The sequence below is a fragment of the Musca domestica genome, unplaced genomic scaffold (assembly GCF_030504385.1).
Source record: "Musca domestica strain aabys unplaced genomic scaffold, Musca_domestica.polishedcontigs.V.1.1 31, whole genome shotgun sequence".
In the NCBI taxonomy this organism is placed as follows: Eukaryota; Metazoa; Arthropoda; class Insecta; order Diptera; family Muscidae; genus Musca; species Musca domestica.
In genome coordinates, this window is record NW_026712309.1 from 8509449 (window position 1) to 8573511 (window position 64063).

Below are 64063 nucleotides of genomic sequence, written 5' to 3' on the forward strand. Positions count from 1 at the left end.
GGATCAGAATGTGATCGGAATCTTTCATTTTTTCAGTGATTAAACTTATTGCTGATAAATGCTGATTATAAATGTCAAGTGAAGATGTAGGGGGAATATAAGAGCAAGTTACAAACAATTTAGGTTTGCCAAATTCAATGGAAACACCAACAAATTCTATATCAAGAAAATCATTTAGATCAATTAAATTAGTGGTATATTTGGTATCAACTGCAATAAGGACGCCACCACCTTTTTACAAACACGATCTTTTCTAAATATTTGATATTTTGAACATAAAATTTCACTATTTAATATAGATGTTTTTAACCAAGTTTCGGAGAAAACCAATACATTATAATTGAAACCAATGCTATCAGTATATAAACTGGTTAATTTTGTATTAAGCCCCCTTACATTCTGATAGCAAATAGAAAATGAGTCATTTAGTTTTTTGGCACCGAATCTGGTCTAAGAGGCAAATGAGCTAAGTTATCGGATCTCTCCACAAATTCTTTAATAAATGCCCTAGCAGGCCAAAATTCTTTTAAAATCAACTGTACAAAAATATTTTCAGGCACAACGATTTTGAAAGAAGATCTACTTTCAGAAAATGCAGATCGGAGCTTATAGCATCTCAAAAAGTAATCTCCCTCAATTTTTGATTTTATATAATACATTATGTCATCGGCCGTTGTTTCTGGCGCAAACCTTGTTGCAAATATCATTTTCATGGCGGGAGCCATAGATAATGATCATTGGACAGGTTGAGTTTTGCCAGTAGCAGGTAATGTTAATATGGTAATTTGTTATATTTCATAGTCGTCTCCAATTGTTGTTATTGAAATTCATCAAAAATAATTCTGCAATCGCATATATCAACTTTATAATTTTATTTGTTGTCTCGTTGCATCATTATTGGTGACATGATTTTTGCCTTTTTTCGGTGTTTCAGCACGGATTCCGTCCACAACATTATTAGACGCCATTTCCACACATATTAGTAGAGGATTGCACCAGAACAAGCCGTGTGATAGAGCAGTGTTGGTAGCCCTTATCCTATGAAAGGCATTTGATACGGTTAATTATGCTACACTGTTTGAGGACATGCAGAAAACTATCCTACGGCCATGTTTGAAACGTTGGATAATCAACTATATGTGTGGACGCCTGTCGAATGTGAAATTCCGGAAGAAGAAATTCAAAGCCTGTAATAGAACTAACTCCGGAACTGTTTACCACTACCTTTCCTCGCCCTCCAGACGGCATAGAGATAGTAACGTATGCGGATGATTGGTTGATGACATATGTGAAAGGAGATATCTCGCGGAGCTTTCCGCATACTTTCACGCAAGGAATGTGAGACGGGCCACACTCTTTACCACATCCTCTGCGGAGATGCGAATACAGCCGAATGTGAAGTCGAGGGAAATTTAATAACCTCAAGATTCTAAGGGTCACATTCGACAGCATGTTCAAATCGTCCGCACAAGCAACAGCTATCTGCGACAAGATGAACAGTAGGAACAAGGTTCTCGAGGCCCTAGCCGGCAGCACATGGGCCGCGGACAAGGAAACCTTGTTGGCCTCTTATAACGCGATAGGTCGCTCTGTGGTCAGCTATGGGCTCCAGTGTGGTTGCGAATACTAGTGCTACGCGGTGAACATGTCAAAATGCTGCCCTGAAAACTGCTACAGAGAGCGAAAGCCGAGGAGGCGAAAGTCCTTCCCTTAGGTCAGCGTAATCATAGGCTTTCGTTGCAGTACTTAATTGGATGTTACCGTGGCAGTCATCCCAGCCATCATATGGTGGATATAACTCTCTCATCCAGGCGTGTCAGAAAGGACATACATGATCTAGGGAGGGATGTCTAACGCTATAAGAGAAACTCTAGATCAAGAAGCCTATCAGGCAGGTCTGAGTGGCATTCATACCGATGTAGTCGCAGATGCCATCAGCAATTACAGTATGAATGCCATCCTCGGAGTCCACCCACATCCATTGCAGCTGAAGAACGTCAGTAGCCTAAACAAACCAGGGTAGTTTGGCGCAATTACGTTCAGGACGGTGCAGTTGTCTTAATTCGTATTGGGTAAGAATTAACGAAGATGTACGTGACGTCTGCCGGGCGTGTGTTAAAGGCCCGCACAATACGCTGCACGCCAAATCTACCCACCGCACCACCAAATCTACCCACTCCAGAAGATCTCTGGTTAGAGCCCATTAGCCGAATTTTTAAACCTGGAGCTTAGCAGAATACAAACATCTCAGGGAAGAGTACGAAGAAGTGGACCGCTGGGAACTACGTTTCTGCGCCGCGTCGACTCAATCCGGAACAATTTCTAAAGTGCTCCAATTTTCTGCATCCATTAATATTTTTTTAAGTAGGCATGAGATTTTCTCTTTGCGACCCAAGGGTTTTCCAAATCAGATAATTTTAAGACTCTAACCTACAGATAGATCCTAACACCGACTACGCAACTATAGGTGGGAGCATGTCGTGCAGTGAGTAGTACCTGTTCCTGCCCTCTTGAAAAATCGATCCGCACTATGTGTCACGATCATGATAAATTGTTGGACTCCCTTTGAGGCCATACTAAAGACGAAAATCGAAAGAGAATATAAGGACGACCAAAATCTACCCAAAATGTATTTTCGTAAAAACGAGAGAAACAAATGCAAAAAATTAGTGGGTTACCGCAATATACTCTCTTTGCAAATCAGTGATGCAAAAAATTAGTGGGTTACCGCAATATACTCTCTTTGCAAATCAGTGATTTATCTAAATGTATTGACTTTGTGCATTTACGAGGTAACCCATTCACGCCAGTTTATGTCACAATAACTAGGTACGTGTCCGATACGACGAATTTCTACCATTTTTTCATGCAGTATTTGAACATATTTTTAGCAATAATAGCAATAAACTAGCTGATGAATTAGATTCTGTAGCTGGCTTTCAATTTCCTACTAAATTCCCATTATGATGGGGATCATGATGTGTACGCGATCCCTGCGTAAAGGAGGAGGGGTGGGAATGTGAGGCCTGGGAACGTTCGGAAATATATAAAAAAGAACATAGTTTTCTTACTGTGCTATTTTTATTTTATTTATTGATGAACATTCCCATATTTAAGAATGGTGCAAAATATCATCGTCATCACATTAATCTCAATTATTGCGAACAGTGAGTGAGTATTTCCATTTTTATTCTCATTACATTTGGTTTGCTTAATAAAAGCCCGCAAGCATCTTGGAGCCATTGCAAGTTTTTGCATCCACTCTATGTTACTGAAAGTAAGACATTTTAATTAAATTCACCCGTTTATGTGTCCGTAAATTGAAATATTTTTACATATATTTTCTGGGAGAGGGCTTTCGTAAATATGCACAAGAAATTATAAATATAGGAAAATTTTTTGGGAAACATCACATTAAAGTTCTAAATATTTCCAGTTTTGTAATATCGACGGCATAGAAATCTCATTCACGACAGACATGTGGAGCGATGATTGTACTCCAAGGAGTCTTATTTATAATAATCTTTCGATTAGGTACCATGTAGAAAGCTTTCTATGTATTGATTTGTTAAAATAAAAAAAATTGTTGTTAATGTTGTAACAGCTACACATGTTGACTAATAAAACTTTGGATCGCGTGGTGTTGATACCTAAATTACCTTGGTTGGTCTTACACACTGGAAAACCTTAGGGGCCTATAGCTCGGGAAGTATGGACTAGCGTCGTACTCACGACCCTCGGAAAAATTTTCGAAGTTGTCGGTAAGGGAGGTCAAAACTGTACTTGTTTCATACTTTATGGCAATACTTACCATTTCGCGTGTTCAAACCAAGGATCGTCCTCTTTCTCCCAAGAACGTAATCCCATATTGCAATGAAAACAACGAACTTGATCATCTACACCCTGATAGTACAGCCCCGACAGAGCCAAACTTTCGGGTTTTTGGATATCGGGAATTGGCCAGTTCGTATAGGTACGTAGTCTAGCATCCAAAGAGGAATATTTGGGATTTTTTGCGGGAGAAATTTGTTGAATGCCCAAATCTCTTATTCCAGCACTAGCCATTTCGATCAGAGGTCCTAATTGAGCGCGGGGACAACCGGGAAAAAATCGACGGTGTTCCTGAAATGCGTTATCTTGTTTTTCCCACTGCGCAATTACTCCTTTACACCAAGCGCACATAACTTGATCTGATCGATTCAGGTAGAAAAATCCAGCTTTCGCCAAAGACTGAGGAGAAATGTTTGGGTTCTACGAAACGAAAAGAAATGTTCATCAATTTTGTATAGATATATGTATATTTTTTTAATACCGGCCAATTTCTAAATGTTGCCAATCTATTTGCTTCTATCATCAAATCTGACGATTGTTGTGTATCAGAAGTCATCTGAGCAGAGGCATTGTCAACGTCTGAAGTTGTGTGTGGAAATTCCTGTGTTCGTATATTTCCACAATTAGCATTGTCTCTAACAAATTCGCAGTGAGGACTAACTGCCAAATGTCTTTGTTGCACATCATCACCGTACTCCCAGTCGCTAATACAGCAGTTACACCAATGACAGCTTGCTTCAAGAAAGTTTCCTGTCGCATAAAAACCATTCTGGGCTAATACTAGTGGATAAACGGGCGCATTGACAGGCCAAGAGGCAAAGGTTTTTATTCGCTCTTCTTCAGAGTTCATAATTTAGGAATTTGACAATTAGACTCGATGTCAAAAGAATACCATATGCTGTTAAGAACAACAACAAGACGTTCCAACAACAATTTAGTTGTTTATATATTTCCACTTTATTCTTTTATTACAAAATTAAAAAAATTATATATATTATGTATATTATGGAAATTTGGAAGTACAATTCCACCACTTATGGAGCTTATGGAGACGAGAAAATCCGACAGCGCAACAATGAAGAGCGAATTATGAGAGCATTGGAAACAAAAATGAAAAACGTCCCAACGAAACGAATATGAAGGCCACAAAGGAATACCTGATAAAAAAATAAACGAAAGCAAAGACTCGGGGTACTCTGTTGTTTACGAATGAGACATGAGAAAATTGAACATCTTAACTTAAAGTGCCCTGGAGACGCTCAAATTTTTTCATCAAGCAAGTGCGTATGTATTAGTGTGTAACTTCGTATTTTGCCCGCAGATGTACAAACAAGATTGTCAAACATTCATTTTGTAATTATTTTCGTTGAGTGCAGTCATGTCGTCGTCGGAAGATGAGTGGCTTCTCGTGACAGCAGTTGTGTTAAATTGGAAATGAAAAAGAAAATATGGATGAAAAAGTGGTATGAACAGCGCAAAAGATTTACACATGAAAACCTCTTAAAGGAGTGCGAATGAGTAGTTTTGATGACTACAGAAATTTTTTGAGGATATTTACTTTTAATATATTTATTTTTTTTAACATCTTCAACAGTACCATCGGGGTACTGTTCCTTATAAAAATCAAGGAGTATATTATATTGTTTTTTCTTCTCATCCCTATTACTGTACGCGTCTGTCCGCACGTTCCACAATGCATCAAGGCATTGGTACATTTCAATAAATTTTATTGTAAATTTTTTTTCGTCCGCGCACTTACTATTCATGTTTACTCCTCAACGTTACAACACAAATGGGAATTTGCTTGACAAACAGTAATGGAGACGTTCAAATAGATTTGCGCAAATAGAAATATCAAAATATTTTGATTTTCCATCAAGCAGAGCCGACAACAAATGTGTGTAGCCGACGAAAGCCAATTAGACTCACATGGACACACACATATAAGCTGCTTGACCGAACTCGTTAGCCGAACTCGACTATGGACTTTGTTGAAAACCGAGTACTCGACTCACGGAGAGTAGGGATAGGTAAGTCGACTTCCGATTAATCGAATAATCGACTTTAAGTGCTTAAAAATCTGAAACTCGACTATGGACTTGGATGAAAACCGTGTAATCGACTATTAATAGTCGATTGTTCGCTCTCAGTGTTCGAAAATAACCAGTACACAAACATAGTGCACCGTGCCGGTACAGTATCACTAAAAAAAATATTTTAGTGATACTGTACCGGAACACAACGATAATCGTAGCGTTCCGCAATCGGAGCAATAAAAAAATCCTAGTGTACGACATGCACCACATTAAAAAAATCGAAATCATAAAACTGATTTTTTTATTTATTTTCAAGTTGTACAGTACAACCTAGCCGACATGGCCATGGACGGTTCCAAAAACTTCTATACATGACTACTCTAAATTAATTATAAAAGACTTACTTAAAATTAAACACTAAAACAAATTAACAAAAAATGAACAAAATTAACAATTGATTGATGGTTCAAAGAACTCCTATACATGACTACTCTAAACTATTCATAACATCATTAATCTTAAAAATCATATTAACAATAAAAAAAATTAACAAAAAAAATGTGAGCAAAAATCAGAATTCATTGAAGAATTAGATAAATCAACTATGCAAGCGAAAAAAAAAACAAATTAACACAAGAATACCATATATTTCAAACAATATCGAAATGAGCATATAATTTACGTTTATAACATTTTAGGGAAGAATTAAATGTCTTAAGATTAGGTGGCAGATTGTTGAAAATGCAAGCATTTCTTACTTAGAAAGATTTTTCCAACACAGGAGTCAAGCGTGGTATAACAATTTGCAGGTTCCTTACAGATCTCGAAAACTTAAAAAGATCCAAAATAGCAGAAGATGTCCTCAATTTAAAATGTTTGTAGAAGAACAAGATTGACCTCAAATTCACAAAACACTCAAACGAACAAAGTTGGCAACCCTGTTGTGATTAGTGTCAAAAAATAGTGGTGCTCCGTGCTTTTGAAAAAAAAATTAAGACATATGTTTTATTAAATTAATTAATCTGGTAAAAAGGTGTATTAAAGTGTTCAATAGTGATTTTGTAACTCAAAGTGATAATTGGTGTAGTGTTTTAAAATTTTGTTTTGTCTTTTAAAGTAATATCAATTTTCAAATTGTGTAGTTGTACATTCTCCTTTTATCCTCATTCTTTTGTTACATTAGCTAATTAGTTGTTGTAACATATCGTCTTGTTTTGTTTGTGATCTCATAAGAGTTGCCAACATTTAAAAAAGAATTTAAAAAAGAATAAAATAAATAAATAAATAAAAAATTCTTGCTACAGATCTAATCTTGAAAAATATAGCTGTAATTTGTGTATTAAAAAAGAAATAATTATAATTAAAATAAATAATAATTAAAATAAAAAATCTCGTGCCCTTTTGAATTATGTAATATTGTTGCAGAGGATGAATTGTGTGTTACCTGTTGGTTTTGTCTTAATCAATGGCATGCAAAATGTGCTAGGATTAATGCAAAAGTTGTAGACACAATTAGAAGTAATGTTGGTGTTCGTTGGTGTTGTGTGCAATGTAGGAAACTCTCTGCAGACTTTTAAAATTTTGTAAAGGAATTGCAGTCGGAATTGACATCGATGAAAAAAGATTTTTCCTCACTATCACTCAGATTCGAGAATTTCTCTACATTGTTTGAGAAATACCAAGAATTAGATGAGTTTGTGTCGTCACCGTCAGTTTCTGGCAAGAAACGCAAAAGGGCTGCGAAAAAGGCACCAACTAAGGGAGTGCCGAGTCGCTAAGCAATAGTTTCTGTGGAGAACACTATTCCACAACCGGTTTCAGTTAATACCACTGAAGCAACTGAGACTGGACGTGAACAGTCGTATGCCAGTGTTGTTACACACCCAGTTCCGGTAGATAACAGCGGTATAGGTAAGTGGGTAAATAATCCTGAAGTTATGAGTATTGATAGTGAGGTTTCTAAGAAAACCTCCCAATCTACTCGTAACATACAGGAATTATTACTTCCTTCACTTATAACTAGTACTACTGGCAAAACTCAACCTGTCCAAAGATCATTATCTATGGCTCCCGCCATGAAAATGATATTTGCAACAAGGTTTGCGCCAGAAACAACGGCCGATGACATAATGTATTATATAAAATCAAAAATTGAGGGAGATTACTTTTTGAGATGCTATAAGCTCCGATCTGCATTTTCTGAAAGTAGATCTTCTTTCAAAATCGTTGTGCCTGAAAATATTTTTGTACAGTTGATTTTAAAAGAATTTTGGCCTGCTAGGGCATTTATTAAAGAATTTGTGGAGAGATCCGATAATTTAGCTCATTTGCCTCTTAGACCAGATTCGGTGCCAAAAAACTAAATGACTCATTTTCTATTTGCTATCAGAATGTAAGGGGGCTTAATACAACATTAACCAGTTTATATACTGATAGCATTGGTTTCAATTATAATGTATTGGTTTTCTCCGAAACTTGGTTAAAAACATCTATATTAAATAGTGAAATTTTATGTTCAAAATATGAAATATTTAGAAAAGATCGTGTTTGTAAAAAAGGTAGTGGCGTCCTTATTGCAGTTGATACCAAATATACCACTAATTTAATTGATCTAAATGATTTTCTTGATATAGAATTTGTTGGTGTTTCCATTGAATTGGGCATATCTAAATTGTTTGTAACTTGCTCTTATATTCCCCCTTCATCTTCACTTGACATTTATAATCAGCAATAAATTTAATCACTGAAAAAATGAAAGATTCCGATCGCATTCTGATCCTTGGTGATTTTAATATGCCCTCCATTAGGTGGCTTCCAATGCCAGATTCTGAAGCTTTGATTCCTTTGCCATCCGAAATGAACAGTACCCAGTATACATTTGATGTTATAAATAGTTTGTGTGACTTAAATCTTTATCAAATAAACAGTGTGAAAAATTCCCTCGGCAAAATTCTTGATTTGGCGTTTGTAAATATAACACAGCATTTTGATATATTCAGAATTCCTCCAATATGCACTCCTGAAGATATATACCATCCAATTTTGTATATCTCCATGACTCACAGTTATGTAATTGAAGAAAGTCAGTCCGACTCATTTAAAACTGTCCTTAATTACAAAAAAACTAATTTTCGAAAATTTAATACCCTCATTTCCTCCGTAAATTGGGCTTCTGTGTGCCTATGTAACAGCCATACAGATTTAGAATATGTAATTGATAAATTTTATGATATTTTAAATAGATTTAAACTGGAATGTGTTCCAACCAATAGAGTTGAAAATTCAAATAAATATCCATGGATAACCTCTGAGTTATCAAGTTAAAAAAACTCTAAAAATAAACTTTTTCGTAAATATAAAAAATCAGGCTTAACAATAGACTACACTAATTACTCTGTTGCTAGATCTAAATATACTTTAGAGTCTCGTAGATTGTATAATCTTTACCTAGACAAGATTAAAAATAATTTTAAATCCAATCCTAAATCTTTTTATGATTTTGTTAATCTAAAACGAAAAGTTTCCTCAAAGCCCTCAGTATTGAAATATAACAATAAAGAATTTGTCACAGGCACAGATATTGCTGAATGTTTCGCAGATTTTTTTGTCACAACCTATTCCAGTACATCTTGCCAAATTAAAGATTCGTATCCTTATAAGTTATCACAGGCTGATCAAATTTGTATGCCTTTTCTACAACGTCAGGATGTGTACAATAGTCTGCGTAGTTTAAAATCGATTAAATGTCCAGGTCCTGATGGCATACCTAATATAATTCTTAAATATTGTTCAGAAACATTAGCACTTCCGTTAACTATATTGTTTAATTATTCACTGAAATTTGGTCAATTTCCTACTTTCTGGAAAAAATCTTATATTATACCTTTACATAAGTCTGGTAGTCTTACTAATGTGTCAAATTAAAGAGGAATTGCAAAATTAAGTGCCATACAAAAATTGTTTGAAAAATTAATTACTGCAGTAATTTCACAGAAAATTCAATCTATATTGAGTCCATATCAGCATGGTTTTCGTAGTGGTCTTTCAACTACAACAAATCTTATACAATTTACGTCAACAGTAATAAAAGGATTTGTTCAGCGTAAACAAACTGATACAATTTATACTGATTTTAGTAAAGCTTTTGATAGGGTTAACCATGAACTCCTAATATATAAATTAAATTATATGGGTTTCAACACAAACTTAGTCAAATGGATATCATCTTACTTAAAAGATAGATCACAACTAGTTTTGTTTGAAGGGTATCTATCCAAAACGATTAACGTTCCATCGGGTGTTCCGCAAGGAAGTCACCTTGGACCGGTCCTCTTTCTTTTATTTATCAATGATTTACCAAATTCCATAAATTACTCGAAATTGTTAATGTACGCAGATGATGTTAAATTATTCATTTCCCATAATTGTGATAAACGAGCCAGTTTACTTCAAAACGATTTAGATAGCCTTTTTAAATGGTGCAAGTTAAATTGTATGGAGTTAAATTTAAGCAAATGTAAGAATATGTGCTTCTCCAGATCTTCTTCTCTGATATTACAATATAATATTGACGGTCATTCATTATCAACTGTAGATTCATTTGTCGATCTAGGCCTCTTGATGGATCCAAAATTAAATTTTAAGCCATGTAATAACAATGGTAAATGAACCAAATGGTGTTTTAGGTTTTGTTAAACGGTGGGCCAAAGAATTTTCTGATCCATATATAACAAAACAGTTATTTACGTCTCTTGTTAGACCTATATTGGAATATGGTTCTGTTATATGGGATCCTCAATATGCAATATATTCAGATAAAATAAAATCCGTGCAAAAACAGTTTCTGCTATTTGCCTTACGAGGTTTACATTGGAATAGTGATTTTGTTTTGCCTTCTTATGCTAGCAGGCTAAAATTAATTAGATTGGCTACACTTAAAAGCAGACGTATTATGCTAGGAACACAATTGGAGCGAACGACGAATTTTTTCGCGGCGTATGTTCGTCGTCAAAAATAAAACACATATGTGTATATGGAAGTGCACACAATCACGGCACCGGCGAAAATTTCGTCGGTCGCCGCGAACTCAATTAGCTTTATTTCTATTTCATACGCCGGCGACCGGCGAACAAAACAGTACAAGGTGGCCATACTTGTACGAATTTTATGTGTTTTAGTAAATAAAGTTACATTTTACTTTAAAATTTGTTATGGTCACTCTACTATCTGTTACTCGTATAAAAAAAACATAATTAATTTGTTTATTTATTTGTGTACTTGCGCCTGAGTGAAGATGGATATCAGTGAATTTATAATAGAGAAGATGGACATAAGTGAAATTATAATAGAGAACGTAAAGAATTATGTGTTCTTGTATAATTCATTGTAGTCAACAAATGAGCAAAAAGTAAACAACTTCATCAGCTGTTTTATAATTTCGTCGGTATTGTGTTCCATACGACGAATTTTCGCGGCTTATTTTGTCGCCGCGTAGGGCGAAATTCGTCGTTCGCTCCAATTGTGTTCCTAGCATTATGTTGAACTCCATGTTTGTACTAAAAATATTAAATGGTTATATACCTTCAGATTTCCTAATCTCATCTATTAGAATTTATGTTCCGTTTAGATCTAGTAGATACTACCAATTAGTATATACTGATTTTCACCGCACGAATTATTCAATGGGCGAACATCTTAATAAAATGTGTGTTGACTTTAACTCTGTGTATTGTACTGTAGATTTTTGTATGAGTTTGGAAGTTATTAAATCTGGAATAATTTTATTTTTAAACAATTAACATACATGTTTTATTATTTGACAAACTAGCTGATGAATTAGATTCTGTAGCTGGTTTTCAATTCCCTACTGAATTCCCATTATGATGCGGATCATGATGTGTACGCGATCCCTCCGTAAAGGGAGGTCGCCCCCTCGGTCGACAGGGGTGGGAATGTGAGGCGTGGGAACGTTCAAAAAAAAAAAAAAAAAAAACAACCGAGAAACTCATCAATCCCACGGCGGCCGGTTCTATGTACCGGATTGACTCGGAGGCACATTTCTCCGACCAGGGGCCGCCAACCCAGCAAATACGTGTTCGTCCATTTTTCTGATGTGGGAGCAACATTACCCAGAATGTTTGCTCCGTATTCTCTTGGTCCGAGCTGGGATCGAGACCCACCCGGACCATGGTTCTGCTCCGTTTGTCGTAATCGCATCCACCACAGATCGGTTTCGGTGAGATGCAACAGATGCATGGAGTGGGTGCATTTGCAGAATTGTTCCGGCCTAAACCGGATACAGGAGTATAGCGATAGGGACTACATTGCTTCCTGCTGCGTCAATGTAGACCCCGGTGAGTCTTCATCTTCGGCGTCCTCATCGTCGTCGCAATATGAGACTCCCCCCCAATCTCCTCAACAGCAATCTACGCAGCAGTTGACGCCACACATTGCTGTTCAGGTTCCGGATAATGCATCATTTCTCCAATTTAATTGTGATGGTCTCAGAGGTAAGATCAACGAAATTGTAAGCCTTATGAGTCGGAAGAACATCAAGTTCGCAGCGATCCAGGAAACGAAGCTGAGTACCACCTGCAGGCTTCAAAGTTGTGATGGATACAACGTACTGAGGAAGGATCGCTCCAGAGGTGGAGGATTAGCGTTCCTATTGCACCACTCTGTGCAGTACAGACCTATCTCACCTGAGCTTGACTCTAGTGACCCGTACATGGAATGTATGGGGGTAGCGGTCAAGTGTGAAACCGCGGAGGTGGGGGTGCTCAACGTGTACATTCCGCCATTAAATAGCTGTGCCCCACGTTATATGCCTAATATCAGTTCACTACTGGTAGGCATTAACGCGCCCACCAGAATAAGGGGAGACTGCCACAGTTCTCCGGACATATCCATCGTGTCCCCAGGTCTGACGAATGACGTAACTTGGCAATCAGTCATTTCTCTAGGCTCAGACCACCTCCCCATTATTATCGCCATCAACAGACCACCCGACTTTATTGACTCTGAACGCCGCACTTTCCTTAACCACGGGAAAGCTAATTGGCAAGAATTCAGAGAGTATACCAATCGCCGCTTCAGAGAACTGCCCAACCCATTTGATGTTCAGCTAGCAGATAGTGTTTCCGGGACATCATCAAAGCTGCAGCCGCTCGCTATATACCTGCTGGTCGAATACCTGAAATAAGACCAAATTTTCCAGCAGAGGCAGCGGGATTAGCAAACGAGCGAGATGAGCTTCGCCGTACTAACCCTAATAACCCTAATAACCCCAGAGTCAGGGAACTTACTCTGGAGGTAAAGAGGTTAGTAGGTGAGCATAAGCAGAAAAAGTGGTTAAAACATCTGAAGCATTGCAACATCGGTACCGGAACGAGTAAATTGTGGCCAACGGTTAAGTCGCTCTCGAACCCTGGGAAAAAGGACGATCGGACATCTGTCTCATTTAACGGCGTAGAAGTGACAGATCCGAAGAGGTGCGCGTGTTATTTTAACCGGCAGTTTGTAGAGCACACCGAGAGTGACAGGGCGAAGAGGAGGATCCTACGCCGTGTACCATCCCTTCCAGCCGAGGAGGTACCACCACAATTTACGTTGGCAGATGTTGCACAGGTCATCAGAAGCGCAAAGTCATCCAAAACGCTTGGTCCTGACGGCATCTCAATGGTGATGTTGAAGCAACTGGATGAACCAGGAGTTGAGCATCTTACAAAGCTTCTCAATCTGTCGTTAGCCACCCTAGCAGTTCCCTATGCCTGGAAAATGGGCAGGGTGGTCCCGCTACTGAAGCCAGGCAAGGATGCCAGCAAAAGTGATTCATACAGGCCGATATCACTTTTGTCACCAGTAGCAAAGACGCTTGAGGCTTTACTCCTCCCCAGCATAAGAGAGTGTTTCCCAGTAGCCGATTATCAACACGGATTCCAAAAATTGCATAGCACAACAACAGCTTTACACGCCATTTCCATACAAGTCAGCAGAACAGGCCGTGCGATAGAACAGTTATGGTGGCACTTGATTTATCAAAAGCCTTTGATACAGTCAATCATACCACACTGTTCGAGGACATTGAGCGCACCACACTCCGGCCAAGTTTGAAACGTTGCATAGTAAACTACATGTGTGGACGCCAGTTGTACGTGGTATTCAGGAACAAGAAGTCGAGCATCCGTAGAGTTAAACAGGGAGTTCCCCAAGGTGGGGTGATATCTCCGGAACTGTTTAACCTTTACCTTTCTGACATTCCACGCCCTCCAGATGGCATAGAGATTATAACGTACGCAGACGATTGTACGCTCGTGGCGTTCGGTCCCATTATTGATGACATTTGCTATCGGTTAAACGCTTACCTTGTTGATCTTACCGCCTTTTTCACTGCGAGGAATATGAAGATATCCGCCACTAAGTCGACGGCCACACTTTTCACCAAATGGACTGCGGAGATGAGGCTATCCTTGAACGTGCAGGTCGATGGTGCTAGTCACATTCGATAGCCTCTTTAAGTCGTCCGCGCATACCACAGCTATTTGCGACAAGATTAGAAGTAGGGACAAGGTCCTCAAGTCTCTGGCCGGCAGTACTTGGGGAGCTAATAAGGAAACCTTGTTGACCTCTTACAAAGCTATAGGCCGGTCTGTGGTAAACTATGCGGCTCCGGTGTGGTCCGTCAACGTCAGTGCTACGCAGTGGAAAAATGTTCAGTCCTGCCAGAATGCCGCCCTTAGAACCGCAACAGGGTGCCTTCTCATGACACCTGTCGATCACCTACATGAGGAGGCGAAGGTCTTACCGGTGCGACAGCATAACAAAATGCTGTCAATGTAATACCTGCTTGGGTGTTATAGACAAAGCCATCCAAATCACCATCTTGTGGATAGGCAACCTCCGCCCAGGCACGTTAGGAAAAACCTTCATGATCTAGAGAGAGAGGTACAGAGGTATAAGAGAGAGCCTCTAGATCAACAGGCCTATCAAACCTGACTGAATAGTATTCACTCTAATGCGGTCTCAGAAGCCTTTGAAGGATATAGAGTGAATACTGTGCTAGGAGACCATCCCCCTCCCGTCGCAACTGAAGAACGAGAGCTGCCCCGACAAACCCGAGTAGTTTTGGCTCAATTACGATCCGGATGGTGCAGCCGCCTAAATTCCTACTGGACCCGGATTAACGGCGACGTGCAGAACATCTGCCCAGCATGTGGCACAGGCCCACATGACACGCTGCACCTATTTCGCTGCCCAGCCAAGCCTACTCACCTGACTCCAGTCTCGTTATGGACACAACCCATACAGGTTGCATCCTTTTTGAGACTGGACTTAGAGGCAGAACCTGATTGAACTGAGTCAGAAAATGGAAACCGAACGAACACAGATGTATGAGCTGCTACAACAACAACAACCGAGAAACTCCTCCACAGAAGGAGATATATGATCACGACGTTTGACACAAAAAACATATCGCATTACCCTATGAAACAATAGTTTTAACTTCCGAAAAACAAAACCGTAACTACCCCCAAAAATCCCAATAAAATATAAAAAGTTAGACATTATTAATGCATGTACCAACTGAATTATAATCTTCTTAGGCAAAACTATATCCAAGCAGTACAACTTCTTTAAAATAAAGTTAACTTTGGACACTAAAGAATTCACATGCACATCAAACACCAAACCAGAATCAAGAAACAAACCAAGACATTTCATCGAGCTTACAACATTTATGGACGTCCTAAGTTCCCAAAAAACATAACTTTAGATTTTTGAGTATTTATTGAGAGACCGTTACAGGACAACCAAGTTACCAACAAATTAACATTAAAATGAATTGACGACTGCAACACATCCATAAATACATATTCTCCTTTAAAAAAAATTGAATGTCATCAGGAAATGCAAACGACATACAATTACTACCGTTAATACAACTCAGCAAATTATTAACATACATAACGAACAATAGAGGGCCAAGAACAGATCACTGTGGCACACCACTACTCACTGGAAGAAGATTGGAAACAACATTTTTACCACAGACATACTGTTTTCTCCCGAACAAGTAAGAAAACATTAACTTACAAGCTGAGAACGAAAAATTGAAGAGACGATGTAACTTATTACCTTAATTGGCATGATTAATCCTGTCAAATACCTTCTCCAAATCAAGTGATAATAAAACACAGCAATCACCAGCACTGACAGAATTTCTTATATTGTCAGTCAATCCAACCAGAAGAGATGTTGTGCTACGATTACTTCTAAATCCATGTTGACTCGGGTGCAATAGTGAATGTTCATTTATATATTCTAACATTTGATCTTTCAATACATATTCAACCATTTTAGAAAGAATTGGCGTTATTGATATGGGTCTGTACTCATCAGAGCTCAGGAAACACAGACACTGTCAACATCGTATTCACAACATGAAGCACAAAAGGACCAACAAGAGGAAAAACAAGTTTTAGAAATTTAAGTTTAAGGCCATCGTAACCTACTGCTTTTGACTTAATTTTATTAAAGGCACTAATAACTTTATCATAACTAATGGCACGAAACGAAAAACCATCATGAGCACCTACAGGAACACAAGAAATATCAAAGACATCCATAGATTGATTGGAGACAAAAGAAGAATTCAACATCTCAACATCCACATTTTCAACTTCACATTCCTCATCACTCAAACCATTCTTATTTAATATTGACCACACTTCCTTTTTGGTTTTATTCAACCTCCTTATGACTTTCCGACAACGACAAAAATTCCTCCAATTATCTAAAGTCCTATTTTGAAGATACGCCTTATATGCAGAATCCCTAAGGGAAACATGATAACGGATGTGAGAAGATTTGAACCAATCACTATTATTATTCTTATAAAATCTTCTTCTTATCGGAACAACTGTATGCAAACGTTGAAGACCACAATTTAGTATATTGTCCTGTGAATCAACATCTGTCACTTCAAACACTTCTTCAAAGTTGCATAAATCCAAAGCATCCGAATTCGCTACTGGGTCAACAGAACTGTAGTCCGCATATTCATAAAACAGACCACTACGACAATTAGGAACAATGAGAGACAAAAATATAAACGAATGGTCAGAAATGCCAGGACAAGAGAATTGATTTAAACATGCTACCAAAATCGAATTCGACACAAAAAAATAATCCAACAAAGAAGAAGAAGAAGTATTGTGTTGGCATTGAATAATGAACAACAGATAAATTCAAACGACTGCAAACATCACGCACCAATACACTTCGGTTCAAATCAAACATGTTATTGTTAAAGTCGCCCATAATGATGACATTGGAATACCTTACCACAAGGTCGGAAATTTCATCTTCCAAAGCCAATATATCACCATGAGGCAAATAAACAACTCCAATTAAGAAAACACTATTATTAACAATATCTTCACAAAAAACATATTCAACATCACCATAAGAATTACCTCTACACACAAGTTTATGACTCATATACTGTGCAACATACAAAACAACACCACCTCCTCTGCTACCAGGTCTATCACTTCTGTAAGAAATGTAATCTGGTATTTTTATGGCTTCGTTCGAAATTGTAGGTTTTAACCAAGATTCTGTCACACCAAAAATATTAAGACCTTTCCCTTTTAAAATATTTCTCAATTCATGGATTTTAAATTAATTCTTACTTAAGTTAAAACTTCTAACATTTACATGCCCAACATTAAAATTTTCCCTAAAATTGCATAGCTGATTTAACAAAAAACTATTGTCGCTAAAAACTTCGCCTAAATTGGTTGAAAAACTCACAACGAGAATATAGCGCAAACGATCAAAAATAATGTAAAGGATAAAAAAAAATAACAAATACCAAGAAAATATAAAAATCAAATAAATAATGTTACATACAGTACATTAAACTACTCAACAAGCACCACTTACGACCGCACATTAACATTCAGCTGTGAAACAGGAACAGCAGCATCAACACCTCAGCAGCTGAAATACCATCACCATTTAGCATGCTGACACACCGGGGAATATTAAATTCTTCCTCCCGTCCATCTGGGAGCAAAACCAATGCCTTAGGGTTGTCCTCACTTTTAAACTTAAATTTTCGGATCTTGTTGTTTCTCCATAATTTTCGACAAAGATACATTAATTTAGAGGCTGCACGGTTATGGTGGTCATTCAAGTAAACTCTACTTCTTATACCCACCCCAGTAATATCACTAAGCAACAGCGAATTACAGCGCTTTTGATAATTAGCCATAAGTGTGTCTCTCACAAGTACAGAATTGAACTTTACAAGCACAGATTTGCCTTTCGAAATGTAACAACAGTGGTTGATATCACAAGGTTGTACTTCAACTCCGCACAAGGTTGCTATTCTTAGCACAGGGTCTCTTAATTGTTTAATGCCATCAGGCAAGCCACTAATAATTATGTTGGATCGATTGAGACGCCTTGTAAGAACATCACTTTCAGCATCCGTTTCCTGTTTAGCTTGTTCCATACGCTTAACAGCATCATGGCACCGTCGGACTGACTCCTCAACTTTATTAATTCTATCATCAACCTCCGACCGTATTGTTTTCACAACATCCTTAATTTTAAGCATAAAGAGCTCTCAAATTGCTTCTCAAGGCATAGCTTATATGATTCGAACTCCTACTGCATTGTTCCAATAACATCGGCACCTATTTGCTAGCATTCTCCGTACAATCAATAGCTGAAGTAGAGGTATTTGCCTTATCATCAGAGCTTAATACACGTAGGACACTTAAACAAGAACATCAGTGACTTCCTATGTTTGTACAAAAAACTATGCTGCTCTCTTGACACATCGACCCATTTTATGTGGAAAAACATTCAACAAATACCACAGCCGACACTGTTCTGGTTGCCCTTAACAACAACTGCACAGATAGGGCATGTATACGTTCTTGTCTCAGCGGGCATGCAATGCAAAGCACATACAGCAATTCCACCAGATCACTTATATTGTTTACAAACAAAAGCACACAAACATAGGAACCAAAAACGCCAACCAATTTGTAAGTCTCAGTACAAGAACAGCCTTCGATGCAACAGCAATGCGCGGCAATTTTTTTTATTCTTTATTCTTCTTCTTCCTGCTCGCGAATTTATCTTAACAGATATGGATCCAAAATAGACTACTCCAACAACGTCCGATGGCCAAGCTTTATTTTCAGCAACAAAACAAGATAAATAGGACTGCTTACATAAATTATTTATTTGATTTTATAATTTTCCAGGATCCAGAAAAATTAATGACACATCGCTGTAGGGCTCTATAGGAGAGCCATACTTTGTAAAATATTTATCTTTTTGCACATATATTCATTGATTTCGGTACCACAAAATAACAGGTAAATTATTTGCATAATAACCCATTACAACGCAACCACTAAAATACCCTTTTTCGTGGAAAATTAAGAATTTCAATTTTCAATGATTAAATACAAATTGTTATCACCTCAGATTTGGTCCTTTGTTATTCTTTCTACCTATTCTCATATTTTTCTACTTTCATTAAACAACATTAAAAACTCGAATGTCAGGACACAAGTCGGACATAAAATTAAGAAATACCAACATAATACAAAAAACAGCACTGTCCGAACATTGTAAAATACACAATCATACCCCTAACATTGTCGATGTAAAAATACTGCAAACGGAGAATCATTACAACAAGAGACTAACACTAGAGATGCTCCACATAAACAGTCTCCCAACAACAAGAATAAACAGCAAAACAGACATCGACAACACAGCCAACTGCTACAGGCAACTCACACGGGGTAGAGATCGTGCAATAAATAAATACTAATCAGTGCAATAATGTAACTTGACGGAGTAGAAACGCTACGCTAGCTTTAAGTTTATTATAAAAATTCATTTTAGTATTTATAAACTTGTAAGCGATCTTTGTTCTGTGTTAATATACCTGTTAGTATTAGAAAAAACTGTGATATAGTTAATAAGTCGTACTTTGTTTATTTTTTTATTGTAGGACTATTTCCCTGAAGATGAAATTCATTGAATTTCGAAATATTGGAATATTAAAATAAATACAACAACAAAGACCTCAAGCTCGAACAACACTTGTTTCGTTAAAATATAAAAAGGTCGAATAAAAAGAAAAACATTAATTTTTCTACTTTCTTCAATTTCGCAACCCATCTAAACATACATGACAAATAATATAAATTCTGCTTTTATTTTTATAATATTGAATTATACTAGTAATTTTTGCATTGTCAAAAAACATCAAACATCTAATTTTTCTCACAAATCGTAAACAACACATATGTCGTACACTACAGGTACATTATTTTTTTTAGTGTTCCGCCATGTGGTACACTATGATTTCGTAGTGCTCTGACTGCGGAAAACTACGATTTCGTAGTGCTCTGACTGCGGTACACTACGTTTTTAGTGCTCCGACTGCGGTACAGTACGATTCTTGTTGTGCTCCGGTACAGTATCACTAAAATATTTTTTAAGGGTTGTGCTCCGGTACGGTACATTATCTTAGTGTACCACTCCAACTCGGAATGGTACAGAACACTATGGTTCGGTACCATACTGTTTGTTTTCGAACGCTGCCTTCACCATACTATGGAGGGTATATTAATTTGTCATTCCGTTTGTAACTCATTGAAATAATGATCTTACACCCAACAAAGTATATATATTCTTGATCAGCGTAAATTTCTAAGACGATTTAGCCATGTCCGTCTGTCTGTTATAATCATGCTATCTTTCGAACGAATTGAGATAGAAGGCTAAAATTTTGCACACATCTATATTTTGCCAGTAGGCAGGTTAAGTTCGTAAATGGGCCATGTAGGTCCAAGTTATAATATAGCCCCCATATAACGGTACCTCCCGATATTCGGTATTTGGATGATTTTAGCGACATTATTCACCGGCATTGTTTCAAATTTGGCATTTGAAGTTCGAAATGGATACTACAGCCCATGGTACAATGATATCAAGGTAGGGCTATGATACCATATGATTTTAATTTTTTTATTTTCTTGGCTTAATATGTCATCTTTATTTGTTTATGTATGTGTTTTCTTTTCAATAACAAAAAAATTGTTCAGAAAATATTTAAATTCGGGTGTTTTCAAAATGTTTATTTCTACGTATGCATCGACAAAATCTAGAGTTTTTGTAGCGAAATAATCCTTTAGAGTTATATAGTACATGCTTTTGAAAAGAAGTGTTGACCTTTCATTCAGTTATCGCGTTTTTTCAAAATTCAAAATAAATGCAACAAGTTGTTTGATTTTTTTATTGTTTTGATACTAATTCTGACATTACAAGCCAAACAGGTAGACCTCTATACATGCAATTTTTTCAAAGTTGGCCTGCCTTCTCTTCATTGTACCATGCTACAGCCTAAGACAGAAAATTGTCTGTGCAGGTCCACGTCTTCGTATAGCCCCCATATAACGGTGCCTCCCGATATTCGGTATTTTGATGATTTTAGCGACATTATTCACCGGAATTGTGTAAAATTTGTTATTTGAAGTTCGCAATGAATACTGAGTCCTAAGACAGAAAATTGTTTATGCAGGTCCACGTCTTCGTACAGCCTCCATATAACGGTATCTCCCAATAATCGGTATTTTGATGACTGTACAGCTACATTATTCACCGATTTTTTTTCTAAGTTTCGCATTTAAATATTGTAATGGCTTATGAAAAAAAAATCTTATGCAGGTCCATATCGTCTTATTGACCCTAATATAACGGCTACATTCGGTATTTCTAAGATTTTAACGCATTTTATTGTTTTTGAGAATTGTCAAATTCGATCCAAATGGTGGAGGGTATTCAAAGTCCGGCCCGGCCGATTTTATAATATTCCAGGACCAAAAAAAATTAATGACACATCGCTGTAGGGCTCTATAGGATATATAGGAGATTTTAAACACTCAGCCATACTTTGTAAAATATTTATCTTTTTACACATACACTCATTAATTTTTCGATACCACAAAATAACAAGTAAATTATTTGCATAATAATCCATTACAACGCAACCACTAAAATACCCTTTTTCGTGGAAAATTAAGAATTTCAATTTTCAATGATTAAATACAAATTATTATCACCTCAGATTTGGTCCTTTTTTATTCTTTCTACCTATTCTCATATTTTTCTACTTTCTTCAATTTCGCAACCAATCTAAACATACATAACAAATAATTTAAATTCAGCTTTTATTTTCATAATATTGAATTTTACTAGTCATTTTTGCATTATCAAAAACATGAAAAATGTAATTTTTCTCACAAATCGTAAACAATACATGTGATACACTACGAATTTGTAGTGCTCCGGCTGCGGAACACTACGTATCACTAAAATATTTTTTAAGGGTTGTGCTCCGGTACGGTACATTATCTTAGTGTACCACTCCACCTCGGAACGGTACAGAACACTACGGTACATGAAATTAGAATTAATAATAATAATAGAAGAAATAATTGTTTTTCCTCCAAAGTTTTATTTTATCTTTCATTTAACAATTTTCATTCATGAATGATTGAAGACTGTCTTAATGGGCTTTTAGGACTGTCATTTCATATTTTAAACATTTTGTATACATTTTGACATTTTACATATATTTGTCTGTTTTTAAATTCGGTTGAAGAATCACTTGTCAAAAATTGTTTGTCGATACAAAAATTGTTAAAATATTGTCTCTTTTGTTCCCAGTTTTCTGTCAAAATTCCAACTTGTGGACAAAAAGCTTACCTCGGATGAGAGAAAAAAAAAACAAATTTACTTTCGTTTGAATGCACATACGCCATTCAACATTGTATCTTTTATTCATAATTTTCAGTATTACTGAAAAATTTCATAAAATTTTTCTATTTTGCATTTTTAAATGTCATAATTTATTTTTTTGATAAATTTTCTCTTTTGTTAGCCACGGTTGGTGTTCATTAAATATGCAATTTCGGCTGAAATATCTCCAATTATTTGTCAGAAAGGATGTAATTTAGGGATAAGCATAAAATTCTAAGTCAATTTAATGATATCTCTCTGTTTGTTGAAATTAGGATGCAGCCAATTTTAGAGCTATGAAATTTGATATAGGGCTTGACATTTTAAATAATAATTTGTATTGTATATATGATGATTGGTATTGAAAATTAGGTATATCGGTCCAATTAGGTATATCGGTCCTATGGAAAACATGCGTTAATTAATTGTTATCACGATGAACCTGGATAAAGATTTTGTGTGCAAATGTAATTCGGTAATTTATTCATACCAACCCTAAAGAATGTTACCCATTTTGGTAGAATTCTACCCACTGCGCAACCGTGGATGGCTTACATTTCATCGTAGTTCTGAGAGTGATTTGAATGGAACAAAGAACAAAAATCTTTGTTCTGATATTTTTTGTGAGGAATGAAGTAGATATTTCATAATTAATGGTCGAACAACGAATAGAGAGCGAATCACTTGCGATGTGAACTTAGCATTACTTCACTCAATAGTTGTGTTCCAGTACTTTTTAGTAGTAAAACTAGCAGAAAAGAGAACAGTACAAAATGCCACACTCATTTAGGTGTGCTCAAAAAATAAGGGAACGGAAAATGTCAACATTCAAAATTCCAAAAGAAAATAGTCTAAATCGGACTGGTGGAACCTTACAGAAATGGACGCCAAAATTAAAAAAATGAGTATTGAAAAAAAGTTAAAATTAATAATTATTTTTGAATGCTGTTTATTTAGAAAGTTTTGTTTTCAGAATGCGTTGAAGAGTATTTAGAGGTGGAGTTTTCTCAAATCCCAACCCCGGAGAAGGTGACATGGTTGGAGGCGCCGATTAAATTATTGTTAAATCTGCTAGAAGACTTGATGCCACAAGTTGGGAAGACAGCCAAGCCCTATATCAAATTTCATAGCTCTAAAAGAAAATGTTCGGAGTCAAAAGCGAACATCTTTCATTTTAAGCTTAATTTTTCAATTTACCTTTCATTACTTTTGCACTGTTTTCCAATACGTTTTCTTCGTCTGATTCCTCATTCAGCAAGTCCTCTTCACTCCTGGAATCATCGAAAAGTGAATACATCAATTGCTCCATATTTTCTCTTTTTGTTTTTGCACGACAGATATTAGTTTTCGTTACGCGCGAACCTTGAAATGTATCAATACGTTTTTCAACCTTGTTAGCCCTGCCAATTAAATGTCAAATTTACAATTTGCACATTTCTGCTCGTCCAAATTCATGTAGCTAAAACAAAATGTGCACCACTCAGCGCCATTTTTTCTCGAAAGAGCTGCAAGTTTCAAGTTTTGCTAGTTTTTGGAGTACGGGAACGCAGTGTTGCCAACATTTGGAAAGCTAGAAGCGTAATTAAAAACCAGAAAAGCGTAGATGGCGTAAAAACTTTCCTTAAAACTTAAAACTTTTTCTAACCAAAATGGCAAAATTGTCAATAAAACACTTTTTAAACTATCCTATACATAAGAGCATACATATTTTTAAAAAATATGATATATTAGGAACATTTTACATGTGGTTACAGACAGATACATTTTTACAAACAATTATGTTCACCCATAAAACCCATAGCTTCAAACGCAGTTGAAGTTCTGTAAACTCGTATAACAAAGCAGGCATGTATGAACTTACGTTTTTTATACCCTCCACCAAAAAAGGTATGGAGGGTATATTAAGTTCGTCATTCCGTTTGTAACTCATCGAAATAATCATTTTAGACCCAACAAAGTATATATATTCTTGATCAGCGTAAAATTCTAAGACGATTTAGCCTTGTCCGTCTGTCTGTCCGTCTGTTGTAATCACGCTACAGTCTAAACGAATTAAGATAGGAAGCTAAAATTTTGCACAGATCTCTCTTTTGTCTGCAGACAGGTCAAGTTCGAAGATATCGGTCCACGATATCGTATAGCCCCCATGTAACGGTACCCCGATATTCGGTATTTTGATGATTTTACCCACATTTTTCAACGGAATTGTCTGAAAATCCACACAAGGAGTTCCTTGTGGGTACTTTATACCTCGGCAGAGAATTATCTATATAGGTCCACGATATCGTATAGCACCCATGTAACGGTACCCCCCGATATTCGGTATTTTGATGATTTTACCCACATTTTTGAACAGAATTGTCTGAAAATCCACAAAAGGAGTTCCTTGTGGGTACTTTATACCTCGGCAGAGAATTATTTATATAGGTCTACAATATCGTATAGCCCCCATATAACGGTACCCCCCGATGTTCGGTATTTTACCCACATTTTTGAACGGAATTGTCTGAAAATCCACACAAGGAGTTCCTTGTGGGTACTTTATACCTCGGCAGAGAATTATCTATATAGGTCCACAATATCGTATAGCCCCCATATAACGGCACACCTCCATATTAGGTATTTTGATGATTTTACCCACATTTTTCGGTATTTTGATGATTTTACCCACATTTTTCAACGGAATTGTCTGAAAATCCACACAAGGAGTTCCTTGTGGGTACTTTATACCTCGGCAGAAAATTATTAATATAGGTCCACAATATCGTACAGCCCCCATATAACGGTACCCCCCGATATTCGGTATTTTGATGATTTTACCCACATTTTCAACGGAATTGTCTGAAAATCCACACAAGGAGTTCCTTGTTCCTCGGCAGAGAATTATCTATATAGATCCACGATATTGTATAGCCCTCATATAACGGTACCCCCGATATTCGGTATTTTGATGTTTTTAGCCATATTTTTCAACGGAATGGTCACAATGGGTTCCTTGTGAGCACTTTACCCACCGACTGAGAATTCTCTATATAGGTTAACGATAACGTATAGCTCCCATATAACGGTACCCCCCGATGTTCGGTATTTTGATGATTTTACCCACATTTTTGAACGGAATTGTCTGAAAATCCACACAAGGAGTTCCTTGTGGGTACTTTATACCTCGGCAGAGAATTATCTATATAGGTCCACAATATCGTATAGCCCCCATATAACGGCACACCTCCATATTAGGTATTTTGATGATTTTACCCACATTTTTCGGTATTTTGATGATTTTACCCACATTTTTCAACGGAATTGTCTGAAAATCCACACAAGGAGTTCCTTGTGGGTACTTTATACCTCGGCAGAGAATTATCTATATAGGTCCACAATATCGTATAGCCCCCATATAACGGCACGCCCCCATATTATGTATTTTGATGATTTTACCCACATTTTTCGGTATTTTGATGATTTTACCCACATTTTTCAACGGAATTGTCTGAAAATCCACACAAAGAGTTCCTTGTGGGTACTTTATACCTCGGCAGAGAATTATCTATATAAGTCCACAATATCGTATAGCCCCCATATAACGGTACCCCCCCATATTCGGTATTTTGATGATTTTACCCACATTTTCAACGGAATTGTCTGAAAATCCACACAAGGAGTTCCTTGTTCCTCGGCAGAGAATTATCTATATAGATCCACGATATTGTATAGCCCTCATATAACGGTACCCCCGATATTCGGTATTTTGATGTTTTTAGCCATATTTTTCAACGGAATGGTCACAAGGGGTTCTTTGTACACAAGGGGTTCCTTGTGAGCACTTTACCCACCGACTGAGAATTCTCTATATAGGTTAACGATAACGTATAGCTCCCATATAACGGTACCCCGCGATATTCGGTATTTTGATGATTTTAGCCACATTTTCCAATCGTATTGTCTGAAAATCCACACACGGAGTTCCTTGTGAGTACTTTACACGCAGACATAGATTTGTCTTTATAGGTCCAGAATATCGTATATCCCCCCATATATCGGCACCTTCCTATATTAGATATTTTAAAGATTTTAAAAGAATTTTTATTGGATTTTATTTTTTTGAAAATTTTCTAATTCGTTCCAAATGGTGGAGGGTATTCAAAGTTCGGCCCGTTTCGTTTATTTTACTTTTCCTTCAATGATTTATAATACACAAAATTCTTAGTTTTATTTTGGTTTATTAAAAAAGAGTTACATGTAAACAAACAAACTTCAATGGCAGGAATGAAAGACACGTAAAGAATTTGCAGTAAAGAACTTGCAATAAGTAGATGCCATACAATCAAAATATTCGAATGTATAAACGTTGCCACATTTTAAAATGTAAAACACGCTATAAGCACCAACAGAAAAATATGAAAAGCGTACGTACAGTGTTATTTTTTCGCACTAAGTTGGCATCGCTGCGGGAACGCGTTGTAGCAGAATTAGCACTAATTAGTACTTGCAGTAAAAATGCATAGTACAATTAAATCAAGGTAAACTCATTTCAAATTATAATGCCCATCTCCACACTGAATAGAAAATAGGATCCCCTCTCTGATTTATCTAAAAATTGGTATTTGTGAGTCATAATGGGTCCTAGTTCGTGTGGCGAAACATTGTATGTATAGGACCACGTTTTGGTATAGTCCCCATATAACGGTACCTCCCAATATTCGGTATTTTGATGATTTTTGACACATTTTTTACGAATATCTCTGAAAATTTGGTAGTTGTAGATCATAATGGGTCCCAGTTCGTATGGCGAGTCATTGTAGTTATAGGTCCACGGTTTGGTATAGCCCCCATATAACGGTACCTCCCGATATTCGGTAATTTGATGATTTTTGCCACATTTTTTCACGTATTTGTCTGAAAATTGGTATTTGTAGGTCATAATGGGTTCTAGCTTCGTTGGCGAAACCTTGCATGTAGGTCCATGATTTGGTATATCCCCCATATAACGGTATCCTCCGATATTCGGTATTGTGATGGTTTTTGCCACATTTCTTCTAATGTTTCCTTTACCCTAAGGTGGAGGGTATTAAAAGTTTGGTCCGGCCGAACTTAATGTTCTTTTACTTGTTTTTCATTCAAAATATTCAATTCGAAACTTGGTTTGACTATTCATTGTCCCAGCAGCTGTTTCGATGCGTCTACCTATATTCTTCTACCATGGTTGATGTATTCACGAATAAGGAACTTGCCATGCGTTTACACATGGTAAATGAGTTGTATATCACTTTTTACCCTCCACCTTTAAAAAGGAGGGTAGGTTAGGTTAAAGGACGCGCGGTTATCGTTTGGTAACAGGTCCACGCGGAGACCTACTGTTCCATTGTGTTCATCCTAGAAATAATAATAAAAGAAAGGAATGGGTAATGGAAGAGAGTGAAGATAGAATTATACAGTATGATCTACGGCTAAAGAATTTGCCGTGTTGTCTTTAGCCACTTGAATTTTCTGGCTAATTGAAGAATTACTGTAGGGTCAGTTTTAGAAAAAGAAGACAGATCATGTGACACTAGTTCCCCGACCAACCTGTCTCCCATGTTAATGAGTGCTGGGCAGTGGCAGAGCAAGTGTTCGACTGTCTCAATTTTTTCTTCATCTTGACAGATCCTACAGTAGTCAATGTCATCGCTATCCCATTTCGAGGTCATTGCCCTCACCTTACAGTGACCTGTGATGATACCCACCACAAGTTTTAAATCAGGTTTCGACAATGACAGTAGCGACTTTGTTCTCTTCTCCGAGAGTATGGGCCAGATTATTTTGGAGATGGTACAACCCATTTCGTCCAGCCATCTTTGTTGGATTCTCTCAGAGTAGTGTCTGTGAATAACCTGTAGGAAGTGGCACAGTGGTGGTTTAACCGAGTTATTTAGTTCAATTGTAGTTGATTCGGATCCTAGCCTGGCCAATTCGTCTGCAGTCTCCTTGCCTGGAATATTATAATGACCTGGAACCCAACAGAGCTAGATGGACAACCCAGTGTTTTCCAAGGCTCTTCTGCAGTTCAAAACAACCCTACACTTAAAGGTATAGGAATTTAAGGCCTTCAGTGCAGCCTAACTATCGACGTATATATCCACCGGACCGCTAATCTCAGTATTCCTCGTGACCAGCAAGTCTGTGGATTTTTTGACCGCAGAGATTTCCGCCTGGAATACGCTACAATCGTTTCCAAGCTTGTAGGATTCACGAACTTTAAGGGTATCACAGAAGACACCAGTTCCCGTTCCACATTCCATCTTCGAACCATTGGTATAAACAGCTATGCCGTGGAAAGGTGGGTTGTTATGGGTTCAGGTTCAGTATGAATAGAGTGCCATCGAGGCTCGGTTACTCGGTGTTCCTCTTCCAACTTAACTGGATGTCGAGGATAGCGCCAAGGTATTTGGCCTCTGATGTGAGGTTTAAAGTGACTCCATCTAGCATCGGTGGTATAAACGAAGGATAATTACGTTTCTTTGTAAAGAGGACGAGCTCTGTCTTTGATGGGTTCACACCTAGTCTATTGCGACGCGCCCACCTTGATAGGGTGACTAGAGCTCCCTGCATCAGATCAGAGATTGTTTGCAGGAATTTCCTAGCAATCAATGGGATGACATTATCAGCGTATGCGACTACCTTTGTACCTTTTTCTCTAGATCTATGAGTGATAGGACACCACCTTGCGGCGTGCCCCTAGTGACCGATTTCCTGACGGATGTTTCCCCTAATGATAATTCTGATACTAAGCATCGTGTCAATCAAATCTATGAGGAGTACCTATGAGGAGGAGGAGGTACCCTAAGTTTAAAAAGTGAATCATAAATGGATTCTAACGTGACGTTGTTGAAGGCTCCCTCAATATCGAGGAAGGCAGCCAAAGTAAACAAGGAGCCATTCAACTTCTTCTCTATGTACCCTACGACATGTTTCAACAGATTTACCTTTCATGTAGCCATGCTGAGCAGTGATGATGACGGTCTTGAGCAATAAAGATCTGATCTCTATGTCTATCAGTCTTTCCAGTGTTTTCAACAGGAAGGATGAGAGACTTATCGGTCTGTAGTCGTTGGGAAATGAATGAATCGGTTTCCCTGCTTTGGGGATGTAAGTAACTGTGACTTCCATCCATGATTCAGGGATGTAGGATAGACACACGCAAGCTTTGAAAATCTCCCCCAGTATTGGGGATATTGACGCTGAGACATGCTGGGTCATAGCGGGAATAATGCCGTCTGGCCCTGGGATTTAAACGGCTTGAATGTGTCTAAAGCCCACTTAATTTCGGATGAGCTTACAATTTTGTCGGCCAGATTTTGGTCCCTAGCCGTATAGTCGCGATGCACTTGATCGGTTTGCCCATTGCTTACCGTGTCAGTACAGCCGGGGAAGTGGATGCTGGCTAGCAGATTGAGAGTCTCTAGTCCAGAGTCGGTCCACGTGCCATCAGTCCGTTTTATACTTCTTATGGATTTAGGATCCTTCTATATCTATTTGTCTATATCGAGGGTTGAGGTTAAGACCAACAGACGAAACAGTGAAGCCTAGGTATAGCCAGATCCGCAAATTTGGGTTTCTATGAAGTTTCTGATGAATTCCCTCTTCTAAGACTTTGAAAACTATCTTACGGTGATTTGAAAACGAGCACTCAGGAGAAATTTTCCAGTCTTGTATAAGAGATTCATCCTTGTTAGTGTGGGTGAGGTCAATGACATCTGCCCTGTCTTTGATTTGAAATGTTGCATCATTGTTCCTATTACATATTTTGAGATTATATTTCAAGATAAAATCAAATATGGACTCACCTCTGACATTGGTATCATTGCTGCCCCATTGGAAGTGGTGGGCGTTGGCATCACAACCCATGATTAGATGCCCTTTGTCAACCAGATCTGTAAGCAGCTCCTCTCCTTCGCGGCCCGGTGGGTCTGGTCGCTCGTACGGTAGGTAGAATGAATATGAGAACCCTCCCGGATTTATTTTCCATTCTCGCCACCGTAGTGTATCCTCCACTGTAGTTGCTAAGGAAGGTACCTTTTCACCATTGGAGACCGCGTAAGAGACGTACTGCCCACTCCCTAGTCCAGTTACCCTACTGTTTTATATATAGAGTTCCTGAACCAGGACTATGTCTACTTCAGCTTTCGTGAGGGATAGGAGGAGCTCGGCAGCAGCCGCTTTGTAGTGATGCAGATTAATCTGCATGATGCTAAGTAGCTGCTGTTTCCTTTCTTCTAATGCAACGGCGTTAGCCGGAAACAGATCCAACCGGCGTCAAATAGCAGCTTGCCCCTACGAGCTTGAAGGTAATCCTGGCCATCCGTATCCATAGATACCTTGATGACCACCTCCCTCAGTGCTTGAACTGACCTGACTGGCCAGTTGTCTGTTCTGAGTTTGGGTTTTGTTTGCCCAGTATTGTCATGATGCGTGCCGGATCCACAGATGGTGGTGGCACACAGGCTGTCAATACTTTACGGCAGCGAATATCCTTGCCAAAGCTCGCGAAAGCCAGCTACCGTGATTACCAGGAATTCTTTAGATTCCTTCCTTCCTTCCTTCTTTAGAATACTTCCTCTTCCGTCCTGTTCGGCTTGCTGGTTGTGGCTTGACCTCCTAGGGGCTAATTGGGGCGGTTTGGTCACGATCTACTTGCTGACTGACGGCGCGGAATTTGTAGGTATCGAGTGAGAGGGCGAAGCCGTAGATGCCTTCTTGGCCTCGGGATGTGGTTCCTCCGTAGACCGATCTCTCTTCAATGATGAGCATGAAGAGTTTTAAGCTTCCTTCGGAACTGTTGAGGCTGCGGCTGTCGCGGGCTCTGGCTTCTTGGCCTTCTTCCTCATGCGCTTCTTGGCAGGTGGGTTTGACCCAGCGTGTTGTCGGTGGTAGATTTGCTGACCACCATAGGGCCCTCAAAAGAGGGTTGGACCACGGGTGGGTCTTCCCTACCGTTGATAGCAGATCTTAGGAGAGCTAGAAGAACCTGATTAAGAGAACAGCTCGGTAGTTGCGGGTGCTTCTTTTCGAACTTTGAAACTACTTTGAGGTTCATCTTCATCAGAATCCTCTCCCTCCGTAATCTGCGCGGGGTCCTGGCCGATAAATTTCTTACAATAATTTACCGACCTTTTGTAGCCTCGTCTTGCTTTTGCCTCCTTCGGGTCGGCGCCTTCGTAAGAGGTAGGGTTGCTTGTATGATTCCTGCCATCACCTACGTTGATGGCGTCTTGCCGATCGAGGCTTAAGACATCGGAAGCGACCGACGAAGATCCCTCCAGGAGTTGTGACTCCACACAATTCTCGTTGGGAGTGTTCTTAGCGGCTTTTTGAAGTGACTTACCACTTTGAGACGAAGAATGACAGTGATGTCAAGTTCCTCTTCGGAAAGTTATGAGTCATTTCCGAAGCCAGAAGGAACACTTTCCTGACTGAGCCTTTGTCTTTTGTTGGTGAATGCTATCATGGGTGACGTCACTCTACGTCAGAATCGAGTCGTCCCCTCCCTAATTTAGTATCGAGTCCTTTAGCCGGTACTGGGTCGTAGCTCCCTCAGAAGCAATATGGTCTTTTGTTTTTTTAAGGGGTTTCTTCTTGTTTAATTTAGTGTTGTTGTTTAGTGTGTTCTCCATGCAAATTTCGGACTTGGAGGAGACGAAGTCCGCCATGGCATAACCTCCCTACCATGGTAAGGACTTGGCAACTAAGCCTGTTACTCAGTGATGCGCCCAGGTATCAGTGAGGGAACCGTCCGAATACAGTCGGTTCCCTGACTGCAAACCGAGGAACACTGATGGATACGGTTTACGTAACACCCCAACGGGTAGAGGGTCTCTTTCCTCTGCAGACCAACACCGATCACTGGCTAACTTGAGACGCCAGTTGTTCGCCTCTTCGAACCAGGGATCATGGGCACTCGGATATTTGTTCCGAGACTATCCCCTCGGTACCGCTGAGTAGGGTATATGAACTTTGAGGATGATATATGAACTTTGACATTCCGTTTGTAACATCAGTAATTATTCGTCCTAGGCCCCATAATATTTATATATTCATGACCACCATAAAACATTGTATGTATAGGTCCACGTTTTAGTATAGCCCCCATATAACGGTATCTCCCTATATTCGGTATTTTGATGGTTTTGTCACATTTGTCATGGATTTGTCTAAAAATTGGTATTTGTTGGTCATAATGGGTGCTAGCTCCAGTGGGGAAATATTGTATGTATAGGTCCACGTTTTTCCCGATGTTCGGTATATTGCTGATTTTTTTAAACTTTTTCTCACAAATTTTGATATTTATAAAATTTGTATTTGTAGGTAATAATGGGTTCTAGCTCCGGTGGCGGAAAATTGCATTTATAGGTCTACGTTTTCGTATAGCCCCCATATAACTGTACCTCCCGATATTCGTTATTTTGATGATTTTTTTAAATTATCCACGGATTCGTCTAAAAATTGATATTTGTAGTTCTTAATGAATTTTCGCTCCAGTTGCAGAGCATTTAATATCTAGGTCCATGTTTTCCTATAGCCGCCATATAATATTACCCACTGATATTCTGTATTTTGATAGTGCTTGTCACATTCACTCACGAAATTCGGCATTTAAGGCTTGCAATAGATAACAATCCTTGTAGTGTAAATTGTCTAAATGGGTACCCTTTATGGTATGGCCCCCATATAACGGACTCACTCACTTTTAACTGTATTATCAAACGGTCTTAAGGTGGAAATACATAAAGCGCTTATCTGGCTGGCTTCTTTGGAAATGAACAAAGGAGCCTGGGGCTAAAATCGAACTAAGTCAATCTAAAACTCCTTTGTTCATCTACGAAGAAGCCAGCCGAATTTTTTATCTAAAAAACGCTGTTCACGGATAAGTGAACATGTTTTTATTATAAAAGAGAAGAGCGGGGCTACCTAGCGTAGATGAGAGGGATTTGCTAAACAAGGGTCTTCTTAAAAAAGTCCACATTAAATAAGATAAGAAAATGTGGTGAGCAGACCTTTGAGTTAGAAATAAATAATATAGAATTTTCAATTGCTGCAGTGTTATGGTGGAGTTAGATTACGGGATGAATCTTTACTCAGACTGATAAGCAAGTGCAGCATGTTTGCTTGCCACATGTGAGATAGCTATGCGCGTTTACGACATCTCCCTAAGGTGTATGGTGGAATGGTGCATAGGCATGTGTACAGTTGATCTCTCTCTCTCATTTGCACTTGATGATAATTTAAGTTAAGTCATATTATCATAAGTAGTTTTTATGAAATATTTTAATAAATAAATTTAGTGTCTTACAAGCGCTCAAAAGGAAAAGACTTTGCTTCTTTTAATTATTGATCCCTTTTTACATTGGTCATTCGAGCCGGATCAGTAAAGGATAGTGGAGAAAAAAATCTCTGCATAAATTTTGATGAATTTGCTGGTTGAGGAATTCTGTCAGCTAGGCTAAAATTGGTCTTCAAGAGTGGAAAATTACCGAGCTAATACTATAGCTGGAATTGTATTATTACCATACAGACGAAATTTATAAGCCAAATGCTGAGTAAGAAAGAGACTTCAGCACTGTACAAAATACTTTGTACATACTTTTGAGTACTGTTGAGGCGCTGGGAAAATCTAGCAATAAACAATAAATACTAGCTGGCCCGGTCCGCGTTGCCGGCCCGTACTTTTAGTCTTTAAAGCATAATAAATCAAAGATCTGACTTATGTAGGCGGAACAATTTTGATTATAAGTAATGACTCCATTATAATTACTCCAGTTTTGATTTTAAGTAATGACTTGATTATGAGTAATGATTCCATGACTAAATATAAATTAATATTCATGGCAAAAATTATAATTACCGTCGGTTTTAGATATTTTGAATAGCCTGATCTTATTTTTCAGCTATAGGCTTTAATTTGAGTATATAGGTATTTACTATATGATAAAGAGCATTTATAATAGCCCCATGTGAAAATTCAGCTTAATTTTTGATATTGTAAAAAGCATTCAAATGAGCTATAATTTGAAATTTGTATTTTCAACGTTTAAAATCTCGTACTGCTTGGTATTCAGTTTTGTCCACCTCATACTTGAAGGCAGAATGTTGTCAGAATAGCCAAAAGAATTACTCTTTTGCTCCGATTACCGTAAGATGGGCATTAATTGTTTGTCATTTAAATTGTGCGGTGAAGATCCAATAAAGTTACTTCATAATTTCTTATTTTTTTTGACATTTCAGAGTTTATTTCATATAGACGTACATCCCAAATCTACGTTCCCAACCAATATTCTCTTGGGGGTTACAAATTCAATAGAATACCAAATTTTCGTTTCTGATCACACATTGGTTGGGAAAGTGGAGTTGGGGGTATTCTAATGTGGGAACTATACTTAAATAAATTCCTATGAGGGTAATTATCTGTAAGATAAGATTTTCTACCCCAGTGTTTTTTACCCCAGGTAGCCTCAAGACTAAGATGCGCATTTTTCCGAAAAATAAAAATTTATAAGAAGAGGCTTTCTTCCCCCTTAGAAACAAAGATGTCAAATAAGGGCCAACAAATGAAAAAAGTGGCCAAGACGCCGAAAATACATTAAATCATGATCACGTGATCTTTTTTTGCAAAGATGATTTCTTCTTAAATTATCAACATAAGCTAAAATTGAAAATAGTAAGTCAAAATGGAAAAAAATATGCAATATAAAACATTACTATTGTACATTTTAAAAGTCAAAATGAAAATGTTCAAATTTCACATTTTTACGCGATTTTTTTGGATTTTATTCTTTTCTGCCAAGAGGCAATTCCGAATTTGTCTAAATCGTTAAAATCAGACCGGCGGTCTTTATGTTATAAGAGTAGTAACTAACACAACTTTCTTTTACATATAGAGAGATAGATTTAAAAGTAGGCGCGTTCCTCAGCCCCTAAATAAGTACTTAGGGTTGGATGGAAAGCCAACAGCATCTCGTGTAATAATTCTCAAACCGATATCTTCACTATTTTGGCAAATATAAAGATTTCAGATAAATCGTAATAGTGGGCGTAAAAAGAGGCGTGGTCAATATTTTTTCCTCAAAAACCTAACTCGGGATATGACGAACGTTTGTACAAAAAATTATGCAAATCGGTCCAGCCGTTTTCAACTGATTCCGTTACCAACAAACAACAATTTATTTATATATATATAGTTTATAAAATTACGTATTTCCCAGCCGCCACAAAACACCACGTGTGAACAATTTGGTGATCTTGTGCGCTGACGCATACGATAATGTATGAGACAATAAAGGTTATGACCCACTGAAAGGACAAGACAACTTGAATGAAATGTCCAGCAGCCCTGCGATGCTCTCCATTCAATATTAGAATAGATAAGAATAATTGTGTGGCTGCGATAAGGTTAAGTTAAATTAGTTTTTATAGCATTATTAAAAAAATTGATCCTCCGAGCAGGATCCAGAATAGAATTGACAAGAAGACTGTGGTGGGGGTACCCACCGAGGGGTCTTCATATTTGAGGTATTCAGACGGAAGGGGTGAGGGATATCCACAAGAGAACGATTCGATTCGGTAATAAAGTAAGAGGTTGCCACTCTTCTCGAAATGATGGGTACTATTATGAAAACAATGAGTAAATTAAAGACGGAAGAAGCCATAGAAGGCGTAGTTCACTTCGCACAGAAAAACTTATGGACGCGGTATAAGACGCAAAATGCTATGCAGGCGTTCATAGGCGGTTTTTAGAGATGATTCTGAAGAAGTCCAATCTAGTCGCGGCTATCAGAGCAAATCAGCCGAATGCAACAGCGAGACTGTACTCGAAGGCAGAACGCAAGGACAAGTCTTTGAAGGCGGTAATAAGACAGCTAAGTGATGAGTTGTCTTGTGCAAAAAGAGAATGACTTGCAGCACCGAACGTGACGGGCTGGCTGCTGGAAAAGAGACAAATAGAAGGATATATCTGCAGGAAGCTGATATATTGCAACTAAAAGAATATTTGCTCATATCGCAGAAGGCATTAATAACATCTGAAATCGAGACTGATGAATTGGCTGCAAAACTAGCGGTCAATAAAAACAAAAATATGATGGCTAAAGAGGTCCATATAAAAAGCCCCATTGCTGAAGTTGGAGTACTTGGAAAGGAACAAGAAGCAAGACCTAGAGACTTGAATAGGCAAGTATCAACCACTGAGAATCGAAGTGGAAAAGAAAACAAGATGACTTTTATGCCTGGAAACGGAACACGGCGGAAGGAAAACATGAACTGTTCGTCAGCGTGATGAAGACGAAGAAGGATATAAAGCTGCGTCGCTGGTATAATAAGATGCTGAAGGCAGCTCAAGTTGTGAAGAAGATGCCTAGTTCAGAGAAGGATGACGACTTTCGCCACAGAAAGAACACAACTAATGGAGGAGTTACTTGAGTGCTATAACTTGACTTCTTTTCTCTTAAAATGTCAATTATCATAGATTTAATTGTTCATATTTGTAATTTTTATTTTTTATATGTATTTTTGCCCCTGCCAAAAATGTTCACGGATAAGTGAACATGTTTTTATAATAAAAGTTAATAGCGGAGCTACCTAGTGTATATGAGAGAGATTTGCTAAACAGGGGTCTTCTTAATACAGTCCACATTAATAAGATAAGAAAATGTGGAGAGCAGACCTTCGAGCTAGAAATAAATAATATAGAATTTTCAATTGCTGCATGTGTTGTGGTGGAATTAGATTATGGAGTGTAATCTTTCCTCAAATAAGCAAGTGCAGCATGTTTGATAAGCAAGTGCAGCATGTTTGCTTGCCACATGTGAGATAGCTATGCGTGTTTATGACCTCCCCCTAAGGTTTATGGTGGCATGTTACTCACTGAGGCGCCCAGGTATCAGTGAGGGAACCGTCCGAATACAGTCGGTTCCCTGACTGCAAACCGAGGAACACTGATGGATACGGTTTACGTAACACCCCAACGGGTAGAGGGTCTCTTTCCTCTGCAGACCAACACCGATCACTGGCTAATTTGAGACGCCAGTTGTTCGCCTCTTCGAACCAGGTATCATGGGCACTCGGATATTTGTTCCGAGACTATCCCCTCGGTACCGCTGAGTAGGGTATATGAACTTTGAGGATGATATATGAACTTTGACATTCCGTTTGTAACATCACTAATTATTCGTCCTATTATTTATATATATATTTTGGTATATCCGTCATATAACGGTACCTCCCGATATTCTGTATTTTGATGATTTTCGCAATATTTTTCACGGATTTTTCTAAAAATTGGTATATGTCGGTCATAATGAGTTTTAGTTTCACTGGCGGAACATTGTATGTATAGGTCCACGTTTTAGTATAGCCCCCATTTAACGGTATCTCCCTATATTCGGTATTTTGATGGTTTTGTCACATTTGTCATGGATTTGTCTAAAAATTGGTATTTGTTGGTCATAATGGGTACTAGCTCCAGTGGGGAAATTTTGTATGTATAGGTCCACGTTTTTCCCGATGTTCGGTATATTGCTGATTTTTTCAAATTTTTCCCACGAATTTTGATATTTATAAAATTTGTATTTGTAGGTAATAATGGGTTCTAGCTCCGGTGGCGGAAAATTGCATTTATAGGTCTACGTTTTCGTATAGCCCCCATATAACTGTACCTCCCGATATTCGTTATTTTGATGATTTTTTTACATTATCCACGGATTCGTCTAAAAATTGGTATTTGTAGTTCTTAATGAATTTTCGCTCCAGTTGCAGAGCATTTAATATCTAGGTCCATGTTTTCCTATAGCCGCCATATAATATTACCCACTGATATTCTGTATTTTGATAGTGCTTGTCACATTCACCCACGAAATTCGGCATTTAAGGCTTGCAATAGATAACAATCCTTGTAGTGTAAATTGTCTAAATGGGTACCCTTTATGGTATGGCCCCCATATAACGGACTCACTCACTTTTAACTGTATTATCAAACGGTCTTAAGGTGGAAATACATAAAGCGCTTATCTGGCTGGCTTCTTCGGAAATGAACAAAGGAGCCTGGGGCTAAAATCGAACTAAGTCAACCTAAAACTCCTTTGTTCATCTACGAAGAAGCCAGCCGAATTTTTTATCTAAAAAACGCTGTTCACGGATAAGTGAACATGTTTTTATTATAAAAGAGAAGAGCGGGGCTACCTAGCGTAGATGAGAGGGATTTGCTAAACAAGGGTCTTCTTAAAAAAGTCCACATTAAATAAGATAAGAAAATGTGGTGAGCAGACCTTTGAGTTAGAAATAAATAATATAGAATTTTCAATTGCTGCAGTGTTATGGTGGAGTTAGATTACGGGATGAATCTTTACTCAGACTGATAAGCAAGTGCAGCATGTTTGCTTGCCACATGTGAGATAGCTATGCGCGTTTACGACATCTCCCTAAGGTGTATGGTGGAATGGTGCATAGGCATGTGTACAGTTGATCTCTCTCTCTCATTTGCACTTGATGATAATTTAAGTTAAGTCATATTATCATAAGTAGTTTTTATGAAATATTTTAATAAATAAATTTAGTGTCTTACAAGCGCTCAAAAGGAAAAGACTTTGCTTCTTTTAATTATTGATCCCTTTTTACATTGGTCATTCGAGCCGGATCAGTAAAGGATAGTGGAGAAAAAAATCTCTGCATAAATTTTGATGAATTTGCTGGTTGAGGAATTCTGTCAGCTAGGCTAAAATTGGTCTTCAGGAGTGGAAAATTACCGAGCTAATACTATAGCTGGAGTTGTTCCCATACAGACGAAATTTATAAGCCAAATGCTGAGTCAGAAAGAGACTTCAGCACTGTACAAAATACTTTGTACATACTTTTGAGTACTGTTGAGGCGCTGGGAAAATCTAGCAATAAACAATAAATATTATAAAATTACGTATTTCCCAGCCGCCACAAAACACCACGTGTGAACAGTTCGGTGATCTTGTGCGCTGACGCATACGATAATGTATGAGACAATAAAGGTTATGACCCACTGAAAGGACAAGACCACTTGAATGAAATGTCCAGCAGCCCTGCGATGCTCTCCATTCAATATTAGAATAGATAAGAATAATTGTGTGGCTGCGATAAGGTTAAGTTAAATTAGTTTTTATAGCATTATTAAAAAAATTGATCCTCCGAGCAGGATCCAGCATAGAATTGACAAGAAGGAGGTGCACACCGAGGGGTCTTCATATTTGAGGTATTCAGACGGAAGGCGGTTTTTAGAGATGCTTCTGAAGAAGTCCAATCTAGTCGCCGCTATCAGAGCACAGCGAGACTGTACTCGAAGGCAGAACGCAAGGTCAAGTCTTTGAAGGCGGTAATAAGACAGCTAAGTGATGAGTTGTCTTGTGCAAAAAGAGAATGACTTGCAGCACCGAACGTGACGGGCTGGCTGCTGGAAAAGAGACAAATAGAAGGATATATCTGCAGGAAGCTGATATATTGCAACTAAAAGAATATTTGCTCATATCGCAGAAGGCATTAATAACATCTGAAATCGAGACTGATGAATTGGCTGCAAAACTAGCGGTCAATAAAAACAAAAATATGATGGCTAAAGAGGTCCATATAAAAAGCCCCATTGCTGAAGTTGGAGTACTTGGAAAGGAACAAGAAGCAAGACCTAGAGACTTGAATAGGCAAGTATCAACCACTGAGAATCGAAGTGGAAAAGAAAACAAGATGACTTATATGCCTGGAAACGGAACACGGCGGAAGGAAAACATGAACTGTTCGTCAGCGTGATGAAGACTAAGAAGGATATAAAACTGCGTCGCTGGTATAATAAGATGCTGAAGGCAGCTCAAGTTGTGAAGAAGATGCCTAGTTCAGAGAAGGATGACGACTTTCGCCACAGAAAGAACACAACTAATGGAGGAGTTACTTGAGTGCTATAACTTGACTTGTTTTCTCTTAAAATGTCAATTATCATAGATTTAATTGTTCATATTTGTAATTTTTATTTTTTATATGTATTTTTGCCCCTGCCAAAAATGTTCACGGATAAGTGAACATGTTTTTATAATAAAAGTTAATAGCGGAGCTACATAGTGTATATGAGAGAGATTTGCTAAACAGGGGTCTTCTTAATAGAGTCCACATTAATAAAATAAGAAAATGTGGAGAGCAGACCTTCGAGTTAGAAATAAATAATATAGAATTTTCAATTGCTGCATGTGGTTTATGGTGGCATGGCATTTGGCATCTCTCTCTATCTCTCATTTACACTTGATGATAACTTAGGTTAAGTCACATTATCATAAGTAATTGTTCTTAATAAATAATTTTTATTAATAAATTTAGTGTCCTACAAACGCTCATAAGGAGAAGACCTCCGTTGGACTATTTTGTCTGGAGTATTTTGGAAATCAAGGTTGGCACTAAAAAATACCAATAAATGGTATTGGTCTACCATTTTGAAAAAATCAAATTCGAACATGATATGAAATTGGATCTTGAAAATAATAAAATTGCAAAACTTGATTTGCAAAGAGAGATGTTAGAAATTGAAAAGAATTGGATTTAATTTTTGTTTAGTGTAATAGCATTATATGACTAATTATGCCTTTTTTACCTCCAAATATCATTATAAATGAATTAATTAAATAAAATATTTCTTATTTTATTTCATAAACTGTTTTTTTTTTTTTCATCGAAATCTTCCCTTCAATACGCCAAACACAAGCTTAATTATGGATCTTGTCTTAAAAAACCGCTTATTAAATCCGCTTATTAAATTCATAAAATTAAAGTTGCAAAACTTGCATTGAAAGGAGAGATGCTGAAAATTAAAAGGAATAGGATTTAATTTTTGTTTAGTGTGATAGCATTATATTACTATTTATGCCTTTCTTCCCTCCAAATGTCATTATTAATGAATTAATTAAATAAATGAATTCTCATTTTATTTTATTAAATGTTTTTATTTGGTCTTTTAATGCTTGCGCTATAGCTGAAAATTGATTTGTTCCTTCTAAATCTAATGCTGTGTTGGAGGTCAATTCCATTTCTTCTTGAATATATGCTATATCTGGAGGTGGTTCCACATTATGCACCAAACAAATATTGTGTAATGCACAACAAACATTCAATATATGTGCGACCTTTTCTGGTGCATAATGCAATTCGCGTGCTGTGAGCAAGCAACGAAATCTTTCCTTCAATACGCCAAACACAAGCTCAATTATGGATCTTGTCTTACAAAACCGCTTATTAAATCTGCTTTCCGTGGAATGTTCGTTGGCGCTTCTATACTGTGTAAGGATCCATGGTTCGAATGGATACCCAGAGTCTCCTACGGATAAAATAGATTTTAAATATTGTTTAAAATAGATTTTAAACAAATCAACAGATTAAAAATTGAATTGCATATTAACCACGATAAATTGTCTCCTTTTACATACGTATTCTTCATAAATAGGCGCTCATCTCATAGAGTCGTGTGATGCTCCTCCATAACAACCATTCACTGCTCTTATACGCATTGTATTATCGCATATCTAAAATAACAGATGAAATGTTAAAAAATATGTTGCGATTTTATACATTTAGGGGATGATATTACACTGCAAAATACTTACAACCATTGCATTTATGCTGTGTTCCAGCTTCCTGTTGAAAAACAAGTGCTCGTCTTTAGATGGGCGGAAGATTTGGATGTGAGTACCATTAACAGCTCCAATTATCCCTGGAATTCCAGACATGGCATAGAAGTAATTTTTTGGCGTACGTGTTTCTTCTTAGCTCATGGTGAAATGTATGTGCTTTGGGCACAACACCATTTCTATGGCAGTGCACACTAGCAAACCGGTCCTAACCGATTTCGTGTTAGTTGCCCAAGAAACTTAATTGTAGCACCCAATTTGACTGTTGAAGTTACACTAGTAGACCTCAGCGATGTCGGCAGCTCCGATCTAATGTTGTCCAGCACGTAATTAAATGCTTCCTTGTTAAGTCTTGTGCTTCCTTGTTAAAATTACGAAATAAATGCTTCCAACTTTAAATAATACACTCGAAAGTACTGCCAAACAAAATCCAATTAGTTGCAGCGCATTTTATTCGATCCGAAACTGTTACATAATACCAACTTAAATTCGGATCGAATACAACTTTCGACTCATTCGAACTATCGAATCAAGTTACATAGTAACCCCCCGGGACTAGGCTTGATTAATTATTAGATTGTGGAAACTTTGACCTATTTCGGGTATTTTTATTTAGGAAAAATGTTAACTCTTGTGATAGCAAAATATTGTGTTTTTATATGAGGTACAATTCAATTCAATAAACTATAACAGATTGATATCTAAGTTAAACCAACAGTTTGGTTTCTGCCATTCCGCCTGTAAACTTATTTATTCTTACCTGACTGGAAGATCTCAATATGTCACCTTTCGGGTGTTCCCCAAGGATCTGTTTTGGAACGCTTGCTATTTATCCTTTATGTAAATGACCTGCCTAGGCACACAAATATTAATTGTTGTGATACCTTTATTTTCGTTGATGATATCTTTCTTCTTTTTAGTGGTTGTCTTGCTTTGCCTGGATTATTACAGGACATTATTAATGACTGCTTTCTTAATATTGAGCAGTGGACGAATTTCATTTCCTTATATAATTATCCATCAAAGAGCAAAACAGTTTTATTTCGATGCTCAAATCGTACTTTCCCGGATATCGACCTATATATAAAACCTCATAGAATACAGATGCTTGATCGACATACATGTCTCGGAATAGTAATTGACAGTGAACTATCTTTTAGACACCACATTGACGATTTATCAGGTAAAATTGTTTCTTTATTACGGAAAATTTATTGTTGCAATTTATATTTACCCTTCCACATCAAGTATAAAATTGGCCATTGGTCAGAAACTATGGGTTTGAAATTGTTACAGGTACTCTGGGATTTCACTTAAATAAGTTTAAGCGGCTTGTCAATTCTATAGCACGGTTCGTTTATAAGGTTCCTATTTGAAATCATGTTTTGAGCTATGCCATAAGATTCTCGGATGTACATTCAATAAATATGTAAATTTTCGGTGCTTGTATCTATTTCATAAAATTATAAAAAATCAAAGCCAGTATGATTGTATAGTGATTTTTGCTTCTCTCATTCGACCAGGAACCCGCAAATAATTATTCCTAGAATATGGAGAAACTTATTCGGCCGATCATTTCTGGTTCAACTTGCGCGTAACTGGAATGTTTTACCATTAGAGCTACGGATGCGCTGCACCTAATTGGATTCTGTTTGGCAGTACTTTCGAGTGTATTATTTAAAGTTGGAAGCATTTGTTTCGTAATTTTAACAAGGAAGCACAATACTTAACAAGGAAGCATTTAATTACGTGCTGGACAACATTAGATCGGAGCTGCCGACATCGCTGAGGTCTACTAGTGTAACTTCAACAGTCAAATTGGGTGCTACAATTAAGTTTCTTGGGTAAGGTGGGTACCAACACGAAATCGGTCAGGACCGGTTTGCTAGATTAGCACAACAAACTGTGTCAATATGTATAAGTGAAGTGTGCACTGCCATAGAAATGGTGTTGTGCCCAAAGCACATAAATTTCACCATGAGCTAAGAAGAAAAACGTACGCCAAAAAATTACTCCTATGCCATGTCTGGAATTCCAGGGATAATTGTAGCTGTTGATGGTACTCACATCCAAATGGTCCGCCCATCTAAAGACGAGCACTTGTTTTCAACAGGAAACTGGAACACAGCATAAATGCAATGGTTGTAAGTATTTTGCAGTGTAATATCATCCCCTAAATGTATAAAATCGCAACATTTTTTTTTTTAACATTTCATCTGTTATTTTAGATATGCGATAATACAATGCGTATAAGAGCAGTGAATGGTTGTTATGGAGGAGCATCACACGACTCTATGAGATGAGGGCCTATTTATGAAGAATACGTATGTAAAAGGCGACAATTTATCTGTTGATTTGTTTAAAATCTATTTTAAACAATATTTAAAATCTATTTTATGCGTAGGAGACTCTGGGTATCCATTCGAACCATCGATCCTTACACAGTATAGAAGCGCCAACGAACATTCCACGGAAAGCAGATTTAATAAGCGGTTTTGTAAGACAAGATCCATAATTGAGCTTGTGTTTGGCGTATTGAAGGAAAGATTTCGTTGCTTGCTCACAGCACGCGAATTGCATTATGCACCAGAAAATGTCGCACATATATTGAATGTTTGTTGTGCATTACACAATATTTGTTTGGTGCATAATGTGGAACCTCCTCCAGATATAGCATATATTGAAGAAGAAATGGAATTGACCTCCAACACAGCATTAGCTTTAGAAGGAACAAGTCAATTCTTAGCTATAGCGCAAGCATTAAGAGATCAAATAAAAAACATTTAATAAAATAAAATGAGAATTCATTTATTTAATTAATTCATTAATAATGACATTTGGAGGGAAAAAGGCATAAATAGTAATATAATGCTATCACACTAAACAAAAATTAAATCCTATTCCTTTCAATTTCTAGCATCTCTCCTTTCAAACCAAGTTTTGCAACTTTAATTGTATTATTTTCAAGATCCAATTTCATATCATGTTCGAAATTTATTTTTTCAAGTGTATATCTTTTCTCTTCATCGTCGCCAACCGCGGGGGTACTGCTGTTTGCACCAAATTTTCGCAACCCATTCATACCATCAACCGACTGATTCATTTGCAGTAAATCTATTACGCTTTCTTCTAATGGTGTAAATGAAAGAATTCTTGCCGGGCCACCCCCTGTTCCCGAAAAATTAACGCGGTTCTTCCGTAACTTTGCTACAGTGTGCGTCGAGAATTTAATAAAAATGAAAATAAAGTACATTTTTACTGGACTGACTGCATTTAAATTGTTTACCAATTGTGCCCACGACTCAATGGTGGCTTATTTGTTTCACCATTATTTGAAATTGGCTCTACTTAGTGCTGATATTTCTTGTATTATTTTCCCTACAAAAACGACATTAAGTCATATTCTTCTTCTTCTATATATATAAAAATCAATTTTTGTTTGTTGGTAACGGAATCAGTTGGAAACGGCTGGGCCGATTTGCATAATTTTTTGTACAAACGTTCGTCATACCACGAGTTAGGTTTTTAAAGAAAAAAATATTGACCACGCCTCCTTTTACGCCCACTATTACGATTTATCTAAAATCTTTATATTTGCCAAAATAGTGAAGATATCTGTTTGAGAATTATTATACGAGGTGCTGTTGGCTTTCCATCCAACCCTAAGTACTTATTTAGGGGTTGAGGATCGCGCCTACTTTTAAATCTATCTCTCTATATGTAAAAGAAAGTAGTGTTAGTTACTATTCTTATAACATAAAGACCGCCGGTCTGATTTTTACCATTTAGACAAATTCGGAATTGCCTCTTGGCAGAAAGGAATAAAATCCAAAAAAATCGCGTAAAAATGTGAAATTTGAACATTTTCATTTTTACTTTTAAAATGTACAATAGTAATGTTTTATATTGTATATTTTTTCCATTTTGACTTACTATATTCGAATGTACATTTGTAGTGTTTTTTTTTTTTTTTTTTTTTTTTTGAATTCTAATATGATGTGTAGGTTTTTTTGGGTAGTATAAAGCCACAACGAATAAAACTGTTATTTATAGATTTTATGTATTTATTTCTACTCCAGGACCTACATCGTGCTTCAGCTGGAAGATGCGAACACATTTAAACAAACAAAAATGATCGAAGAAGCGTTATGGGGTTAATTTCAAAAAGTGGACCTGCTTCTTTCATATGACAATAAATTGTCAAATGAAAACACAAAATGCAAAATACATTGGGACTGCAATCAGTCAAATACCGACTATATAGAACGCAAAATAGAAATTCTACCTAAACATTCAAGATACCTTAAATCGCTTTGGCAGGTCATAATATGGATCATAACCCCTGATAACGGAACAACCCGATTTCAAGTATATTCTACATTTTAACCATATTTTTCGTACTAATTTTAGCTTATGTTGATAATTTAAGAAGAAATCATCTTTGCAAAAAATGATCACGTGATCATGATTTAATGTATTTTCGGGGTCTTGGCCACTTTTTTTAATTTTTTGGCCCTTATTTGACATCTTTGTTTCTAAGGGGGAAGAAAACCTCTTCTTATAAATTTTTATTTTTCGGAAAAGTGCGCATCTTAGTCTTGAGGCTACCTGGGGTAAAAAACCCTGGGGTAGAAAATCATCTTACAGATAATTACCCTCATAGGAATTTATTTAAGTATAGTCCCCACATTAGAATACCCCACTTTCCCAACCAATGCGTGGTCAGAAACGAAAATTTGGTATTCTATTGAATTTGTAACCCCCAAGAGAATATTGGTTGGGAACGTAGATTTGGGATGTACGTCTATATGAAATAAACTCTGAAATGTCAATCTGGGACTCATTCAGTCGGAAATTGTGGCAGAAACATAAAAAAAAAATACGAAATTATGAAGTAACTTTATTGGATCTTCACCGCACAATTTAAATGACAAACAATTAATGCCCATCTTACGGTAATCGGAGCAAAAGAGTATTTTTTTGGCTATTCTGACAACATTCTGCCTTCAAGTATGAGTTGGACAAAACTGAATACCACGCAGTACGGGATTTTAAACGTTGAAAATACAAATTTCAAATTATAGCTCATTTGAATGCTTTTTACAATATCAAAAATTGAGCTGAATTTTCACATGGGGCTATTATAAATGCTCTTTATCATATAGGTATTTAACACTCAAATTAAAGCCTATAGCTGAAAAATAAGATCAGGCTATTCAAAATATCTAAAACCGACGGTAATTATAATTTTTGCCATGAATATTAATTTATATTTAGTCATGGAGTCATTACTCATAATCAAGTCACTACTTATAATCAAAATTGGAGTAATTATAATGGCGTCATTACTTTTAATCAAAATTGTGCCGCCTACATAAGTCAGATCTGTGATTTATTATGCGTTAAAGATTAAAAGTACGGGCCGGCAACGCGGACCGGGCCAGCTAGTAAATACATAAAATCCATAAATAACTGTTTTGTCCGTTGTCGCTTTATACTCTTCAAAAAGACTACACATCATATTAGAACTAAAAAAAAAACACTGCAAATAAAATAGCAAGTCAAAATGGAAAAAAAATCATGCAATATAAAACATTACTATTGTACATTTCAAAAGTCAAAATGAAAAATTTAAAATTTCACATTTTTACGCAATTTTTTTGGATATTATCCTTTTCTGTCAAGAGACAATTCTGAATTTATCTGAATCATTAAAATCAGATAAGCGGTTCTTGAAGCATAAGCGTAGTAACTAACACAACTTTCTTTTATACATATTGATATATTTAGATTAAAAACTAGGCGTGGTTGGATGGGAAGTCAACAGTTTCACGTGCAATAATTTTCAAGCCGATATCTTCATTATTTTGGCAATTAAAAGGATTCTAGATAAATCAAAATAGTGGCCGTGGTCAATATTTTTTTCTTTAAAAACCTAACTCGGGGTATGACGAACGTTTGTACAAAAAATTATGCTGGCCCGGTCCGCGTTGCCGGCCCGTAGTTTTTGTCTATTATGCATATTTGTCAAAGCATAATTATTTAAAGATATGAATGTTATAAATGTTCACGTACTGGTCGATTAGTTTTTAATTTTTAGTCAAATGAGCAGTAATTTGGAATTTACTGTACTTTGTACACCTCATAATTGAGGGCTAATTGATTTAAGAATAGCCAAAGTTAATTAATTGTTTAAACCCATTAGCACCTCAGATTGTGCATTAGAGTCCTCATAAGTCCCCCTAACCATGTCGGTCTGTTTGTCCGCCAAAAGGTGGACTTGAGGGGGTACTATTACATGGAGAAAATTCTAAAATTTGTAGATATGTTGAAATTTTTGTGTAAGATTTTCACCCCCAAATCCTTTGAAATATGGTAAAATGCGAAACATCGACCTACATTGAAAACTTTCTTCACCCCTTATAATCCAGGATGACAAATAGAGGCCAAATCGAAAATATAGCAGAACAACATAGCATGTCAAACTGAAAAAAATCACGTGATTTAAATAAGTAAAAATAGTTTTATCCACTTCTATTTTACACCCATTACCCTAAGATGGGAACTAATTTTATTTGTCATTAAAATTGTAAATTGGAGACCCCATAAAGTCCATATTTTTCATCATTGTATAATTCAATGACGATTCAACAAATATTCGGTCCTGTGCTACTTTCACATATTTGTAATTTGTTCATGTTTTCACAATTTATTTCATATAGATGTATATCCCAAATCTACGTTCCCAACCAATATTCTCTTGGGGGTTACAAATTCAATAGAATACAAATTTTTCTTTTCTGACCACACATTAGATGTGAAAGTGGACTTGGGGATACTCCAATGTGGGGACTTTACATGAATAAATTTCTATGTGGCAATTATCTGTACGATGGTTCCTTACCCCAGGGTTCCTTTTTTAGTGGTCAAGACCAATATGGGCCCTACTCCGAAGATTTTATGCGAAGAGGTTCTCTACCCCCCTTAGAAACAAAGATGCCAAATAAGGGCCAAAAATAGAAGAAAGTGGCGAAGACTCCAAAAATGGCTTAAATCATACGATGGTTATTTATGATCGATATCATGACCTGCAAAAGCGATTTAAGGTATCTTAAATGTTCAGGAAGAATTTTTGGAAAGATAGAAATCTTTTTCTTTCCCGTTCGCTCTACTATTTTGCACCCTTTATATTTGGTATTTTACTGATTGTACTCCCAAAATTTTTTGCATTTTGAGCTCTCATTGGACGGATTATTGCCACATGAAAGAAGCAGGGCCACTCTTTGAAATAAGCCCCATTAGTCTTTTTCGGTCATTTTTGTTTGTTTAAATGTCTGCGCATCTTCCAGCTGAAGCACGATGTAGGCCCTGGAGTTGATAGGTAGATGTCACTTACCATCGTATTTCTCACTTATTTCATTTTTTGGTGAAAAATTATTCTTTATTTTGTTCACAAAAAATCCACTGAATTCAATATGATTTTACAAATTGAAAAAAATTTACAAAAGAAGAATAACAAATAGAAAAAATCTTCAACTTGTTCATTGATTTTTTACAGCAACTGTTTAAAGATCCTTACAAAGTTTGTCAATAGAATGTACTTTTATTTTAAAATTCAATTTTATTGGAAAATTTTTTCGATATTTTCCCGTTTTGAGAATTGTTGCAATGAGATTTCTTTTTTCGTGATTTTTTTAACGATTTTGAAAAAGTAATTATCTTTTAACTTTGGTGCGACCGCATCACATTATTTCGGTATCATCTATTCCGTTTCGCCACCACATAATTCGGTACTACACTTCCATGTAACCCGCCATCAATTTCAGTTCTCAAGAAATCAAGTCAATTAAATAAATTGGTATTAATATTCGAATTCGAAAACACTACAAATGTACATTAGAAAAAAGTAAGTCAAAATGGAAAAAAATCATGTAAAATAATACATTACTATTGTACATTTCAAAAGTCAAAATGAAAATGTTAACATATCACATTTTTACGCGATTTTTTTGGATATTATCCTTTTCGGATAAGAGACAATTCCGAATTTGTATGAATCATTAAAATCAGTTCAGCGGTTCTTAAGTTATAAGCGTAGTAACTAACACAACTTTCATTTATATATAGAATAGATTAAAAAGTATGTGTGGTCAGTTCCTCAACCCCCAAACAAATACTTAGGATTGAAGTGAAGGTCAACAGTATCTCGTGTAATAATTTTTAAACCAATATCTTGTTTATTTGGGAAATATAAGGATTTTAGATAAAACGAAATAGTGGGCGTAAGAGTAGGCGTGGTCAATATTTTTTTCTTTAAAAACCTAACCGGCCGCGTTGCCGGCCCGTACTTTTAGTCTTTAAAGCGTAATAAATCACATATCTGACTTATGCAGGCGGCACAATTTTGATTATAAGTAATGACGCCATTATAATTACTCCAATTTTGATTATAAGTAATGACTCCATGTCTATATTTAAATTAATATTCATGGCAAAAATTATAATTACCGTCGGTTTTAAATATTTTGAATAGCCTGATCTTATTTTTCAGCTATAGGCTTTAATTTGGGTGTTAAATACCTATATAATAAAGAACATCTATAATAGCCCAATTTGTATTTCCAACATTTAAAATCCCGTACTGCGTGGTATTCAGTCTTGTCCACCTCATACTTGAAGGCAGAATGTTGTCAGAATAGCCAAAAAATTACTCTTTTGCTCCGATTACCGTAAGATGGGCACTAATTGTTTGTCACTTAAATTGTGCGGCCGAGATCCAATAAAGTTACTTTATAATTTCGTATTTTTTTTCATGTTTCTGCCACAATTTTCGACTGAATGAGTCCCAGATTGCAATTCAGAGTTTATTTCATATAGACGTGCATCCCAAATCTCCGTTCCCAACCAATATTCTCTTGGGTCACAAATTCAATATAATACAAAATTTTCTTTTCTAACCACACATTGGTTGGGAAAGTGGACTTGGGGGTATACTAATGTGGGGACTATACTTAAATAAATTCCTATGAGGATAATTATCTGTAAGAAAATTTTCTACCCCAGGTAGCCTCAAGACTAAGATGTGCACTTTTCCGAAAAACAAAAATTTGATAAGAAGAGGTTTTCTTCCCCCTTAGAAACAAAGATGTCAAATAAGGGCCAAAAAATTAAAAAAGTGGCCAAGACCCCGAAAATACATTAAATGGTGATACCAAAACGTGATAATTTTTTTTGCAAAGATGGTTTCTTCTTAAATTATCAACATAAGCTAAAATTAGTACGAAAAATATGGTTAAAATGTAGAATATACTTGAAATCGGATTGTTCCCTTATCAGGGGTTATGATCCATATCATGACCTGCCAAAGCGATTAAAGGTATCTTGAATGTTTAGGTAGACTTTCTATTTTGCGTTCTTTATAGTCGGTATTTGACTGATTGCAGTCCCAATTTATTTTGCATTTTGTGTTCTCATTTGACAATTTATTGTCATATGAAAGAAGCAGGTCCACTTTTTGAAATTAACCCCATAACGCTTCTTCGGTCATTTTTGTTTGTTTAAATGTGTTCGCATCTTCCAGCTGAAGCACGATATAGGTCCTGGAGTAGAAAGCATTTAACATCGTATTGCGCCCTCATTTCTTTTTAATATTATTCCTTCAGAATTCAAGCCAATAAAAAAATGTACACTTCAATATAGAAAAAAGAGAAAGAATCTTCAACTGGTTCGCTGATTTTTTCGCGGCAAATTTTTAAAGGTGATTACGAAGTTTGTCGGTATTTTGAAATTCGATTCCATTGAAAAATTGTCGATTTTCCCCGATTCTAGAATGTTCATATAAAGCGACAACGGATAAAATTGTTATTTATAGATTTTATGTATTTATTGGGTATTACGAATAAATACATAAAGTCTATAAATAACAGTTTTACCCGTTGTGGCTTTATATTACCCAAAAAACCTACACATCATATTAGAATTCAAAAAAGGAAAAAAACGCTACAAATGTACATTCGAAAATAGTAAGTCAAAATGGAAAAAAATATGCAATATAAAACATTACTATTGTACATTTTAAAAGTCAAAATGAAAATGTTCAAATTTCACATTTTTACGCGATTTTTTTGGATTTTATTCTTTTCTACCAAGAGGCAATTCCGAATTTGTCTAAATCGTTAAAATCAGACCGGCGGTCTTTATGTTATAAGAGTAGTAACTAACACAACTTTATTTTACATATAGAGAGATAGATTTAAAAGTAGGCGCGTTCCTCAGCCCCTCAATAAGTACTTAGGGTTGGATGGAAAGCCAACAGCATCTCGTGTAATAATTCTCAAACCGATATCTTCACTATTTTGGCAAATATAAAGATTTTAGATAAATCGTAATAGTGGGCGTAAAAGGAGGCGTGTTCAATATTTTTTTCTTTAAAAACCTAACTCGGGGTATAACGAACGTTTGTACAAAAAATTATGCAAATCGGTCCAGCCGTTTTCAACTGATTCCGTTACCAACAAACAACAATTGATTTTTATATATATAGATTTATGCATATGTAACGGAATCAGTTGGAAACGGCTGGGCCGATTTGCATAATTTTTTGTACAAACGTTCGTCATACCCCGAGTTATGTTTTTAAAGAAAAAAATATTGACCACGCCTCCTTTTACGCCCACTATTTCGATTTATCTAAAATCCTTATATTTCCCAAATAAGCAAGATATTGGTTTAAAAATTATTACACGAGATACTGTTGACCTTCCCTCCAACCCTAAGTATTTGTTTTAGGGGCTGAGGAACTGACCACGCATAGTTAGTTACTACGCTTATAACTTAAGAACCGCTGAACTGATTTTAATGATTCATACAAATTCGGAATTGTCTCTTATCCGAAAAGGATAATATCCAAAAAAATCGCGTAAAAATGTGATATGTTAACATTTTCATTTTGACTTTTGAAATGTACAATAGTAATGTTTTATTTTGCATGACTTTTTCCATTTTGACTTACTTCTTTCTAATGTACATTTGTAGTGTTTTTTATATTTTATTTTTGAATTCGAATATTAATGACTTGATTTCTTGAGAACTGAAATTGATGGCGGGTTACATGGAAGTGTAGTACCGAATTATGTAGTGGCGAAACGGAATAGATGATACCGAAATAATTTAATGCGGTCACACCAAAGTTAAAATATAATTAATTTTTCAAAATCGTTAAAAAAATCACGGAAAAAGAGATCTCATTGTAACAATTCTCAAAACGGGAAAATATCGAGAAAATGTCCAATGGAATTGAATTTTAAAACAAAAGTACATTCTATTGACAAACTTTGTAAGGATCTTTAAACAGTTCCTGTAAAAAATCAGCGAACAAGTTGAAAATTTTTTCTATTTGTTATTCTTCTTTTGTCAATTTTTTTTTCAATTTGTAATACCATATTGAATTCAGTGGATTTTTTGTGAACAAAATAAAGAATTATTTTTCACTATATACAATTTTTCACCAACAAAATGAAATATGTGCTAAATACGATGGTAACTGACATCTACCTTTCAACTCCAGGGCCTACATCGTGCTTCAGCACGATGAGAGCTCAAATTTTGGGAGTACAATCAGTAAAATACCAAATATAAAGGGTGCAAAATAGTAGAGCGAATGGGACTTTTAGTAAGAAAAAGATTTCTATCCTTCCAAAAATTCTTCCTGAACATTTAAGATACATTAAATCGCTTTTGCAGTTCATGATATCGATCATAAATAACCATCGTATGATTTAAGCCATTGGAGTCTTCGCCACTTTCTTCTATATTTGGCCCTTATTTGGCATCTTTGTTTCTAAGGGGGTAGAGAACCTCTTCCCATAAAATTTTCAGAGTAGGGCCCATATTGGTCTTGACCACTAAAAAATTGTATTTATGCTACCCTGGGGTAAGGAACCATCGTACAGATAATTGCCACATATAAATTTATTCATGTAAAGTCCCCACATTGTGGTCAGAAAAGAAAAATTTGTATTCTATTGAATTTGTAACCCCCAAGAGAATATTGGTTGAGAACGTAGATTTGGGATATACATCTGTATGAAAAAAATTGTAAAAACATGAACAAATTACAAATATAAGAAAGTACCACGGGACCGAATATTTGTTGAATCGTCATTAAATTATACTATGATGAAAAAAATATGGACTTTATGGGGTCTCCAATTTACAATTTAAATGACAAATAAAATTAGTTTCCATATTACGGTAATAGGTGTAAAATAGTAATTATATTTGACTATTCTGAAATTAGTCTGACCTCAATTATGAGGTGGATAAACCTATTTTTACTTATTTAAATCACGTGATTTTTTTCAGTTTGACATGCTATGTTGTTCTGCCATATTTTCGATTTGGCCTCTATTTGTCACCTTGGATTATAAGGGGCGAAGAAAGTTTTCAATGTAGGTCGATGTTTCGCAATTTACCATATTTCAAAGGATTTGGCTAAAAATGTTTATTTGGGGGTGAAAACCTTACACAAAAATTTCAACATATCTACAAATTTTAGAATTTTCTTCATGTAATAGTACCCCCTCAAGTCCACCTTTTGGCGGACAAACAGACCGACATAGTTAGGGCGACTTATGAGGACTCTAATGCACAATCTGAGGTGCTAATGGGTTTAAAAAGGTAATTAACTTTGGATATTCTTAAATCAATTAGCCCTCAATTATGAGATGTACAAAGTACAGTAAATTCCAAATTACTGCTCATTGACTAAACATTAAAAACTAATCGACCAGTACGTGAACATTTATAACATTCATATCTTTGAATAATTATGCTTTGACAAATATGCATATAAGTTTTGAGAGTTCGAAGAAGTAAAACAGCTGTTTTTAAGGCAATTCGCCCTTTATTACCTAAAAAATGAGCCTTGGAAAGACCGATTTAATAGGGCTTGCGAGTTACCTAAAATTTGACGTACTCGGTAGACGTTTCTCATCACACAAATAAAATATATTTATATAAATGTTACCAAAATACGTAGAGCGTACAGAATTGTAACATGTTCAATATTGACATTTGAACAATTTATTTTCTTGTGTGTTCAAAATAGAAATGAATGATACAAAAAATGTGAATCTTTTTAATTGAAAAAATATTATGATTGGGCGAATTAAAAATATCGATTTTAACAACGTTTTAATTTGGTAGATTCTAAACTATGGGCCTGGCGTATATATTGGCGCCAATATTGGCGCCAATATTGACCTGCATAAGCAGCTATTTGAAAGGATTATTTTCCTCGAATATCAACTCCAACTACCAATTAACAATGAATTCCGTTGAAAAATAAATAATTTAGTTCCATCGCCGGACAGTACTGCATTCGTATGTGCGTAAACGGACGGCATAGCTTAATCGACATAGTATTGAACCAGAATATATTATGCACTTTGTGGGAAATGTAACGTTTATTTAAAGCGCTTCAAATAGTGTGATAATCGTAATATTAAAATCGACCCATCTGCTCGCAAATATGGTGGGTTCCACTAACAGTCAATACAACAGTAGAAGCATCAGGCAACAAGCCCTCATGTTCAGGCTGGCGGCGTCAGCAGTAGCAGTGATCAGTCATCATCTTTTGTCCACATCTATGCATAAAAGTGTCCTTTGGCCGTACGTCTGTATTGCCAAAATACGCCAGGCCCATAGTTTAGAATCTACCAAATTAAAACGTTGTTAAAATCGATATTTTTAATTCTCCCAATCATAATATTTTTTCAATTAAAAAGATTCACATTTTTTGTATCATTCATTTCTATTTTGAACACACAAGAAAATAAATTGTTCAAATGTCAATATTGAACATGTTACAATTCTCTACGTATTTTGGTAACATTTATATAAATATATTTTATTTGTGTGATGAGAAACGTCTACCGAGTACGTCGAATTTTAGGTAACTCGCAAGCCCTATTAAATCGGTCTTTCCAAGGCCCATTTATTAGGTCATGTAAAGGGCGAATTGCCTTAAAAACAGCTGTTTTACTTCTTCAAACTCTCAAAACTTCTTCTGAAGCAAATAATAATTCGCCTTTATTTGTCTTTTTTGTGGCGAATTTGTAAACATCTACGAGAAAAAAAAACAAAGTAAAGCATACGAAACAAAGCACACGAGCATAATATTAAAATTAAACAGAAGGCAAGACGTGTCAATGAACATATGTTGGCAATTTGTGCTCCTTTTTGACCTTGCGTCTTCGTACTTTGAAATGGAGGAAAAATCGAATTTGCAGTCAAGCAGCCAGAATAGAATTAGGTGTGTCTGGTTACCCTAAAATTTTTAACAACTGTTACTTTTAACACAAAAGTTCTGCAAATGAGAGTTACTCGAGAGAGGAATTCTTTCACTGAGTATTTGCAAATTCTTCCTGGACAAATTTCTTCTTGCAATCATTTGCTATTCTTCTCCTTCCGAAGCACATTTAAAACATGTTTATTTTAGTAATCAAAAACCTAATTGTATAGTCTTACGGCTTATTTTAAATTTGTGTGCACTTCATTTCTTTTTATTCCTTCGTTTTTCATAAATCAGATGAGAATAAAAGAGAATGAAACTCTCAGAAAGAAGCTACTAGACAATTACTTCAGGAAAATAACCAGACAGGCCTATTGTATAATGACAGCTTGTCATTTTTTTTCGGCGAATTCCAAATATAAACAAATGTATTTTGAATTCAGCTGGGCTAATCGTACGACCTAATTAATGGGCCTTGGGTCTTTCGATTAGCCCAACCTGTTCTGTCAAAATACATATGTTTATATTTGGAATTCGCCGTAAAAATGGCAATCGGTCGTTATACAATAGCTCTGTCTGGTTACTTTTACTGCAGGAATTGCTCAGCAATTTTTGAGAGTGTAAAGCAGTTTAATTCTCTTTTTCAAGAAAACTGTAAAAGGCATGGTACAATGAAATAAAGGTAACCTCATTTCAAATTAGCATTCTCAGATCTGCATTTTCGGTAATTTACCTTGTTAAATTTTAAGGCATAAAAACAGTTCTCGTCTCTGATTTTGTGTGTATTCAATGGATTTATGAATATAAGTAGATTTTGAGAATGAGATGTTGTCAGATGTATAAATTTGAAAAAAATTGTAAACATATGATTATATGACTTTACCTTCTAAATTATACCATGTTAAAAGGTAACAAGACGGAATCCATGCATAAACTCTCAAGCAATCGCCTGATTTGTCAAAAATGAAACAATTTGTTCCTCATAAAAAGAAAACTAAAAATTATCTAAAAAACAAGAAAAAAACAGTAAGTTCGTAAATTATCGGTGTGTATCGTTATATGTGCCATATAGGAAAACGTGAAACTAAATATTCAATGTTCTGCCATCAGAGTTACCAACTTATAGACAAATCTCTGAAAAATGTGCAAAAATCATCAAAATACTAAATTTTCGGAGGTTCCGTTATGTGGGGACTATGCGAAAACGTGTACCTATATATAGAATCCGTAAAAATGTGGCAAAAATTATCAGAACGGCGATTATTGGGAGGAACCGTTATATGGGGGCTATACCAAAACCTGGACCTATAAATACCATGTTCCGTCACAGGAGTAGGAACCCATTTCTAACCACAAATACAAATTTTTAGTAAAATCCGTGAAAAATGGAACAAAAATCATCCAAATACCGAATATCGGCTATTTCAAAACGTCGACCGATATGTCTCATTTTCAATACCAACCATCCTAAATACAATATAAATTGTTCTGCCAAATTCATGGCACAATAATGAGGTAGAAAAGATTCGTTAAACTACAGAAATACAAATTTTTGAAACAAATTTTTTTTAATTTATTTGATACCTTTTGTTTATTTTTAAAATGAGTTAAATAGCGCAAAAAATGAATTAATAGCCTGTTCAGCAAACTTATTCTTCTTCCAATTGCAAGGCAAATGAATAGAAAATAGAATTTTTGGTTTCCGTACGTAAATAAAAAAAGAGCTTTTTTCTACGGGTAAATTTTGGTTCACCTAACTCTAACACAAACAAAACGAAGTGCCAAAATATACAATCAAAAAATACCAATCGTTCATTCACAAAATTTAAACAAAGCGAAATATTGTGTTAGAAAATGGATGTTTCACATAAAAGGCATGGTCCATTTCAAACGCTGTGCTGTGTCGATCCCATCAGGTGCGTTTCTTCGCTGTTCTAAAATCTAACCCCACTCAAAATTAAGCGCCAATTGGTATATAATTATGACCTGAATGACTACAAATCAGAAAAATCTTTTTTGGACCTTTTCAAGTCCTAAAGATTTCTATTCTTACCCTATCCCTGACTCAAAACAAAATTTCGTGATGTTTGCGTCATAATTGTGACTTGTAGTGGGATATAAATGAAAATGGACAAACCGACACACATAGCTAAATCGACCTAGCTCGGCGAGATAGGAAGATAAATATGTAAAATCGTGGGCACCAATATTTCGAGGTTTGTTGCATCACATAACCTTTGGAGGATTAGATTGATATTTCCGCCACCCCATTTACACTTTAAATTCAAAACCGGCGCCGGGACATAATCTCAGCGGTCAAAGTCCCCATTGCAATTTTGGGGATTACGATCTTTTTTCGGTCATAGCCCCCATAATAAAAGGGGGAGTATGACTGTATGACCGGGGACTACTTACAAAAATTACTAAAATGTAGTATACTTGTATTCGCTTTAGCCGGTGCCGGACATACCCAGAAGTAAAAGTCATTGGACATACCCATTACTGTGGGGGTTATGCCCGCTACTTTCTGGGGCATATAACCGTTTTTTTTTTTACTTTATCCCCCTTCCATTATGAGGTCCGGTCAAAATCCCCAGAATGTTGCGGACATAATGCCTATAATAATGAGTATGCCCAAAACGATAGGGTATGCGAAAAAATTGAGATTTTCTCCTCTGGGTATGTCCTGCACTTAAATCTCATAATTTTTTTAAGTAGACGGCCTTTGACCGGGGATTGAGATCTTCTCATCTGAGTATATCCCGCACCGGCTGCCGTGAATCAATGATTACTAAGATTAATTATTTTTGTAAGTAGTCCACACAGCAAACGGTCATACTCCCCATGGGAATTATGTCCTTTTTGGAAGCGGTTATGACCAAAAACAAACCGGACATAGTCCCCATAATTGCAATGGGGATTGTGTCCGTGTGGATTATGTCCAGTCACCGACACCAACTTTTTTAGAAACATAAACTAATTTTTGACAGTAGGGCATTTTAAATGGTATATTAACTTTGTCATTCCGTTTGTAACATCCCTAAGTTAAAAGTATATATTCATAATCAGCATACAATTCTAAGTCAATTTTACGATGTCCGTAAGTCTGACGTAGAGCTTCAAAATTTGGCATTGGAATTGAAGAAACGTAAATTGCGCAACGTGCATTTAACCAATTAACACCGACGGGTGTTTATATATATATATATATATATATATATATATATATATATATATATATATATATATATATATATATATATATATATATATATATATATATATATATATATATATATATATATATATATATATATATATATATATATATATATATATGGGAACAGAGTTTCAACAAGTGTTGTATTTGCTTCAGGATAAATTCAGTCAACTTGGCCTGAAATTACATATTTGATATATATGGAAGCTATATTCAAATCTGAACCGATCCCGATGAAATTTGTCACAAATGTTTTTGAATTATATTTGTGCATATTACGAATGTGAGGGACTTAAACTCCAAAACGGATGAATCATATATATGGGAGCTACAACTATATCTACACCGATTTTCCCCAAATTAGAAGTACTTGCTTCAGGGTTAAATTCGCTCGGATGTGCCGATATCCATCCATATTGGATACATATTAAACATGTGGGGCACAATAAAATTTAAATCGGACCAAAATATATATGGGAGCATCGAAATCTGAACCGATTGCCAGATATACTTCTACACTGAACCTGGCTGCGTGTACTTAAATTGATTTTATTCGGACTTATATTATGCATTTGGTGCACAATACTTATGAAATCGGACGACACTATGTATGGGAACTATATTCAAATCTTATCCGTTTATTACAATTTCCATAGATTTTCAATTGGATGATTATTTCTCTTTTTACAAGGTAATATATTGACAATTACCCTCTTAGTCATAAGACTGACGTTGCAGAAAAGCGAAAAAGAGCCATAAATAAAATTGGTCGTTCAGTATCGTGTTTTCGATCTTCAATGTTACTCTTCAGAGATATCAACATCCAGCACGCATATTCGAATCCTTATATTATAAATTTGTTAAATTAAGCTGTTTAACTACTATAAAAAGTATAGTATAATAATAAATAAATAGAGTGCAAAAGGCACGTCAAACCCCATTAGCGTTGCTATATTCTCAAACAAATTCTCTCCAATATTCATAATTGGAACAAGCAAAAAGCAGTAAGTTGGAATACTCCACCATTTGGAACGAATTAGGAAATTAAAAATACCGAATATCGGAAGGTGCCGATATATGGGGCGATATACGATATTGTGTACCTATAAAGACAATTCTCTTTCAGAGGGTAAAGTACTCACAAGGAACTCCTTGTGTTGAATTTCAGACAATTCCATCGAAGTGTGGCTAAAATCATCAAAATACCGAATATCGGCGGATACCGGGGACTATACCAAAACGTGGACGGATATATATCATTTTCAATACCAACCATCCTAGACACAATACAAATTGTTCTGCTAAATTTGGACGCTCTACGTCAAATAATGGTGCTGTATCTTGATTTCAACTGACAGATGGACAGACGACTAAGAATGTGTGCTGAAATGTGCTGATTATGAATATATATACTTTATGGGGTCTTCGACGAATACTTAGGGATGTTACAAACGGAATGACAAAGTTAATATACCCTCCTTTCTAAGGTGGAGGGTATGATAACGCGCAACCTTCGGAACATTTATTACTTCACTATTTTTTAATATTATCGTCTAATTTTTGAGTTATTTTATTAAAATTACAACTTAATTCATGTATTTTCCTTTACAATGCTATTAATTTATTAAAACATTTTATAGTACTAAAATTGTACTCAGTAACGCCGACGGGTGCGAAAACGCACCACCTCCTGCACGAACAAGGGGTAGAGATAGGGGGCTGAATTTTTGTGCGCGGAATATGATTGCTAAGTTTCAACATTTTTCTCCCACTAATAAGGGAGCCGTTAAGCTATTCGCAAGATTTGCCATGGAATTGGAAGATCGAACAGTTTAGATCATATTTTTGAAAGAAAATCCAGGCATTTATAGCCTGTTCACAGAAATTTTGTTTAAGGCAGACAAGCAATTGCCACCCAGACAATCAAGTTTTTATTTCTGTTCATTTACTTTTTTCGTCTGGAGTAAAACGCAAAATTAGCAATAGCACCAAAAAATGTCAGTCTTGCCTGCTAAAAAATCTTCAAAAAACTAGCCCACCAATTAGATACGCCAATAAATAGCAACACATTACAAAAAAAAAAAAATAGCCGAGAGAGCTACTGCTACTTGAAATCGCCAGCAAAGACAAAATAGCAATGAGCGGCTGAAGCTAAAATGAAGTTAGCCGTAGCACCAAAGTGGCTCAGCACCGAAAAAGCAACATGACTGCTCAAGGTAGATTTAACAGGTAACCGCATCGGAGAATTGCTACAACAAAGCAACTTTTGTGGTCCCTCAAATGTCAAAATTGGCATCTAAGTCGAAAAATATACATTTGGCATGACATTTATAGTTTGCGGCAAATTTGTTTCAACCAATCAGCAACGAGGTGTTTGTTTACATTTTATGTTGTGTGTGTAAATTAATCTAAGTAATAATACGACTCTCGGGGACCATTGCAACAGCCCCAAGTTGATAGATAGCCCCCGAAATATTTATACAAGCCCACAACTGTAATATCTACTACGTCATTGACAAATACCACTAATATTCCAGCCAATGTTGGTAACCGGACGTTACACCGACTCCAGAACATGGCACAACAGTAGCAAGTGTTCCCTATCAAATGGTTTTAAAGAAAGAACATAGCAAGGCAGATCTACTAGATAGTCGCATCAGCCCAGCTGATGGCACATTTAAATATCAAAACAAGTTGTTGTAATGCTGAATTCGCCCTAAATGAATGCAACACTAAAACAAAGTTTGTTTATGTCTTCACTAAAATTATTTTTTCCTGACATTTCAAAATTTAAGAGCAACTTTATGCAAGCCACACACGATAGAACCGTTGGTACAAGTTGTATGCTTCGGCCACAATCGATACAACTTTGTATACAACCTCTTTGCACAACTTCACTTTTCGAAGAGCTCATTTAAGTTAAGATGACACCGGAAAAAATTTCTTTCTTAATAATTTACTTAATAGCATTAATAGCATATTAATTTGTGAAATTCCGTTTTATATATTTTTATAATTTTTTTTATATTTTCATTGAAATTACACATTTGATTGGATTTCGTATTGTTGCCTCTTTGAAAATAAACACAAAATGAAATTGTATGCTACATGCCCGCAAACATTACAATCGGTTGGTTGGTATAAATATCAAAAAATGTTGGTTTTTTTACAACCGAGGCACAACCGGGCCACAAACGATACAATCTTGAATACAACCTCCAAGTTGTACAACCAGTTGCTCGTGTGTGACTTGAATTAGAGTGAATTACCAGTAAAAAATTTAAAAAAATGAAAAAGAAAAAGATTCTGCTGTTGAATATGTGGTGTATGTATGGCCATATGCATTGGAGGTTTGGTGCCCTGATTTTGCATGGAACAATTCGATGTTAACATCCGATACATTTTGGGCAATGTCGCTGGAGATGTTGGCGGGTGAATCCATCCATTGAGGGTACCACAAAATTTGCTTTGTTGTAGCAATTCGCCGATGCGGTTACCTGTTAGATCTACGTTGGAACATAGCACCAATATAGCCACCAGTAAAAGCCCTTTAAGAATGCCCAGCAATCAAGCTAGTAGCCACTTGGTGTCTTTTAGTGAAGAAGACATAAACAAACTTTGTTTTTGTGTTGCATTCATTTAGGGCGAATTCAGCATTACAACAACTTGTTTTGACATTTAAAGGTGCCGTCAGCTGGGGTGATGCGACTACCTAGTAGATGTACCTTGTGACTGCTGCTTAGCTCGGTTTTAGCCAAGGCCTATATTAGGTCGGCCAGTAAGACCATCTGACTACCAAGTTTTCTGTCAAAATATATTTTGAATTCGCCCTATGAAAACAAAAACAAAATTGTGACGTTCTTGTCAAAAAATTTCAAAATAATTTAAATTATTAAATGAGTTTGAAGACAAATCTGTATAAGAAATAAATAAACAGAAAAAAATTTGAATTTGAAAATGAGAATTTGCCAAATATGCAGAAAGAAGGAGGTTCCAGGAAGGGGTACACTTTTTTCGGTTCAAAAGGATGAAGTGTCGAAGGCAGAATGGAGTAAAGTTTGCCAGTTAGAATTTAAAGCAACGTCTTTTGTATGCTCTGAACACTTCGACGTTGCTGATGTGGTGAAATTTGGAAGAGAATGTTATCGCGATAATATTTTGGAGGGCATATAAAAGCCTTGGGCGCGCAAAC

The 64063-nt window shown here is 36.3% G+C and overlaps 1 protein-coding gene, 1 long non-coding RNA gene and 2 pseudogenes across 3 annotated transcripts in view; 1 reads left to right on the plus strand and 3 right to left on the minus strand.

Moving 5' to 3' along the window:
• LOC101900624 (death-associated inhibitor of apoptosis 2) overlaps positions 1–5731 on the minus strand; it is a 17881-nt gene extending 12150 nt beyond the window's left edge. Inside the window, exons 1-3 of one of the 2 annotated variants that reach the window (XM_011296698.3) lie at positions 5591–5731; positions 4313–4729; positions 3812–4251 (exon numbers count right to left, since the gene is read on the minus strand). In XM_011296698.3, the coding sequence (XP_011295000.1) occupies positions 3812–4251; positions 4313–4681 (809 nt within the window). In that variant the 5' untranslated portion in view covers positions 4682–4729; positions 5591–5731. Of the gene's footprint in view, positions 1–3811; positions 4252–4312; positions 4964–5590 lie in introns of those variants that run through there. The other variant, XM_059124927.1, reaches the window with a different exon arrangement.
• Positions 5732–23638: 17907 nt separating this feature from the next.
• On the minus strand, positions 23639–24547 carry LOC109613823 (uncharacterized). The gene is made up of 2 exons (XR_002195214.2): positions 23904–24547; positions 23639–23838 (listed from the first exon to the last, which is right to left on the minus strand). It is a non-coding gene; the product is annotated as an uncharacterized LOC109613823 (long non-coding RNA).
• A 6793-nt stretch (positions 24548–31340) lies between these two features.
• On the minus strand, positions 31341–43621 carry LOC131803634 (uncharacterized; annotated as a pseudogene).
• Positions 43622–43633: 12 nt separating this feature from the next.
• On the plus strand, positions 43634–45155 carry LOC131803635 (putative nuclease HARBI1; annotated as a pseudogene).
• Positions 45156–64063: the final 18908 nt, after the last annotated feature.